General features: G+C 37.0%; 2 protein-coding genes across 2 annotated transcripts; both read right to left on the bottom strand.

The window, feature by feature from the left end:
* Positions 1-1358: 1358 nt before the first annotated feature.
* Positions 1359-55282, bottom strand: LOC106657662 (insulin-like growth factor-binding protein complex acid labile subunit). The gene is made up of 4 exons (XM_023457706.1): positions 55112-55282; positions 36302-36927; positions 2078-2300; positions 1359-1422 (listed from the first exon to the last, which is right to left on the bottom strand). The coding sequence occupies exons 2-4, from the start codon at positions 36660-36662 to the stop codon at positions 1359-1361; spliced, it is 648 nt and encodes a 215-aa protein (XP_023313474.1). The 5' UTR covers positions 36663-36927; positions 55112-55282.
* Positions 55283-66004: 10722 nt separating this feature from the next.
* On the bottom strand, positions 66005-67123 carry LOC106657663. Its single transcript, XM_014379283.2, has one exon. It carries the CDS (start codon positions 67121-67123, stop codon positions 66005-66007), a length of 1119 nt encoding a protein of 372 aa, XP_014234769.2.
* Positions 67124-72089: the final 4966 nt, after the last annotated feature.

The following is a 72089-nucleotide window of genomic DNA, read 5'->3' on the forward strand; positions in this document are numbered from 1 at the left end:
GCCGCCAATTTTTCTCCATGTGAGAGCGGCGGCATCACCATTGCCGGAGACGACGGTTGCGATGAGCGCAGCCACGCCGACATCGGGGTGTTCTGCAGCGGCTCACTGCTCTTGGAGAGCGCCTGCAGGTCCAGCAGCCCGGCCGACATGGCTGTCATGCCTGTCGCCGCAGGCCACGCGAGAATCGTGTGAGCGTTACCGGTCAATCTATCGGCGATCGACTCACACACACTAGCGCGCGCCACACACCTATATGCCGAACGCGGGAAAAATCACCTCAGCTGACGCCGCAGCGATCAACGTAAAAAAAGCGATTCCCGGTTATTTGGTTTCACTGGAACGGCTGGGAGCGCTCACAAGCTGGCGCGGCCCACGCTGCACGCGTATGGTGCAGCGGTTTACACCGAAAAACACAAAACTCTGTCACTGACAGTAAAAAGAGCGAGAGGCACAGCTACGCACGTCTGTAGCAGAACGCTTCCGAACTCGGAATCCGTCGTTGGACTTGCTCGGTGCGTTAAAAACTACTCAAATTTTTCCGGATTGTCCGTTTGAAAGACTCCGTGATGCAAGTAAGCGCCCGGATGCTGAAGCTGGTGCAGCGGCACACATTTCATGTGGCCGAGCCTTATATGAGTGATTCTGACTAACTCTTAAAATAATTGCTCAGACATTTTTGATGAAAAATCAAGTGGCACAGTATCAGGAGTGAATTTTTCCTGAAGATCATCATCAAAGGATCCCAAAAATAACTTTCGGCTTTATTTTCCTCCATGGTCCATTGGGGAAACACGATTTGAATATGGGTCAAAATAAAACTTCTTTAAATTTTTGAATAACACTGATCTAGATGCGCTTTTGATATGTTATAGTACATGGTGAAAAAATCCTAAGGCCAAAATTTTAGACTCCATCCCCCCTCATACCCCCTCCACCCCTATAAACGTTCATTTTCTATTTATATTCATTCTGAAGCCTTGGAGTAATTAAAAAATCTGGAAAAAATCATAAAAGTACATATCAACAAAACTAATTACATTGAATTCTTTCAGATTTTTTGAGTGCTTCAGGCCTTCTGATAGAATAATTTAAACTTTGGAAAATTTATATACGGCAATACAAGCCTAAATCAAACTCGAAAATTTTTTTCTCTGTTTTATCGCATTGAAAAACATAACCTAAAATTTCTTTGGATGTTTTTAAGTTGTGTTATGCACCTTTTGAAGCGAAAAACCTCTTTTTCAACAAAAAGAAATCGTAAAAGCTGGAGCTTCAAATGCAAGAATTTTGAAAAACTATTTTTTTATTTCTTGATGAAAGATTTTGAAACTTTTTTGTAATTTTTCGTTTTGTTTTTCCTAGTCTACCGCCGTGCCTCTTGTCCTCGGACAGATGCGGTCTGTTTGGGTCGTTATCGAGTTCCTATACACGAAAAAAAAAGCTCAGTAAACTGTACGAAAACGCTAGTTATAACAACAAATTTCGTTTTTGTTACCTCAACCGAAATATTTTAGTTACGACAACTATTTTTCCTGCTACTACAACAAAATGGACTTTTGTTGTCCTAACCGAGAAAATAGTTGTCGTAACTAAACAATTTTGGTTGTGGTAACAAAAACGAATTTCGTCCTTGCAACTATCATATTGATTTACCACTTTTTACTGCACACTGAAAAAAAATGTATAAGTTAGTCCATTTCGTTGTAGCAACAGAAAAAATTCAAATTGGCTAAAATTAACTAATTAGATTAAATTTTTAATTTTAATGAGTCACGATTAATTGTTTAAATTAATTTTAATTTAGAAACTTTAAAAATTATGAAACAATTTTAATTATTAATTTGACAAGTGTTAGATTAAAATTAATTTTAATTAGTAGTCGGGGAATTTTCAAATTAATAATTCAATTGAATAATTAATCGAGGACATTTCGGATTAATACATAAATTTTAATCTTTAATTTTTAATTTATTAATAACAATAATTTATTAATAAAAATGATTTAAAAAATTATTTTCAAGATACGAAATATATTATTTTTGGTTTTAGATAACGATCGACTAATAAAATTACTTACTTATCGATTCCTTTAAAAGCATCAAATTCAATCATAGATAGCTTGTTCTCATAAACCGTCAAGATTTCTAATGTATCTAGGCCTTCGAATGCTCTTTTATGAATAATTGTTATTTTGTTATGATTAATATTTAGAATAAGAAGGTGATGCAGATTTTTCAAGGCAACAGATGGTACTGATGCTAAGGAGTTTTGTGAAATATCCAATTGAGTGAGAGATTTTCCTGAAATTGATTGTTTAATTAATTAATTTTAAGAATGAACATTCAAGTATATGTTGACTTTTATCATAATAAATTAAAATCAAAACACAAACAGCAGATATCAAGAAAAAAACTAAATAAATAAGTATAACAAAATATAATATAACAAAAATATAGTTTAACAAAAGAACTAAGTAAAAGAACTAACAAGGAGACCACCCCACCTGAAGGTCATGAATTTGCTCCGAACTTTTTTTGAGGTCTCAGGGTACCAAATACTGTGCTCGCAGACCGGGACCCGGTGACCGAATCAGTGTATTATCTTATTCACTGTCATATTTTCAAAATCATAACTATCCATCGAGTAAGAAACTTCAGTGGTGGTTCCTAGGTCTGGGACTGGTGCATTATTTAAATAATCAATCATAAACATGTCATTTTTCAGAGGGTCCATGTCAAATCTTATTCAGCGTGAAACCTTATTAGGACTTTAGTTTGAATTGTATAAGTTGTGAAAAACCATTTCTTACACCCACCAAGTGGTGCAAAGCTTTTCTTACGGAGACCGTAAAGTGTCAAATTTTTCGAGGGTACTGTCAAATCTTATTCAACGTTTAACTTGTTGCAAATGAAACTTCTGATTATTAATAACAAAAAAATCAATTTCTTACGCCCCAGACCCGGGGATAAGCACTTTTTACAGTCCGTTGAACATGAGCACTCGTCAGCTCTGCAGTCTTAGAACAATGCATCTCACGCGATCACCTTCTTTTCAAATTTATTTCTAAGTAAAATAGTACATACTTATATAATTATTTAATACAATTTTTATTCATATTACTGGTTCAAAATAGTTAAAATATTTTTTATGAGTGAAAAGTATTAATAAAATACACAGATTGCGTGGTTGAAAAATAATTTTGAATAATTTATAAGGTTGGGTGAAATAATTTTTTTATATGATGCTGAAAACAAATTTTAAAAATAGGATATTCACTTTACTATAGTATAAGTTTAAACTGTGTAATGCCGAAACGGTATTATCGTAGAGTAAGTCGCCCGACGAATCATTGTCGGTCAAGGCTATAATAATGATGATCGAATATTATGAGATGCTGCGTGATTGTTCCTTTCTCTGTTATATGTAAATACGACGGACGACTGAGGGAGAACAGAGAAGCGAAGTAGAAGGCACGTGTGTCGAAGAAGCATGAGTTAGTTACCGTTGGACCGGTAAAGCGTACAGGCTCTCGGAGCTACTGTTTTGCTCGCGAGTCGCGCTGTGTGTACACGTGTCTTTATATCGATTGTGCCAGGGTGAATGCAAGCACGAGATAGTCCAGGAGACTATCTACGTCGAGCCACAGGTGTGAGAGTGTCCGCGGGAATTAGTCCTAAGTCCTCACATCCCAGGAGAGCGAGTGAGAGTGAGCTCGAGGTCGTGCTTGTGTGTGTGCGTGTGTTGTGTCTGAACGAGTCGACCCGATCACCACTGCAGAGGTGACCAGCGCCGTACTCAAGGAGCCACCACATCCGTCTGTTACAGGGACCCGAGCCAGCCAGAGGACCACCAGCCAGGCGACCGGCAGCGGCCAACTTCCGGTACCCAGGGACCGACGTCGTCAACGGTGAGCTGACCGTTGTCTACTTCCTAATTATTATTGGTGCTTGAATACGCTCGAGAGAGCTACGTTGGCAAGAGCCATTAATGGTCCGGTCTCACTCTCTCAGAGACCTTTTTGTATATTAAGTAGATAATAAATCGTTATTGTTTAAAATAGAATCTCGAGTATTATCTTTTATGCGTGAATGTGTGAGTGATGATATCCTGCCCCGTATTGCATGAAGCTTACAGGTAGACCCCGGACGTGCAGGACGGATCCATAAGCCAAAGGACACACATAACCGACGAGGTACGTCGGGGTAAGATCAGAGGTTATAACTGATCTCGATTGTCCTGCTAAAATATATTCCCGCGTTTCAAGACAGCGTACTGTATATTTTGTTTCTCCTTCCACAGTACACTCTCTTGGTCTTTCACACTCTTTCATGTTTCAAACTCTAGCCTCATCCGTCGTAACGATTTTTTTTGAACTGTAAAAACGTGGTGAAAATGTCAAAACCAATTTGCATTTTTTGTAGTAAAAGTAAGTCAAAGTTACAAAAATTCGATGATGAACAGTTAAAAAGGGGCCGTGAAATATTAGATGCAAGAAAAAAATACAACATAAAATACGCAAAAATTAGTATTGCAAGTAGTGTTGATAGCTCCAAAAATTATCATTCTGATTTTTATCAAAATTTCACTGCATTTAATTCCAAGTATATACAGAAATTTAAAGATATGACAACTAGTGCATACACTTCGAAAGAGTAAGTATACTTTTACTATCATCCAAATCGAAACTTTCTTGCTAGCTTTTGTATCAGTCTAGAGTCTAATTTTGACTATTTTTATCATTAAATTCAATATTTATATTTTAGACTTGAACTCTTTATAAATTTTCTGGAAATTTTAATTAATCGAATAATTCAAACAGAACAAAAATTTATTAATTTTTTTTATCAAGCGATTCCAGCTCAGCAAGTATTGCATGCTCTGAGAGTGAAACAATTGATGATAATGTTTTTGATATGGAATGCGGGTGAGAGTCTAAAACTAATTATAATGTTTAAATATTATTAAAGCATTTTTCTACATTAATCAAATCTTTTTTTGTTTGCTTTTTTGCTAGCAATGACGCTGAAGCAAGTGTTGAAGAGTGTTCACTGCTCTTGAGATTGAAAATACAATCGTAGATAAATCGAATGAAAATGCAAGCCTAAATAAATCGAATGAAAATAATGTTACTGATGAAATGAATGTGTGCGTTATTTGTAAATTGGTAAGGAAACAATTCAACAGTGAAGACAAAGTATATCATCCAAAGGATTGAGATGACTTTGACTTAATAAATAAAATTAAATCAACAACGTTGCAATTGGAAGAATTAGAAATAGTTTCACGCATAGGAGATAAAAATTTAATACACTACTATAGATTGTGCAAAATTGGAATCGAGAATAAGTTACGATTGATTGAAGTAAGCCGGAAAGAAAAAATCGAGTGGCATCAAATTCGCCATGAAAATAAACAAGCATTTGAAGCTGTTTGTAATGACCTAGTCATATCATCTTTGCGGCCGTAGGCAGGTGAAACACGGGGCGGCAAATCAGCCCGATGCAACACCAAGTCCCGAACGGGCATGCTAGTGTACGGCCGCACACGTACACCGCAGCGCGCACTGGTGTGAGTGCGCACACGGACAGAGCCGTGAACGTTAGTGTGCGACTGCACACGTACACCGCAGCGCGCACTAGTGTGAGTGCGCACACGGACAGAGCCGTGAACGTTAGTGTGCGACTGCACACGTACACCGCAGCGCGCACTGGTGTGAGTGCGCACACGGATAGAGCAGCAAACGTTAGTGTGCGTCTACTCACGTACGCCGCGGTACGCACTGGTGTGAGTGCGCACACGCATGGAGCAGCGCGCGCTTGTGTGAAGCATGGCTCGCGCTTGCAAGCTACAAGTCGAAATTTATGATGCCTCCGTTACCAGGAATGCGATAGGGTAACCGGCTCGGGCAGAAAACCGGATGTTGGCAAAAATCAGGTCACAACTTGCGAGCAAAGAAACTAAGAGGACGGCTCAAGCATTCGCTAAAATTCCCAGACACGACGGATGGGAAAAAACGCGCAGCCCGCAAGCTCTAGAGGACACATAAAGTTCACGGTGACCCTAGCTCAGACAAAGAGGGTACGGCAGCAACAAACAGTATATAAACCGAGACTCAGAGAGTCTCGGGGCCAGTGTTCATTCTCGGTTCGAAGCGTGCACATCGACGCTCGTCGGTTCGGTATTCACGTACATCTTTACTTCTCGAGTCAAAGTTCGCAGTTTACTTGAAAGCCAGCCTGTTGCTCGGCTCCGACCAGATAAAATCTGTGCGAGTTAGTTATTCGAAAGGTACGCGAGCTCGTCCAGCTGCAACCACCGACGCCGCCCAGCACGGTGACACCGTGCCGGCTTCAACGACACCGAGAACACCCTCATCGACACCGAGGACACCCTTGTCGACGCCGATCTCCTCGACGCCGATCTCGCCGACGCCGATCACCCTCACCGACGCCTTCAGCCACCGCACCGAACGTCGCCACCGAAGATAAGAACATCGGTACATAGTAAGCAACATTTATGTAACTAGGATTAAGGTTAAATAAACAGTCTTGTGTGTGTGTGAATCCAAGTCTCTGTGTTATTCATTTCTCCACCACGCCCCACCCAAGAGACATAGAGTCGAGTCATTAGCTTTCAGTCAGCTGGCATATATTATTAATAATAAATAGATGGTCAAACTAGCCATCACATGTTAAAGATTTTGTAAAAAATCACTTAGTGATAGAAAAAAAAATATAATTTTATTTTATCTGAAAGAGCTATACATCAATGAGTACAAAACCATTCACAAAGTTGAAGATGATAATTTGTGTGATACTAAACATGTAGAAGAAAGGTTGTTAAACTCATTTTCGTATGAAATATAAATGCGATTTATTAAAAATACAAAAATTGTTGTGCCGTATGGGGCCACTATTCTTGAAAATGATATTCCTGGTTTATCTAGTGACTAGCAGCTGAACTGCTAAGGCAAGAAATATTAAATATGCCAAGTAATATATTACAAGATTTCACTATTGAAAATCTAATGAAAGGCGAGAAAAAGATTCCTACTTCACTAATGACATTCTTAAATACTTTAGTATGTGGGAGTAACTCAAAAAGATCAAGAAATGACGAGAACCTCCGTTCCAGTACATCAATTGCACAAGATATCATTTTTGCTGTTTTAAAAGGATGAGTAAAGATAGGAAAACATATTACCATTGCGCTTGCTATGAAAAATTTGACGAATAGCAAAAGAATAATAAGCATTTTGAACAAGTATGATCATTGCTGCAGTTACTCTGTGCTTGAAGGGATCGAAACAGAAGCAACTTTCGCTCATATGACGCTGAAGAGCTTTGCCCTGAAGATATTCACCGCAATCCTCATTTATGTACAGGCGTGGCATTCTACAATTTCGATCGGTTTGTGAAAACAATCAATGGAAAAAAAAAACGCTTCATGATACAGAAGGAATTATTATTCAAAATGTGGATGACAATGTCATACTTCATACTATAAATTCTGCAAATAAGTTAACAGGAATAATCAATTCAAGTAATTCCATTGCAGCACATCAACGCTGGGCACGAAGTCATAGCTTGCGAACAAAAATAATAAGTCATGTGTTATTGAAGTGTAACTTGTTCGATTAGCAAGATGTGACTAAAGACTTAAAACAATATAGAATAAAAAAAGCTCAGCTTATGTACAGAAACTGCTTTTTACGATTAAGGAAAGAATTAATCCTTTCTCTCATGAGCTTGACACAAATGAGCTCTACAACATTTCCACGGGGGCATCAGCAACTGAAAATATTGCGGAAAGTTTATTAAATTTTCGACATATGTTAGTTATATCATTACAAAAAACTTCAGACATTGATAAGGTCCTGTCATATCCTTTGGCGCCTGTGCCTTTGGCTCTCTGTCACCTTGATGGGTCGATATGCAAAACCGAAATTACGAGCTTAATAAAGATATTACAAGTGCAGTGTCCAAGCGAAGGACCGAAAAGAACAGATGTTATGATATATGATGGATTTTTCCTTCTCTCAACAATAAAAGATGTTCCTGTTACATTTGGAAATATGACTTTTCAAATTTTACAGATGATTTTAAGAACGAAAGCTATAACTATTATATTAGTATTTGAAAAATATGTTTCGCCTCCAATAAAAGATTATATACATTCTTTAAAAGGTATAAAAAAATCTCAACCATATATTATACGAAGTAAAGACCAAACAAGAAAGGCCAACTCCTTCGTCGAAATGAAAAACATAATTTTCAAAGAGGCTTTAGTACAATTTTTAATGAATGACTGGACATCAGAGGAGTACTTACCTTTTTTTGAAAATAAAAAAGTAATAATCAGGGCAGACAAATGTTTTGCAATATTGGCATTATTATTAGGACTGAGAGAAGCGATTTATTTGGCTGCGAACACGAGGATGTGTCTATGAATAAGGTCTACTAGACGTGTAGTTTACTAGACGATAGTGACGTGACCATCAGATACGTAAACATTGATGTCCTCATTATAATGTTAATTAACATGGATTTTCTGAAAGCCAATATTAATATTCACCTCGACATTGGCTCTGGCAAGGGACAAAGCTTTCTAGTTCACGTAAACAAACTATATGAATGTCTAGGCGCAGATTTAATTTTAGCCCTATCAATATTCCACTCTTTAACGGGGTGTGACTTAAATCCTGCATTTTTCCGAAAAGGAAAAATAAGACCTCTGAAGCGCTTACAACAAAGCAAAAAATACATTGAAATATTTTCAAGTATTATCAATATAAATAATAAAGCTCAAATTCTACGAGAATCAGAAGCGTTTGTATGCCTACTGTATGGTTTTAAGAAAATTAAAAACATTAATGAGGCGAGAGTGACAGCCTTTTGTGAAATTTATAAGTTGAATAAAAATGATGAAAATTTCGATTTATCAAAACAAAAATTTGATTGATCGGCTCTGCCTCCGTGCAAAGAAGTTAGGCAGCAAATATTAAGATTAGTTTTTATTTCTAATATATGGCGTGGAGCCCACAAGAAAATCAAAACTAATTTGGCACAGTATACTTTAAGAGCCTATAGGTTTGCCAAAAATACCTCCAAATTCGGTAGTAATGGTTCGAAAGTATGTAAAACACTGAATATGAAACCGTTCAAACGAAAATTCTAGCTGTTACACTAGTGAAATGTTCTCTTAAACTGCATCAAACCATTTTTTTTGCCTGCCCTGCCAAAAAACATTGAATAAATATGACAATATCAGATATTTTTCATTTTTCTAACGGTTTGTGTCATTTTACTCGCATTCAAACTGTTGTGCCCCCATAATAAATTACACAGCCCCACAAAAAGAAAATTTCAAATCTACCGACCGGACTTAGTGGACTTTATGTTTTTGGGGTCGCTAAATCCAAATCTGGGGTCGGTTTTTCAAGGTTGGCTCATTTTAGGGGTCATTTGAAGTTCAAATAATGGGAAAGTGGTAAAAAATCTGAAGAAATTCATACATGGGTTTTTGAGGATGCTGAATCCAAATCCGAGGTCAGATGACCTTCAGGAAGTCACCTTAAAGGTCATTTGAAGGTCAAACTACAAGAATTCAGTAAGAATATCCGAAAAAATAACACTCATGTTTTGAGGGTCGCTCAAAATAGCGACGGAAAATAGCATATTTCAGGGACCTATCTGGAAAACTAACATATTTCGTCGTTCTCTAAGGAAAACTAACACATGAGGCATTTCACACCAAGTGTCCCAGCGCGTCCCTACACGGTTCAATTAAGCGAAATCACTCTATTTCCTCTCGCGTAAAAAGTATCAAAATACACTCAGAAAAAATAATTGAGTAAAGGTTTCGATAGGAAATTTCCTCAGCTTTCCGATGGTGTGGTCAGATGTTCCGAAATTTATCATTATCATCGGAAAAACTCGATATAAACTTTAAAATGCTAATATCTCAAAAACGGCATTTTTAAGATTTTTTAAAATAGTCCCAATCGAAAGCTGAGGAAATTTCCTATCGAAACCAATACTTAATTATTTTTTCTGATTGTATTTTGATACTTTTTACGCGACATGGAAATAGAGTGATTTCGTTTAATTGAGCCGTACGGCGACGGGCTAGAACACTTGGTGTGAAATGCCTCACATTGAAATAATACTTTCACAAATAATTTTTGTTAATGTACCGACAGTTTTTTATTTACTCCTAGCGTAACCACTTTGAGCTATTATTTAGTTCAATCGCTCCATTTCTAATTCGCTGCAAAAGGACCATAATTTAACTAGAAAAAAAATAATTCATCTATTCGATAGGGAATTTCCTCGACTTTCCGCACGTGAGGTCAGATTTCTGGAAATGTTTCATTTTTTCAGGAAAAATCGCCAGAAAAGAGAAAAAAACCTCATTTTTTTAGGTCTAGACGGCGTTACATGGTAATTTACCCGAAAAAAATGGAAAATTTCAGGAAATCTGATCTCAAATTCGGAAAAATGAGAAAATTTTCTATCAAAATGATAACTTGGTTTTCTTTTCTAGGTGCATTAGGTACTTTGAAAGAGAGTTGGACGTAGGGCGATTGGACTAAATAATAGCTCGAGACAGGCGCGTTCTAATTAAATCAATATGTATTACTAATTCTATCATTTTTTTTTGCAACCACAATCCAAACGTGCTAGTTTTCGTCTGACTTTTTGAAATGTGCTAGTTTTCGTTTGATTTTTTGAAACATGCTAGTTTTCGTTTGGCCAATGTGAAATATGCTAGTTTTCGATTAGCCCTTTGAAATATGCTAGTGTTCGATTAACATCGAAATTTTCAAATAAATGCTAGTTTTCGCTAATGAATTGGAACGTGCTAGTATTCCTTAACAGCGTCGATTATTTCTTTACTCCATATCGACTGTCCCCACGAAGAGTAACACGTTTGTGTGTTAATTTAAACAGAAACGTGTTACTCTTCGTGGGGACCGTCGATATATTTATGATTAATAAAAATACAGGCGATCGCGTAAGATGCATTATTCCAAGACCGCAGAGCTGACGAGTGTTCATGTTCAACGCATTGTAAGAAGTGGTTATCCCCGGGTCTGGGGCGTCAGAAATTGATTTTCTTGTTATTAGTGATATGAAGTTTCATTTGCAACAAGTCAAACGTTGAATAAGATTTGACAGTACCCTCGAAAAATTTAAAACTTTACGGTCTCCGTAAGAAAAGCTTTGCACCACTTGGTGGGTGTCAGAAATGGTTTTTCACGACTTATACACTTCAAACTAAAGTCCTGATAAGGTATCACGCTAAATAAGATTTGACATGGACCCTCTGAAAAATGACATGTTTATTAATGATTTTTTTAATAATGCACCATAAGCGAGGTGTAAGAAATGACTTTTTGGGTTCCTAACAATGTATATTATCGAATGTATACCCTCTAAAACTAAATAATATATAGCAGAAATTTAGGTCGCTGGCTCCCGGTCTATTAGTATGATCTCATGGGCCTTAGGGCCTATTTTGATAACAGAAAAAATCTTTGTTATTTTCTATATCGATATAGAAGTACTTAAACAAAAAAATACAAAAAACAAAAGTTGTAAAATTTTTCGAAGAATCTGCTTGAATTTTTTTAAAAATTTTAAAACTTTTGTTCGTTGCATTTTTTCGTTTCAGTACTTCTAGATCGATATAGAAAATAACAAATATTTTATATAATGTGAAAAATCCTCTAAAAAATGGGCTCTAAGGCCCATGAGATCAAACTAAGTACGGTGAGCTTAGTATTAGGTACTAGGAGACCCCAAACATTTTTTGGATCAAATCCATGACCCGGAGGTGGAATTTTTTTCTTTTCGTGGGGCTGTGTTATCTAGATTTGAAGAGTACGAAATAACCTTTGATTTGGTCATATTAAGAATATTTTATGACAAACAGAACCGAAGGTATAACGAAAGAACGTTTGACAAGAAATCGAGAAAAAAGGATGAGTTGTTGTTTTTAGTTTCGTTCATTTGAAAAATATTAAACAAACTTTAATCCATATTCTTAGTTGTACAATTTGGAAGTGCTGAAAATTACCTATAATTTGGTCACTTTAAAAACATTATAAGTCACACAGAACCGGAAATACAGCAGGAATTTTTTTCAAAAATATCCGAAAAATCGTTAAATTTCATTAAATGGGCTATAAAATTTCGTTGTATGGACTTCATGAGGACTTCGAATGACTGCATAAGACTGCATTGAACATTGTTGATATACCGTATGTAGTTGTGTCAAAATGCTCATTAAGTCATATGACTATTTCAAATAACTAATTTATGAAGTATAAACAATTTTGAATTTTTTTTTAAGCATAAAACTATTATTTCACGTTTTCTATCCTACTTGATTATTGAGCGACCTGTCAAAATTGATATTTTGGGCTCAAAATTTATGGAGCTTCTTGTTATTACTTGTTGAAAATAATTAGAGGCTAGGCAAGCGTATATAAAAAAAGTTTTTTTTGACCATCCTAATGGGTACTTTTGCATCAATAGAATTTATAAAATTGCTATAAGTGCACCGTTGTATGAATTGAAATAGAATCATAGCAGTTACAAAAGTTATATCACCGGAGACCGATAACGTTACAGGAGCGATAAACGAATAAAAGGATTTTTTATAAGCCAACCAACATCGAAAATGAGTAACTCAGTTATTGCTATCCCTCCTCGCCTTTTATATCTTCTCTTCGTTTTCTTCTTCTCTGTCTAAATTTTATAAATCGTTGCATGCGAGCCACAGCGTCCTTTCTCGTCGCCAGGGCAACCGAGCCCTACTGAAAATCATCACATGAAAAATCACATGAAAAATCAGAAGAAAAATCAGATCCACGAAAAAATACTTACACCTTCTAGTGGACTACTTCTCAAGGTATGCTTACATACTGACATCAAAAACGCAAAATGCAAATGATTTTGTTAAACTAACAGAAAAAGTACTAAAAGATCACAATATTCACATAGTTTTGACAGACCAATATCCGGGTATAAACTCCAAAGAATTCAAGAACTTCCTAATAAAAAAAGGAATTATGGTCGAAACGAGAGACTCAACCAAACATTAATTAATAAAATAAGATGTGCAATGAATGAAGACGAAAATAATCACGCATGGACAACTGTAGCTCATAACTGCATTGATCAATATAATAAAACTGAGCATACAGTAACAAAATTTAGTCCCAAATATTTAGTAGAAGGAGAGGAAACATCGATATTACCAAATGAACTGAAGGTAATTAACATTTACAACCAACTAGAAAAGAATAGAATAATGGCATTTAAAAACAGTATAAAATATCATGAGTATAACAAGAAATTATACGATAAAAACAGAAAAGAATTCGAATTTAAAGCCGGAGATTCCATGTATATCGAGAATGGCAACAACATGAACCGAAAGAAATTAGATGAAATAAGAATCGGTCCATACAAGATCCGGAAGAAAATCTTAAACTCAATGTAAGAAATTGACGTAGGTCACAAAAAAATGGAGTCGAATATATTTCATGTATCAAAACTTGTTCCAATACCCGATTAACGGAAACCATACCGGATACTTAAGTACTAATTTACATACATTTCTGTAAAGGATTATAATATAAAAATTTTCTTGTACACAAAATTTTACTCAAGGGGGGGAGATGTAAAGAATATCTTTAGTTTATTTAAAGTGTGCGCGTAATCAAGTCGATAAATTAGATCGCTTAATATGCGGCATACCATTAATTGTACGCATGCTAATTAGCATGATAATAGCAGACAGACAGAATACAGTGGAATAAAATTGTGTAAAACAATAGTCGAACAACCTAGTGAATAATAACTTTGAATGTTGTTTCTTTGTTATTCACAGGTAGGAGTAATAATGTACATAATTGTAAATAATGTAAATAATAATAAATTAAACTTTGTTATCACAGAAACGATTCGGTTATTATTCTAACCTAGAGGAAAAATCATTAACATTGAGGAGCGCGCCTCGCGCTCCCTCTGGCAAGTATGACAGAGAGAGCTGCGGCGTTACGCTACTCATATACACAGCATCGGCTTTTTTCGCTACCCGCGAAAACTATTTTTCACTCTCATTTGAAATTTATAATAGATATCCTAATTCTGAAAAGTGCTATGGATTCCTAAAGCAAAATCCAATCAATCCATGTATATAACGTCCCAAAAAATGTTTATAACTACGAAATACGAGCGATTGAAAGAAAAAAACACATCGAAAAAAATGTTATCGCCTAAAAAGTGGTCTGACCGAAAGCGATTCAGACCATTGGCTATGTTCACGCTAGTCACACAGCTGCTTTGCTGTTGATATATCGTACGTATATCGTAACGTATAAGGAAAAAAATATCAAAACCGAAATTGAGTTATGTTCATGTCAAAAGCTACAATGCATGAGTGTATAAAAAAAAAATATATATATGCTACAATTAATATAATTGAATGAATTACGTTCATGTCTCACCCAAAGCTATGCATAAGTGTATCAAAAAAATGCTACTATTAATATAATTGATTTCGAATGAATACGCAGGAATTTTGAACTAGGTGAAGATTTTTAAACTATCAACCAGGATGGCCCTCTCAGTGCCTCAGGTCGCAGTATAGACTCGGCGATGACTTTCCCCGAGGAAGTCGACGTTTTTTTTGCAAGATTATCCTACCGGGTGGTGCGATCGATGCTCTAGGTATAAAAGCGGACTCGCCGATGACTTTCCCGAGAAAGTCGACGTTTTTTTGCAAGATTATCCTACCGGGTGGTGCGATCGATGCTCTAAGTATAAAAGCGGACTCGGCGATGACTTTCCTGTGGGAATTCAACGTTTTTTCACATGATTATGTTTCCGGGTTTAACGATCGAGGCACTAGGTATGAGTTCGTACTCGGCGTTGAATTTCCTCAAGAAAGTCGCGATTTATTGATAACCGAAAGTGACCTGAGGGACTTAGAATACTCTTGCTGGTAGCTCTCGAAATTCGGAAATGAAGTCAAAATGTCAATAATGCAAAGTATCATAATTTGTCTAGAATTATACTTTTGCTTGACAAATAAAAAATTTGGATATTTTTCATCTCAAATTTGACTAGTAGTTGTAAATTCATTTTCGTCAATAAATGGTCATTTTTTAACTTCTAGTTTTAAAATTGTTTAAATACACTTGAATAATCGTAAAGGCAATTATGGAAATACTCGATAAAACAGTCTAACTAACATATTTATTTCGGACATTGAAGCTAGATTACTAAGGTTAACATAAAATAATTCAAAATCGCGGTAATACTTTTTTTCAAAAGATTAAATAAGTGCAAGTATGACAGTCTTATCCTTATAATTTTAGTCTAACTCCAAATTTATTTCTCAATTTGGAAAAATCTAATATCAATTTTCAATTAAACGGTTTCTAGCTATGATAGTAATGAAATCAATTATATTCTGGCAATTATTTAGCACAACTTAAATTATCCTTATTCAAACTATAATTACAACCAAAACTTTACTATAGAAGAATTCAAAATCGTGGTAATACTTTTTTTCAAAAGATTAGATGAGTGCAAGTATAACAGTCTTATCCTTGTAATTTGAGTCTAACTCCAAAATACTTTTTTTCTCATTTCGGAAAAGTTCAATCTCAATTCGCGATTAAATTATTACTCAGCTATGATAGTAATGAAATCTAATACATTCTGACAACTATAATTCAGACAAACTGAAACTTTTTTTCTCTAAGGATAAACACAATAAGCTTGAGTAGAATAATTTAATAGTGATCATGTTAAATTAATAATTGTATGAAAAAGGTCTTACTCATGACTCTACTTGCCCGGCCGTCTCGACCAAAATTGATGCAAACTTAACAATATAATATAGTGAAGGCTATTTGTACATTTGATGAAATTTCGATTGATGAATAGTTCAATTATTGTATAACTACGCATTCGAATTTACAGTAAAAATTAAATTCAAATTTTATATATATAAATTTATAAATGTTTATAACTTAGGGTCTTATTTTTCAATAAAGTGTATTTTAACGCTCATCACACATGAAAAAAAATTCGGTATGATAACTAAAAATGTTGTCTTCATTTTCATACATGTTTGGCGTGCTCTTAAAAAATGTATTGTTGGAAAATTTATTTTAAATGTTAAAGAAAGACCATTTACCATTTCCAACACTTAAATAAACCTTTTTCATACAATTATTAATTTAACATGATCACCATTAAATTATTCTACTCAAGCTTATTGTGTTTATCCTTAGAGAAAAAAAGTTTCAGTTTGTCTGAATTATAGTTGTCAGAATGTATTAAATTTCATTACTATCATAGCTGAGTAATAATTTAATCGCGAATTGAGATTGAACTTTTCCGAAATAAGAAAAAATAACATATACATTAACATATATAATTAACATTATATATATTTAAAACGTTGATAACAATTATAAAAAAGTTACGTGCACTGATATGATTATTGATTTTATACTGTGAGTCTATGTCAAAGTCTGTACAATGATTTGAGTTGTCGACGTGAAGCTTGATTTTATAATTCTACACTTATTTCCTGTAAGTTGTTGCACTTGAAACGTGCAACGCTTCTCTTGAGTTCACAGTGAGTTGAACTTGATTTGTGAGACAGCCGAGCACAAAGAATGAGGTTATAATAATCCCCTCGTTTGCATGTGTGAGCAGCCGGAACTGAGTTGACCGAGATCACGTGAGATTGCACATGGCAACGTGTAACCTTACTTTCTCCCGTCGTGTGTTCGTGCACCTGAGATGCGCCAAATAATCCCGAATGTTGAGGTGATGACAAAAAGATTCTACCAGACATGCAGTAGACATTATTGATCTTCAATTGCAGTCTGGATGGTTTCTTTACCTGGTCGCAATCTATGAGTTCGCTGACCGATGAGTTGCGCTTCGATAAGCACGTCGATGAAAAGAGCTTGCCGAAACGTCCTTGTTGACTGGCTTGCGCTTGTTGAGACGATCTGGGGCGGTCGAGTTGATGAGATTGTCCAAGATGATTATGCTCGATGTAGCTTCTGTTGAGGTGACGTCGGGGATTTATTCGCAGTTGTAACAGGCCGATGCACGAGACACACGCGAGGTTCAGATTTGCCGAGTGCAGAAACGAGAAGGACGAAATTGCGAACAATGCACATGAAGCGTTAGTCGTCGCCAGGTTGACGGCTAATTGCTGGATCAGAAAGGGTTGCTTCGTACCCGCGTGAAGGTAATGGGGTAGAGAGAGAGAGAGAGACAGAGACACTGACACCAATTGAGGGTAAGAGGCAGAGAGTGGTTTATTGCTTACGAGGCGTACAGCTCAACGGTCGGAGCGAGAGTGAGTAGCACGGCGCACTGTGCGAGGCGACAGGCGTCGCTTACAAAAGCGAAGCGCTTGCGTGCGCGGCGCTAGAGTACGCGTCGGGGAGTGACAGTCGCCACAGTACTCCTCCTTTACTTTTTTTTTTTAATTTTTAAAAAAAAAAAACGAAAAAAAAAACATTGCATTTGTTGAATTATCATTATGAGAGAAGGAAGGATATTGTAAATCTTTGTTTTTTTTTTTAACAACAGTAATCTTATTCTTATTAACTATAATATATAAAAGTAGAATATCTTAATGAATTACAATAAAAAAAAATAATTTTGCGTATTATATGGAAGCTTACATTATATATTACATTTTAAGCTGAACACAACGGTGTTTAAGTGGCGGGTTTGACAGTAATCTTCTTTACAAAATAATTTTCGCCGCACGTACTGTGGAGCCTTTTTTATACAGTTCCAGCATCCATTTTGGTTCGATTATATTAAAACCCGGACAGCAGACTTGTATTTTTTTATCTATTAATTTTCTAATTGTCTCAAAATTAAATTGTCTTGGATCTGCTTTGGCGTAGCTTAAAGTTAAAGAAATGAGACTTTGAGGCAATCTGTCTAAGATCTGCGGTTTGTTTACACTAAATTTAATTGTTAAAAAACGTAAATTGTTCAATCGCGAGAAATCCACATTATCGTTGAGCTGTATGTTCTCTACTTTTAGAATTGTAACATTTGGTATGCGCGGTATGATTTGATCGATAATGGAATCAACAAACACAGCGTTGCTTAGATCTAAGTACTTAATTTTAGGTGCCATGTGGATTTGTGGATTGAAATCAGGATTAACTAATCTGACATTTGGCTTCTCGAACTTTACAGTGATGCGCTTGAGCGCGTTTGGATCGCTGAACAGTTACGCAAAGAGCTGCACCGAACCTTCATGAAAATCAGTCGCAAACATGTTAATTATTTCTAGATTACTTATCGTATAATTATTTGTGAGAGCTTTGCTCAATAAACAGAGTCGGAGATTAGCGCGGTTCCTTATTGTTACTTTCTGCAGGTGCTCGTTCTAGAGGCCCTCTCCCCTAAATTTTAGATTATTTACAATGCTTAAATTAGTAATATTCATTTTACATATAACTTTCTCTGCGACCGAAAGAGTACGTCACAACTTGAACGTGTCTATTTTAAATCTTTCTGATATGAACTCCAGGCATTGCTGTGTCATCTCAACGGCGGTTACGTCACGACAACGCAAGTGACCCTTAGTCCCGTCTCGCCTGCAAAGCGGATTATCGTGATATTTATTTAAACTTTCTCTTACGAGTATCACGGAGTTGATATTATTGGAAGTATCGAAAATCAGCGTATGCGGCGCATATTTGTTAAATGAAGACGTCAAGCAGTCAAACGAAGTTTGTCCAAGCGGTATAAAAGCTGTCGAAAAAGTAAGTGAAAAGCACGATTACGAGGGTAGGGTGTAGTGCATACACCATCACGATGTTGAAAGCCGTGCGGATGTCTAAACTCTCGAAAATTTTCATAGCGATCATATAGTGCGAGATGAGCGGGCTTTGTAGGTGTTTTTTTCAATACGAGTTAAAAACATAAACCTCGTTCAAATATTTTACTTGATCTGCTTGTGTTGTTGGAAGGGTGAAAAAATCAAAAGAAAAGTGATTAAAATATATATACAAGTCTTTATTCATAAGTATAGATTTCAATAATATAATATCAATAATTTAATATGGCAGTCAAAGGCGACTCAATCAAAAAAATAATTAACAATTGCTTTAAGTTCAAAAAATTTACAAAACCAAAAAATTATCTTTGTCTTACCACAATAACTTTTACAACTTTTATAAGTTATGTGGCAGACTCTCTTCAATGACAATAAACTTCTATTGTCGGAACTGCCGATTATTTACAATTGTCTTGGACTCTTCGAATCCTCAAATTGTTTACAACAAAAAACAGCGCTAAGTAGAGTTGATCACTCCTATGACGAGCGACTGCGACCAAAGCTACTGCTTCGCGACCGTCTTTCTCTCCAAATAGCACGGTGACCTAGGGTAAACCCACGACCGGCTATTCGTTGAGCTTCGTGGCGACCTGTGATGGCTCACCGACCACTACTCGCTCATATGAGTGTCAACTCTGCTTCTTAGAAGCTGTTGCATCAATCGATCACACGGTAGGAGACGCCTGCCTATATACGCTCACCAGCGCTCGGTCGCTTATGGGAGCGACGCTCGCAGGCAGGCGCCACCTAGTGGTGTGAAACGTAACCAGTAGGGTTTGTTTCGAGTACGCTTTCGGTGGTTGAATGACGTTTAAGGTCTTAGAGAAAGTTTTATTGCCTAAAGGTACTACTTTAAGGGGGGGGGGGGGGGGNGGGTCTTGTTCGATGGTTTTCGAGCTGCATTTTAATAATTTTTTTTAAGTACATAGTAAAATGAATTTATCTATAAATTATATAAATTATAAATGGTTATTTGAAGAACATTCAGTTAAATTTTCAGCTGAAAATAGTGAAAAATGAGCTAACTACAGCAAATTTTTTCACAAAACTGAAAAAAAAGATCGATTGCGGTGGGCACTGTAACTGAAAATCTACTCGACCGATTCTTTCCAAATTTTTTTCACTATTTATCTACATAAATTATGAGGTAATGACGTCGAGATATTTCGTTTAAAATGATTTTTGAGTTTTTGGCATCATTTCGAAGTGAAAAAAATGACTTTTTTTGACAAAATGAAGGCAAAAATTCATCGTACTTGTTCGTAAAAAGCATTTAAAAATGCAAAAAATTAAAATATCTCGACGTCATTACCTCATGTATCATCTACTTAAATAGTGTATAAAATTTGAAGTTGATCGGTCGAGTAGATTTTGAGTGATGGTGTCCACCGGATTTTTTTTACGTTGCATGTGGAAATTTGCTGTAGCCACCTTATTTTTCAATATTTTGGGCTGAAAATTTAACTGAATATTTTTCAAATAACTATTAATTATGTGTATGATTTATAGATCAATTCGATTTACTATATGTTAAAAAAAAAAAAAATTTTTTTTTTTGAAATTTAGTCAAGACCCCCCCCCCCCCTTAATGAAACCACGCTGCGTATTGCCACCTTGATCGGCACCTAGGACCATTGGAACATATTTGCAGCAGCGAACGCTTGAATTTTGCATGATACCGTTAAAGAATAGCAATTGATCGGGCCAGGGGTGCGCTTCTTTTTTGAATTGTATTTGGTTGCTGTGAAACGATAATCACTAGGATCAACAGGCATCAGAAACTCTCGGATTTGAGGAACTTTGAAATTACCGTATAAGTTTTTGATGTATAATGTGATGATCTTCGTTGAAGAGAATGGGGAAAGAAATTTTATGGTCTACAGTTAATAAGGCGGACTGCATAGCTGTGGGTGGATTGTAGGCCTGACGACGGCGAACTTCGTGTCTATAGTAGTAAGAGGCGTAGTAATGAAAAGACGATATGAGTTCTGTGCACTGTTTGGCTACGTCTGCTTCTGCTGTGAGTGAGCGAAACTTTATGTCATTGTAGATTTCGTCCAGGCCTTGTATGAGTTCTTTATCCCTGAAAATTAAAGAATTTTCTTTCGTCTGAGAATGTTTGGAGTGTGCCTCTGACGTTTTTGTTGCGTATGTAAATTTTGGTTAGTAAAAATTCTCGTGTCTTGGACTATGAGTTTTTCAGAGCTTGAAGCTTTTGTGCCTGAAGTGTCGGGAAGATCTGCGGCAACAGTTGCCGGAGGATCGAGTTGACTTGCTAGCTAATTGATCGTATGGATCGGTAGTGCGAAAGGAGTGATCGTGTTGATCGATTGTGAGAGGAGGGTCTTGTTGATCCGTGCTAAGCGGAGGTGAGAGAACAGGTTGTTCTGTGGTGAGCAACTCGCTGATGACGGAGTTTTGCTCGTTTGCTTGATTAAGCTCGTTTGAAATAGTCTTATCAACTTTTGGCACCGGAGGAAGAGAAGGTAAATGTGTTTCGTTTGCACCAAAAGCAAGATGTGCTGGTTTTAAGTGCTCAATCGAAACTGTTTTCACTTTATTACATATGATGATATCAAAGTGTCGAGAGTCATGCTAATGATGGACTTTATTGGGACCTGTGAAAGGTCTAGAGTTCGTTTCGCAGCTTTAATTGCTTTCAAGACATGAGTGCAAGAATCTAAGTCTTTGAAGTAAAACGGTTTTACCTTAGATGTTGCAGTTGCCTCGATTGGCTTCAAGTTCTGCATGTGTTGCACAAAGGTAGTTTTGAACGTTTTAAGTTCGTTGTCGTCGCGATTAATTTCGCCGATGAAGTCGCCGGGTATGCACAGAGCTGTGCCATAAAGCATTTCTGCTGGACTTATGTCTTCAGGTAAAATAATTCTAGTGCGAAGAAGGACAGTGGAGAGTGAAGTTACCCAATCTTGGGTATGTGTCCTGCACATCAAGGCGGCTTTGAGATCTCTGTGCCAACGCTCGACCGTTCCGTTCAAGGCGGGATGATAGGCCAAATAATTTTGTAAATTCTTTAAACACGTCATATTCGAATTGCCTGCCTTGATCGGAAGTTGAAATCGATGGGACGCCGACGCGAGATATCCAGTGGTCGAATATCGCCTGTGCGACAGTGTGCGCAGTACTGTCACGCAGAGGAATGGCTTCAGGCCAACGGGAAAACCTGTCAATGATGGATAATATAAACCTGTAACCGTCTCTTGGTGGGAGAGGGCCCACGAGATCGACGTGTATATGTTGGAAACGAGCGTCAGGTGCGGTAAATTGAGCAGGACTCAGTTTTTTGTACCTTGAAATTTTAGATTGTTGACAATCCAAGCAACATTTGCACCAATTGGTAATGTCACGAGTCATGTTTGGCCATACATAACTGCGACGAATTAAACGATCAGTGACTCTGCCACTCGGATGTGATAAACCATTATAGGTGTTGAAAATTACTATTCGAAGAGACTTAGGCAAATATGGTCTGATATTATTGTCCTGTACGTTTGAGTAAAATAACTGTTGATTTATAGGCCAGGAGAATTTGACGAGTTTCAAAGGATGTAAAGGGTCCTTGTAAATTTCTGACAGATCCTCATCTTCGGCTTGCTTGTTACAAAACTCTCCTATATCAATGGCTGTAGGGAGCTTGAATGCATTTATGCAATTTAACATTGCATAGGTATCTTGGTCAATTGCAGAAATTGCATACAGAGATTCTATGCGAGAGAGTGCATCAGCAACGTTGTTGTGTATGCCCTGGTAAATAAACCATTTCGATATCGAAAAGAGAAAGATATTCGAGTTGTCTAGCGCAACGAGGGATGGTTTTCTCGTGCTTTTGGGACAGAGCTTGCAAAAGAGTTTTATGATCGGTGCCGAGGATAAATTTCCTAGACTCGACATGATATTGAAAATGCTCAATAGATTCTACCGCTGCCAGTTAATTCACGATCGTATGTTGAGTAATTTCTTTCTGCATTATTGAATTTTTGTGAAAAGAAATCTAAAGGAAACCATTGCCCTGAGGAGTTTTGCTGTTCAAGCATGCACGTGGAGGGATTAATATTTGCTGCTGTAAATCAGAAACACTGCGAGCTTGCTGTAATTCAGCCTGTATATTACGCAACTGTTCCCGCAATTGATGCAGTTCGAGCTCGGCACCTTCGAGTTGGCTGGGCAGACTGAGAAAGAGGTTGCTTGTGCTGTCTGCTTTGGCTTGGTCGTGCACGTTGGGGGTCAAATTTGAAAGCGTACTTGAAACAAGGAGTGATCCGAATTTTTGTCTGAATGGTGTGACTTGGTGTCGTCATGCGACCGTGTATCCGCGGTTTGTTGCGATTCGAGCTCGCCGGTGTCACGTCACCCTTATTTTATTATAAACAATTATAATATTCATATGAAACTTCACTCTACGAGCGGACGCGCCAGCCTCAATCGACGGGATCGGACGTCATCAAGCTAAGTGAAAAACAAAACTATAAAATTAGTAAAAATATCGAGTTCTATGAAAAGAACATCGAAATCTACACCTCTTACAAAAGTGTGAAATAGACACGCCATACAAAGCATTGATTAAATGTGAGGCGATGCCAATTTAGCAGGAAGAGCAATGAACTTAGCAATCCGCTAAAAATTAGCAAAAGCTGTCGTCAGGTTCTCACGGATGAGCAGGTGTTGACAGGTACTTTCTCCTATTTTCGCATGCAAAATCTAGTAGTATATATTGAGGACCCACGGAGGCCTCTGCGCTATTCGACTATCACCTTATTCGGTGTGCAGAGCTCACGTCATTTTGTACCGCGATTTTATATTATTTAGACTTGTATTAAATTGTGCCACGAGTCCAATGCGGAGTGTAATTTGTAATCGAGACTAGTGCACTCAGTGCAGTGCAGCCAACCAGGAATGCCAGCCAACCAGTTGCAGAGTGAGTCACGATCTACACCGAGAATCGTGCACCAGGCTTATGTATATTATTTTTAATTAGTTGAGTAAGCCTAGGTGTAAGTTTAACTTTTGTATCTGAATGGATGAATAATATTGCATTGTAATTTATTATAATAAATAATAATGACTACTCCCCACAAATAACTCACATCATATATACTTTCCTTGTTGTCACCAGCCAGAATAAAATCAATATATATTATTTATAATAAATTGGCTCTCCAGCCATAACACCGGTAAGTTGTCTATGCGTACGTGTGCGAGTTCCAATCGGCGATCGTTGCAGCTGAAAATTTGTCGCAAAAGCCGCAGCTTCGTTTTGCTGCTGTGCCGCAGAAGATTGTTGCGAATTTTCGTTCGACGCGGTGTTGTCTCGCCCGTTCGCGCTATTGCCGACGGCCATGATGTGTGTCGTATAGATTGCGTGTGCAGACGACAGCGTCTTGTGTGCGTAGTGAGAGACAAGTGTCGCGAGGGAAAGACGTCGCGACCAGGCCGAAGTGATGCGTTCGCGAACCGACCGATGGCGCCACAACGACTGTTAGCGAGCACTGACGGGTGACATTGGCTGCGCGGGTTTGTACACGCGATTCATGGAATTCGCGCACGATACCGAGAATTTGAGCACGTTGCTGAGCAGCACGTGTGTACAAGTTCGAATTATGTCGAACGCGCGTGTCAATGCCCGTTGACTCGAGTTCGCGGAAAATATGCCGCGATGAATATCGCGAGAATGTCTCGAACAAAATGCGCGAATGCTTTCGCTTTTTTTTTAATGATTTACAGGGGACACGGACTGCAAACCTACATGCCTTATTGCAGCTCTCAAAGGTCGTGTTGGCCTGTATCTTGAGAAGGTGGAAAGCCTTTGGACGATCAAAGCACGACACGATGATTACAACAACCAGGACACACGGCCGCCATTATGCGTGTTAGTAAAAAAGGGTACAATTGCGTGCTTTGCTCGTTTTCTAAAACAAAAAAATGGCCGTGGGGTAGGCTGTCGACTTCGAATCCAACGACCCAGTCCTGGTAGTCCATGTCGATGCTGTTGGTGGTTGAATGGAGTTTGCGGTGTTGGCGAGGCTAGCTGGCCGGTGTTGGCTGAAGCGCTGCGATGACGCTGGTCGGCTTGTAAGTTCTTGTCTTGGCCGCTCTACCTGGGTACTCACACAAACCAGATAGGCGGTTACAGGGATAGAGGAGAGAAAAGGCGGTAAAATGAATAGGCCGATTTAAAGTACTTAGTTGGGCTTGTATTGGGTTTCGGAGCTCGCTGTGAAAGCGACCAGCTCTGGCGACTGCTCTGAATGATCTGAGCTACAGTGTTGTGCGCTACGCGCTTACGGCGCTTTAAACTTGGTATGTTCGAGGCGTCAAGTCGATGCCGTCATATAACGGTTAGTGACGGAGCGTTTCACCTACAGGCTCGTCACCACAAAGTCCGTTGGATGATGAAAAACCTCGTCATTTTTTTTTAATTCTGCTTTGCTGGTTTTTTAAAGAATAGAGCTAACTCAGAATTATTTAATTGTAAGCTAAAAAAATGCATCGTACAAAAACAGCTGTATCTCAGCGAATCTTGCGAATTTTTTAAATCGGAAAACGGCGTTGAAAAGGTGAGAAAAAATACTATCAGATATTTGCATGCAATTTTTTTCATAAGTGATTATACTCAGCCATTTTCTTGAAGAAACGAATATATTTTTCCATTTTTCCATTTTTTAAATATCGTTTTTTGGGATAAAGTTGTAATTTTCTGCATTAAAATAATTTTAAAGTGTATACTAATACATACCATTGGAATCGTCATATAAAATTCCAAATTTTGGTGGAGTCAAAAAATTTTCTAGATTTTTTCTGTTCCTTTGCTACTCGCTTGAAAATGATCTTTGCGGAATTTGCGAAAAAGAACGATCGAAAAAGTGTATTTTTTTGAATGAAATTTTGCTCCTAGGTTAAAACTGACTGCGGCATTCGATTTTGCAGACAAAAACACGTGAGAAAATGCATTTTTAAGATTATTTTTACACTCTGAACAGAGTTTGAAATAAATAGTAGCCCTATTTCGCTTCTTTTTTTGGAGCACAATTTCAAAATTCAAAACTCCATCGACACCATCTAAAATAATTTTTTCGAGTTCTAGTTTAAAGGAAAATTCATTTTAAACCTCAAACTTTAAGATTCTGATGGATCCTTCGAAAAAGTGAACCACCCTAGTGTATATGCTACATCTTCCAGCTCCCTAGAGATGCTGCGCTTCAACCTTACTACACCAGGCTCGATTGGCTGTTCCCATCACAGATACGCGACTACTTTTTGAACATCCAAACGTTGAAGGCGCTCAATGGACTATGTAATGAAAATATTTTAAACCTTTATCGTTGGACGGGCGATGAGGTCCGCAGATCAGCGAGAATCGTAGGTGGAGCTCCGACGATTGAGGTTCCATTTGCGGATTCCTCCACCTTGAAGTCAGGATTTTCTATAAGAACAGCCAACTCATGGAATACACTTACTGCTCAACTGCGGTTATCGGATTTCCTGGCGTCGTTCAAGAGTCTACTCGGACACTACTTGAGGAGACATCAGAATGCTCAATAACTTTAACATCTTTATTATGCTTATCAATTATATTTTTCATACCCATTGCTAATAATTGTTATCTATGCCTGTATATACTCTTAGTTATTTATGTTTTGAATGCGATACTAAACAACTGCGTTTTGATATATGTTAATCTAGCCTAATTTTACATCTGTTTCTATCACTAAGCTTACTATCAGCTTATTCTCTTTGTAAATATGTATTATTGTAACTTTTACTGCTAATTGTCATTCGGTCTTTCGACCTTGGTAAATAAACTGTTGAAATCAAAACTCTGTCTGGGATGCGGGCCTGATCTTCAAACTCCTAGAATTACCACTATCACCATGTAATAAAGCTCATCAGTGGCCCAATTCAAGGGCCCCACTCAGAAGCTTCATCGTAAAAATGAATGAAAATACATCCACCCAACCTCAGATAATTACAAAGGGTCTGCAGCAAGTAACATTTTTGTCACCATTCTTGTTTAAAATCTACACGGCCGAAATGATAAACAGCTTAGATATCAATAATAACAACAAAACGTACTCAATCGCTCGCGGACGACCTCATAACATGTGTAGCCAACAAAAACTTAGACAACATAAAGGTATCACTAGAACTCTTTTTCAATAAAATAAAAAACAATTTGATGCCTGGAAACTACAAACCAACGTAAATAAATGCGAGACAATCTTATTCAGATCACAGCTAAAATCAAAATCTGCCTACACGAGGAAAAACTGGAAGCATTTCCACATCATAGACACTGAGAACCTCTTTAGTATACCGCACAAAAGGTCAGTAAAATATCTAGGCGTCTTCTTAGACGATATGTTAAAATTTGATAAGCATATCTACAGCCAAGTCCAAAAAGCTAATGCAACCTAGAATGCCCTTTGAGCGATGTTCTGCAATAAACTCTTGAAAAAAAAGTTAATTGTCCATCAGAGCTTAATCCGGACCATTTTAACCTACATTTGCCCTATAGGGTTCAATATAAGTAACAGTCTCATGGGAAAATGAAAGTATTAGAAACGAAGATATTGCGTACTTGCACAGGCTTGCACCGCTCTGAACTTCAAAATGAGAATAAATGACTCTTGAGTTTAATGGGTAGCAGAAATTCCGAGATTAGATACGCTCATCGTTAAATTAATTAGACAGCACATAAAAAGTGCCATGCAAGTCTCCTCAAACAGCTTAATATCGGGCCCTTTCCTGGCAAAATATGGATACCACGTACGTGCTTGTGATTCTGGTTTCACACCTGTAGAGACCTTCAAATTTTTGGATGAAAACCATTTTATAATATCTGACGTTATGGAGCACATTTTTTTAACATAAAAAGGCACTGTCGTAACAAGAAGATATCGTTTACAGATTCTTAGCCACTTCACATGGCGAAAGACCCAGATCTGTTGCCGGTAGACAAAACTTTTTTTTTTTTTTTTTTTTTTTTTTTTTTCCTGNCTGTCTGCGAACAGACAATAGGCAAATAGTTCTATACATACAATAAGGAAACATGAGTGGGCTCGGGTCCAGTGACAAGAGCCCTTATTGACTAATTACAGTTTTATTATATTGATTCTTGGATCATTTAATTTTCACAGATAGTTGTGCTTCTTGAGTCTTGACTCCTCAAAAGACACATTTACAAGCTGGGCAGCCAGGAGATTCGGATGATGTATCAGCCTAGTTTTGTAGGTGGAAGAGAATCTTTGTACCTCTTCACCTATTGATAGAATTTCTAAATCGCTTCTGATGGCGTCATTCGTCACATACCATGGGGCATTGACGATATTCCTGAGTACTTTAGACTGAAATCTTTCGATAATTTCTAGGTTGGATTTTGCAGCTGCACCCCACAGTTGTATACCGTATGTCCAGATGGGCTTCAGTATACTCTTGTAAAGGAGTAGCTTGTTTTCCATGGTTAGTACTGAGTTCCTACCAAGTAGCCAGTACATTTTTCTAAATTTGTAGTTTAATTGTTTTCTTTTATTCCATAAGTGGGTCCTCCATGTCAATCGACGATCCAGATGTAACCCAAGGTATTTAACTACGTTGAATTGAGCCACTGGTGTTCCGTTTATGAGTACAGTTGGGCATGTGTCCTTGCAGAGGGTGAAGGTGATGTGAGCTGATTTATTTTCATTTATTTTGATTCTCCAACTCTTGAACCAATTTACTACAGTTGTTAGATGATCTTGCAGTTTTGTTGAGGCAGCAATTGGGTTTGTATGAGTGCTTAGTAGAGCAGTGTCATCCGCATATGTGGCTGTTGTTGTCGTTTGTGAGGATGGTATATCGGAGGTGTACAATAAATATAGGGCAGGCCCGAGAACACTTCCTTGAGGAACTCCAGCATGGATGTCGTAGAGTTTGGTAACCTCGTTATTAACTTTAACTTGAAACGTTCGGTTTTCGAGATAAGACTTGAGTATCTGGTATAGGGCGTAGGGAAGATTTTTTTTAATCTTGTGGAGTAGACCAGTGTGCCAAACTTTATCAAAGGTCTGGGCTACATCCAGAAAGATGGCCGAGCAGTACTGTTTCCTTTCGAATGCTCTTCGGATGATTGCTACAATTCTATTTACCTGTTCGATGGTAGAGTGATTTTCACGAAAGCCAAATTGATGTCCTGGAATTAGTTTTTTTTCTTGAAGTATTGGCTTGAGTCTACTGAGTATGACTTTTTCGAAAAGCTTAGCACAAATAGGTAGCAGACTGATCGGTCGGTATGATGTTGTGAGCTCAGGAGGTTTTCCTGGCTTTGGAATTAGAATTATTTGCGCAACTTTCCACTGGCTGGGAAAATACTTCAATCTCAAACAGGCATTAATAAGAATAGTAAGGTATCTTAGTGCCTTAGGTGGAAGTTCCTTCAATGTTCTGCTGGTGATTTCATCATATCCTGGAGATTTTCGATTTTTTAAGTTGCTGATAAGTCTCTGGATTTCATTCAGAGTGGCATTCTTTACTTGTGTCTCTTCGTACAATAATTGATGGTCTTGTAGTAATATTTCTTCTTGAGCTTCTGGAATTTGTCTTGCTGGAGTGTCAAACACTTTGCTCAAGTGTTCAGCAAAGTTTTCTGCTTTTTCTTGGTCACTTCTAGCCCATTTACTTGCTGTCTTGATCGGTGGTATAAATTGCTGAGGTCGGTTCAAATACTTGGTGGCTTTCCACAGAGAGTAATCCGTTAATGCCGTAGGGGCGAGGTTTTTTAAATAATTGTTTACTTTTTTGTTTTTATCGTCGCGAAGTAACGTCTTTAGTTCTTTTATAGCTTTGTTTAACCGGGTTTTAATTTGACTATTGCGAGTATTTTGCCAGATTTTTTTGAGCTTTCGTTTTTCTCTTATTTTATTTTGTATTGCCGTAGGAAGGTTAAACGTTTTTTGCGCGAATATTAAAGGAGGAGTAGAAAAATATATTGCTTTATGTATTAGAAGGTTGAGGTTTTCAACGGCGGTGTCAACATCATTATGAGTTTTTAATGGAATATTACATGTGAGGTTTTCATTGATGTATTCTTTATAAGAAAGCCAATTAGTTTTTTCATTTCCGAGATGAGCTGGTTTAGTGTTGTTAATGGCTTCAACGCACAGTTTCATTATTATTGGTGAGTGATCGGAGGTTAGTTCGAGGCTTGACCATACGGAGATGTAATGAGTTGATATGCCTTTGGAGATAAAGAAATCAATGAGATCAGGAGTTTTTGCAAGATCGGATGGCCAATATGTTGGTTCTCCGGATGAGGCGGGCTTAAGGTTATTTTCTTGTATTGCGTTATATAGCTGTCTACCACGGGGAGATGGAGTTTGTGAACGGGAGCCCCAAGAGGGATGTTTCGCGTTGAAGTCACCACCTGCAATGAACCGAGGACCTAGCTTTTTGAAGAATTTGGTGAATTGATCTTGTTTAATGGTACGTCCTGGTGGACAGTAGATAGCTGAGAATGTGATGGGACCTTTACAGGTTTCCGCTACTACGCTGGTAGCCTGTAAAAAGTCATCAGTGTTTTTCTCGAGTTCGAAATGTTTAATAGAAGATTTTATAATGAGAGCTGTACCACCGTGAGCCCTGCCGCTAGGATGTTGCGTGTCATAAATGATATAGTTTGGAATTTTTAGATAAGATTTATTTGTAAAATGAGTTTCTGAGATGAGCATGATATCAGTGTTATTCATCATCAAAAATGATTTTAACTCTAGGCTACGTTGAGCCAAGCCGTTTGCATTCCATGCTGCGATGATTAATCTTTTGTTGTCAGCCATTTATAATTTATTTATGAGCGTTGTTAGTAATTTAAGCATTACATCCATAGAAGACATGAGTTGCACCATCATATTTTCTAACTTTAGTATAGAGCTATTATTGTTATTTTGAATGTTGTTGTTCTCGACAATGGCCATTTCCTCTGTTAATGTTTGTTGATATGCTTCGAGTGACTTTCCTGCTGGCCTGGAAGCAGCTTGAGCGTATGAGACGTTTTGAACGATATTTTTGGATTAGAATTGTCTTACGTGATTATTGCGATTTTCGAGTTTTTTGTCGCGTAGGGCTGGATATAATTTTTGTAGTAGCTGCTTGCGAACAATGCAGCCTTTGTAGCTAGCTGGGTGGTTTCCACCGCAGTTTGCACAGATTACTTCTTTAATTTTCTCTTTTATTGGACATTGATTAGTTGCGTGATTTTTGGCGCATTTGACGCAAACAGGCTGTTTTTCACAATAGTTTTTAGTATGTCCGTGTTCTTGACATCTCATACATTGGGGGATATCTCTATGTTTGCGCGGTGGCTCGAAGCTTACTACTGAGTTTAATAATCTATTTATTTCAAAGATTTTTTTGTTATTTATATCGGTTTTTAATTCCACGAAGAAAAGAGGGAGTGGTTTTTTGGACACGGCCTGTTTGATGTTAGATATTTTTACTACCGAGTGACCGTACTCCTCGATAGCCTCTTTAATCTCTGCGATTTCAACTGATGGATGCATGTTACGTAAAACTGCTTTGAAGCCTTTTTGGCTTTTGCATTGGTATGTGTGGAATGAGGTTTTTTGCAATCTAAGCATTTCAATCGCGGCTTTATAATGTTGTTCAGACAACATTTGGATTTTAACTGAGTCATTACTTTGGATTTTAATGTAATACTCTTTACCTGCTATTTCACTCAGTTTTAATTTCAAAGGGTTTACGTTTTTGACACCACTTATGAATATCGGTGGAGGTTTAATTTTTGTATCGGTAGGATTACTCTCTGCCGCCATCTCTCTGTCCTCGCTCTGGGCCTCTACAACTCCGTCTTCTGGACTTTCATTCTCCAGAGGCGAGAACGAATTTTTCGTTGGTAATGGGTTTGAAAGCCAGTAGCCCGTCAACGTCATCTGTCTCTTGATCGGGACAAACTTGTTTTCTGGACTGTTTCTAGATCTTTTTCGGGTTTGAGTTACCCAGTTCGAGGGTGGTCTGGCTTCATCGCGGGCAGTGTGTTGATCGCCCGCTTGGCCCGACATTACGGAAATTGAATTATTCTCTAGTTAGCACGGAGACTGTTTATTATTGAATATTAATTAGATGTACTGTATATATACTATTAGGTATAAGGTATTAGGCATAAACACGTCTGTTCAGCTTAACGTCTAAACGAATACTGAGTAGACAAAACTGCTCTGAGAAAATTTAGCTACTACAGAAAGATGAGAATGTTGCCAAGATTATCTCAGAACTATCTTGATACACACTCCCTTCTCCTCCCAACCTTATCAGTTTTTTTTCTTTCTTTTATGATATTCGAGCTTCGCAGTTTTTGCACTCGTGCAAATCGGCCTTATCGGGTAAGACCCAGCTCAAATGCCGTCGACAAGAATTTATTATTGGGACCTTTCGTACTTACGCTAAACTCTCCAAGGAGGTTCTGGGCCTTCTGCCGAGTTTTGGCCGAGCTGTTGGCCCAAGTAACTCACCTTTCGATTTTGGCCGAGGAAATCTCAATTTATCGTGAACTCCGCGAAAATCTGTGCTATTCCGTGAAATTACTTTATTCCCTGAAAAGTAAGAAATCTGGACAATTTACAACATGATGGTGAATTAACGATGACTCGCAATTTCAATTTCAAAATATAGTCACTTTATTTAGCTTTCAACATTGGCCACCAGGTGCGCTGGTGGCGTTCTCGTTTGTCTTCCGTGGCAGAACCTTTGCTACGCGGCAATAGGTTACGTTCGTGACGTTCTTCTACTTGGCCAAAATGTCCGTCGCTACGTACGCGTGATCGATCGAGCTCGGCTGTATCCGCGTGGCTAAACTTACGAGACCGCGTATATGCTGCCGTACATCTGCGTGTTCTCCCCGCAATGCAACACAGCAGCCTGCCGTGTTATTCACACACACACACACACAATGAGCTCGCCGCCGCTGCGACGACACTCACACGCACACACACACTTTATACACGCACGAGCACGATGAGGCAATCATGCACACGGCCAAGTGACCAACCATTTAAATAACTTAAACGCTAACCTCTTCACCGGCTCTTCTCGTAGACGATGTTCTTGACAAACTTCTCTGCTACCGTGGCCTTCGGCTGCAGTCACTTTAGACAGAATCTCGCTATTTGGCCTAGGTGGCTATCGAGTTCGGATCGCGCCGTGTTTCTCGAGGGGGAAACTAGCCTCACTTTCTTGGCGTAGGCCTTGGCACTCGCACAATCCGCGCCTTCCGTATAACACTCGCACTTGTTTACACTCTCTATCGTCGGTGAGTTCTCCACGCCGAGGACTTGGACAGTCGCGTACTGCTTCGTTTTGTTTTAAACAAATTTCACTCTAAACCTTTCACTTGCTTTCTCGACACGTGTGCACACTTGCTCGGCTCGTGGTAATCTGCCTGGCGGGCTTTCTCTGTGGCGCAGTAGATTGCGCCGTAGGCGCGTGACTCTACTGCTATTGCTACGCGGCTTGCAGGCTTTTAATCGGCCTAGGCTTGTAGAATCTCGAGATGCGGTTCGTTGCTTTTGGCCTCGGTGTTGCGTTCTCGATCTGCTCAGCTCATCTTCTTCTTAGCCTGAAATCTAGGCTACGAGGAAAGTACGCGAAATCATTCATCCGTGCATTCTCGTGGCGAGATCTCTCTTCGCGTTGCGCCGGTGTACGGACTGCCTTGGGTCAGGTGCGACGCTGAAATTTGCAGGCGTGTGCTTTGTAGTGTACTGACCGCTTCGTCAGCATGACGCATGAGCGAGGGGCAGTGACTATAATGACCGCCTCGTTAGCACAACGCACGCAGCAGCGACCTCGGAAATGCAGGTGCAACCTGCCTTACCGACCGTAGGTAAGACCGAGGGTCGAACTAGTAGGAAGCAGGAATGAGGAGATATGCCACTCGAGTAGACACACATCACACCGCTGGCGCACATCAAAGAGCACCGCAACCATCCGTCTCGTCGAGAGCACGCTTGGACGGGTGGTTAGGTGAAAGAGTGCTGCCGACGCGCATACGCTCAGATGAAAGAGCAGCTGCTGATGCACATACGCTCAGATAAAACAGAACCGCAAGCACCAACGCAACCCTCGTATACCCGCAAGCTCGCACGAGCCCGTAGGGTCATTAATAGATACAACGGCACCGCCGATGCAGGTTCAGACGCGCAAACCGAACTCTGCCGCGGCACCGACGCAGTCGTTGCTCCGCCTACTGCAAGACCATTGGCACTCTCCTTCCCTTACCCTACAGCCACAGTGCGTTTGAGCTATCTGAACCGGCGGCCTGATCACCCTTAAGGTGGCTATTCCTTCCCTTCTCCCTCGCCCCACCGATTTTCCGACGAGTATATATTGAGCGCAGTTTTTCGCTGCAGTATCATTCACTCTTGAACGACCAACCGAGAACTACCCCAGCTCTTGCTCATAGACTTGCGAACCGATTACATTGACGAACCTCTGTTGGACTTGAACTTTGTTAGGAGCATATCCGTGAAGGACTCAGCCGCAGAGCTAGTTAGTGGACTTAGTCTCGAGAGCAATTAGCGAACTTAGCCTCTGAGTTATTTTGCGATCTTAGTTTCTGAGTTGCTTAGCGAACTTAGTCTTTAAAGTGTTTAGCGAACTTAGCCTCCGAGCTAATTACCGGACATAGTCCATCGAACGAGAGTGTCACAGTCCCTCATCGCCACAGCTTCGTGCACGGGAGAATATCCCGGTGCGAGACTCTGACGCTCGAGTGCCAATACTCCCTCTTTCCATCTCTTTAGTCAACCTCTTGTTCGGGTATCAATTTAGGCGGATGTCCTTTTGACTTTCGGTTAGAGCAAGATCGTCCAGAGGAAAGAGTTGCGTTACCGGAGTCTCACGACCCGCAGGTCATCGACCTCTCCCTGCAAGCTCCGACTTGCTGTTCGAACGAGCGGAGCACGTGTGCGACGAGTAGCAACGATTCCGTTGCACTTCGTCGACGTGACCTCTCCCGACGTAGCCCTCCTTGCGAGAGTCGAGGCAACGTCGGCCCACTTCTTTGAGGTCATTATTTTGTCCTCGTACGTACCATCACCACCGGGAGTGCACGTGTGTCGTCCTCGCGTTTCAACGTGTTAATTGAGAACCGAACCTACCTCCACGGCCGATCAGGATCATCACTACTGTACCGACTCCATCTGCGTCGTCTGCACGCTTGCGCATCAGCCCCTGCGACCAATTGACGCCCCGGTACATAACAGCTTCGTCACACTGCATTTTGTAAATAAAGTACCAGTTATTCTGGATTTAACAATAAAAACTTCTATAGTAATAGCTAAGTACAGCCAAGTATCTGTAATACATTATGTACTGTAACGAATATAGTATTCGTTAGACTCTCTCCCGGCAATTGATATTAAATATAATAATTATAAATATTATGTGAGTTTATTTCAGTATGACGGATCGTCGGCCGACGAGTCGCGGCGCCGTTGGTGTGCGATGAGGGGGGAGAGAGAGGTTTTCGGGGCTCGCGCCTATGAATGACAGGCCGCGAGCGGAGACTGTTACGAGCTGTGATACCGCTTACTACTTTAATAGGCATACGCTTGCCATATTAATTAATTGTAAATTCGCGATTGCAAATTAGAGTAAAAGTCGAGTCACGGTTTTTTGTGCAAGTGCCTTACGACACGAGGGTGCCAAGCGAGCCATCCCGAGAGGCCGATTGCCAATTGTAAGTACCTGTTCGAATTAAAAAGTAATCTCTCTCTCTTAGCACACTGAGCGGAGCAACGGCTCGCCGAGATCATAGTCGTGCGCGCGTATACTATCTTTGGCATAAGCCAACTTAATCTATTGCTTTATTTATTCATACAGGCCATTGCCTGATTCAATTCTAATTATTGTGTGTGTCCGTAGCTTTAATATTAAATAAATGAATTTATTGTAAAATAACAAGCACGACTATTCCCTCAGCTGAACCCAATCTGCTCCTCCGTCCTGCGGATCCTATGGATCAACTTCCCGTTATAGTACATTAATGTAGCACGATGCATATAATTTACGAAGCCCATAAAAAACCATTTAAAAACTAAAAACTAAAAAACAGATAAATGTGAATAAGCGCAATCTCGTCTAGCTTAGGTAGTCAAATTTAATTTTAAAAGAAAGAAATTAATGTCAAAAAAAATTAATGAAAATGCGTTAAAGAATATTTAATATTATTTCATATTTGTTGAGCTTAATAAGAGAGCCCGACATAAATATAAATAGTTTTTGTGTCTTCATTATCGGGAAGCAACAAAATTTGCGAAATTTCTCTGAAAAAGCTGAAAAGATCATTTTTTAATTTCTGGATACTCAATTTTATTTGACTTACCAATTGACGATAGTGATGTTTCTTCTATGACGGCAAGACTGCTGTTGTGTATAGTCAAGTGATGAATGTTTAAACCGAGGAAAACAAACCCTTGTAGCTTTGGTAAATCATTGTGTCTCAACTTTAGGTAGAAGATGATAGAGTTTTGCCGCTTTTTCAAACTATCCATTGCTCTACTTATGTGTTTGAAATCAGTGAATTCACAAATAACATCCAAGCCATTTTTCTTCACTGTGCAAGAACATGGAATCATTTCTTGAATTGTGGGACATTGTGACAAGTTTTCGGCTCTCGTTAAATAAATAATTAGTAAATAGGATAAGATAAATATGGTGAAGTCACTTATTTGACTTCTGCTCATTTTAAAATAAAGAGTATTATTTTCTACAAATCATGACAATTGCAATAGTCAAATAATAGTGAAGGTTTGAACAGAAAGAAATCGATGAGTAGCATGAACTCTTATTTGATTTACAAAAAATTAGTTAACGGGAAAAATTTCACAAGATCACAACCAATTGAATAATAATTATCAAATTATATCGATTTCTTTAGAAACTTATAAACTTCAACAAAGTTTCTCGTACATGAATTGAGTTCGCACGTATAATCTAGGTATTTTTTACCTGAAACACAAATTTTTTTATTTGTAAATGCATAATATAAAGAATAAGTCGAAGTGAGTTATCATTAGAATCATGAGTGATTAAAAAAAACCAAGAAACGAAAGCAATACACATAATTGTTACGAACAAAGTAATTGCAAGATTATAAATTTTTGCAAGTTTTAAATAGCACATTTGTAATATCTCTTCTGATCTACAAAAATGTACAAGTAACATTTATTTTCGGGTGTTATATAACTGTTACCGGCAAAAACCCGCTTTTAGGCAAAACCCTCTTTTAGGCAAAACCCGCTTATGTCTAGTCAATAACAGAAATGGCTAAGATTATAGGTAATAATCGCAATTCCTAAAAAATTAAAGAAGTTCCCTAAAATTTTCAAGCAAACCCGCAATGCCTGAAAAATACAGGCAAACCTACCAATGCTTAAGTCGGCTTAGGCATTTTTGTTTTTAAATAATTTCGCATTTAAAATCATTTGTAACACTGACAAAATTTATTGAATTGACTGTGTTTACTTCGTAGTTATTGATTTTTTGTGCGTATGTGAGGAATAATTATTCCCAAAGCAGAGTGTGTATACTGAACACCAATTGCTTATTGACTCTTAGTCATACCTTTTTTTTGTTTCATTATGGGGGCGCTACAGTTAGAAAAAAGTCCTGACTTGAGCCTTTATTTTTTTAGGTTAAACAGGGGTTTTAATTGAGTCTGTTACGCCCTTAACCCGTTAATGCCCAGACGGACAGAATTTTTTTCTCTATTGTAGTCTGCAATTAAATCATTTTATCGGAGTGAGGAAAATTCTGGAGTACTCATTTTCTATGTAAAATTTAATGTACTTTTTGAATATGGGTTTATAATTACCTCCGATAAATATTAAAAAGTTATAATCAATTTACTGCGAAAAAACACGATTTTGAATCTTGAAAAAAAACTTTGATTCAAATTTTTTTTATGAAAGAGACTGAAAATGTAGCCAATAATACCTAAAATTGCGGAATAATAACCTACAGTTTAAAGTACTGTAGGTGGAATTTGAATATTCACAATTGTGTACTCCAAAAAATTAACTTTTCCAAAAAAATTTACCAAAAAATGTATACAAAATGTACTTCCTGAGTCGAAAACGATCAACATTAGAAAATAAATTTATTGAATATTCAAATCTCACCTACGGTAAATTAAACTTTAAGTTATCATTCTACAATTCTGGGTATTATTGGCCAAAGTTTAAGTCTCTTTCATAAAAAAAATTTGAATCAAAGTTTTTTTCAGGATTCAAAATCGTGTCATTTTGCAGTAAATTGTTTATAACTTTCTTAATATTTATCGAAGGGTAATTATAAACCCATATTCAAAAAGTACATTAAATTTTATATAGTAAATGAGCACTCCAGAATTTTTCTCGCTCCAATAAGATGATTTAATTGCAGACTACAATAGAGGAAACTATTCAAAAAATCGATAATAGGTTCGCTGTAGCTTAGAGGTTATGTTCAAGGTCAAGATTAGATTCCTCGTCGAAAAATATGTTGGACGTAAAAATACGTGCGAGATATTCGTACTTTAGTGACACCCTGTTACTGCATAAAATATAACTGAAAATAATCGTTATTATGTAAAAGAATTCAATAATTATTATCAGTGTTACAAATGATTTTTAATGCGAAATTATTTAAAAACGAAAATGCTTGAGACGACTACGCTTGCCTAAGAATTTTAGGAATTTCCTATACTTTTTCACAAACTGCGGTTATTATTACCTAAAATCATAGGCATTTCTGTTTTTGCCTAAAAGCAGGTTTTGCCTGTAACATATCCGCTGCTTGCAAAATTGGAAGGAAATATTATAAAATTTTCAACAAAATGCTTTACGTTCATTTTTCAATGGCTTTACTACAATTCCAGCAAATCTTTAATCGTAAACGATACGAAGTGTAACGATTTATCGATCATCTATTTTATAAACGCCTTAGCAAGAATTACACGTCACAAGTAGCGTGCAGAATTGTACATCTCTTACGTTCAGATAAGAACGAAGCAGCCTTATGGGCATACGTATTATCGAGCGTGACTCTGTATGAGTATTTGCACGAACAAGCAAGCGCGATACAGTATGAGTGCTCACACGCATAAGCAAGCGCTACATTATATGAATGCTCGCACGCTTGAGCAAGCGCTGATTGGTATGAGTATATTAACAAGTATGAGAATACATATGTTAGTGTGTTCAAATGATAATGTACGAAATGAAATGTATATGAGCATGTGCAAGATTTATGACTAGAATGGAAATATATTAAAGGGCATAACCATTCGTCAAACAGTATTGAAAATGTACGATAATAGTTCCAGACATAACAATGTTCATCATAATTCGGCGAATTAACAAAAATAGCATTTATATTGCGACATGCGCTTTCCTCTGCTTTTCAGTAAACAAGGGTGGAACATGTTGACGCATAAGAATGAAAGTGTATAGTATATAAGCTGGGCAAAAGTCAAGCTCGGAAGCAGATCAGATATTACTGTTGAGTACAGCGGAGCTATGCCAGAAAATCATAAGACTTACAACTGTTAACAAGGGCGAAGCTCTGCGCGATCGAATTTTGTAATTACTATTTAAAAGTTCAAGTGTTTGCAAGTGAGAGTTTAAGTGTGGTAAAAATAGACTGAACACCAAATCTGCTAGCTTTAACAGCTACAGTACCTCAACGGCACCTACTGCTCAGCAGATTAAGAGTTCCTAGATCCATCAACGTACAGCCACCTTTAACCCTACGGCAGCAGCCTACACACAACCAGACAACGACCCTGTCGAAGATCACAGAGTGTGCATTAAAAGATATGAATGTTAATATTTTATTATTAACCCATCCCTACACACTATGCTAGGGTTGTGCGACAATGGTAAGTTTATTTTATTATAGAAGTAATTGGGCCAAGAAAATGGTTCATTACAGAAGCCTTGAAAAATATGAAAACAATTAAGGCTCATTTTTTTATCAAAATACAAATTCCTTCCGAAGTGAACAAATCATTATGTCTACTGTATGCCTGCAAAATTATAAGATTACAATCGACTCAAGAGAAGAACGGGGATTTGTCAATCATTGGATTGATGCGCCAATTGGATTTAATGAAGAAATCCAAGTAGAAGTTAATGCTCCAATGCAGTTCAATGCCATTGAAGTAAGGAATAGATTGTCAGAATACTTCATTTCACCAGCTGGAGCTGTTCCATGGCAGTGGAGAAGAATATAACATAAAAATGAGAAGGTAACATGATCAAATTATAATGTTTGATTTTTAATTGAGTTTTTAATTTGTAAAAGACAAATTGAACATGGTTATAAAATCATGAATTCAATTCATATCCACAATTCATAATAAATTATAAAGTGCAACATATGGCTACGAATCAATTCAATATCAGCTTTTATTACAATCTAAGTGATTGAAATTTTGCAGCACTATTCTTGGAAAAAAATGAATAATTTTCGAGATAGCAATTCTATTTTGCAAAATTAACATGTAGATGTTTTTCTTATTTAAAAACCATCAAGGGTTCGCCAATTTCAAATCTTGATTATATTTTTTTGTTTTTTCTAGAATTTCATACATTTGAAATAAACTGTCTTACGTATCTCATTATTCAAAGATTAGCATTTTGGTCGTTACTATTTAAGTATTTGTCAAGAACAACAAGTGTATCATCTGTTCAATTCATATTTATGGTAGAAAGCAGAAGGTTATCGATAGTTGTAGAAGTTGTATGATTTTAGTGGTCATGTTATTTTCTATTTTTATCTAAAGCTTGTGGACACATATAATGTGAATTTTAATGTTTTTATGAAATTCATACAGAAAATTTAAAATATAAAAATTTAATTATTACTACTTAAACATATTTATACTTTTAACCCATTAAGTTCCAAGAGGACGTTTTTTCAACACTTCATTCGGCCACTGTATTTTTGGTGTAAATGCCCTTATAAAAATTTCCAATAGGATCCCGCGAAATTCCTATTGGAATCCTATAGGACTCCTGTAGGAATTTCGCGAGATCCTATAGTAAATTTTTATAAGGGTGGGGTCAAAAAAATATGCGAGTAACTAATTCTAATGTAAAATTTAATGCCCTTCCAGAATCTGATCTCAGATTTTTGAAAAAATGATCAGGTCAAAAGTTACACTTGATTTTACCCAAAAAAACATGATTTTTAAAAAAAAAATTTTTTTATTTTTCGAATTTCCAAATGAAACCCATTTGAAATCTAAAGAGTTTCGTGCAAATATCGGGTCCTCGATATCTAAACTGAAAGTTAGCGGAGTACCGATTGAAAAAATTAATGTTTAAACACAAAAAATGTCAGTCGAAACTAGCAAAATTAAATGAAAACTTATACAATTTTTACTCAAAAACGAAGGACTTGAGAAAAAAGTGTATTTTTTAACTTTATTTTCTTCAATCTAAACCCCACTAACTTTTAGTTTAGGTATCGAGGACGCAATATTTGCACGATACCCCTAAGATTTCTAATGGTTTTCATTTGGAAATTCGAAAAATAAAAAAATTTTTTTTTAAAAATCATGTTTTTTTGGGTAAAATCAAGTGTAACTTTTTACCTGATCACTTTTTCAAAAATCTGAGATCAGATTCTGAAAGGGCATTAAATTTTACATTAGAATTAGTTACTCGCATATTTTTTTGACCCCATTTACACCAAAAATACAGTGGCCGAATGAAGTGTTGAAAAAACGTCCTCTTGGGACTTAATGAGTTAAAGTATTCATGTTCCCTACTTAGATTATCAGCTGCATAAAGCCTATATTCTTGTTTGAGTTCCCAAGTATTCCTGTGATTTTTAATTTGTTTTTTAATTTGAAAATGAAAAATTTAACATGGGTATTAAATGAATAAAATATGTGATGGAATTGAACAATGTTTTATTGATACATAATAATTGAATCATACATATATTTTTTTTATTGAAAGAACAATTTTATTGTTATAATAATAGAATCATGTTCATTTTTTTTTATTGAAAAAACAATTCAAATTAAAACCAGTAATCAATCCAAAATTCTTTAATTTTTTCTAATATAAACTGAAAGGCTTTACGCTTGTCATCCATTGATGATTGACGTTCAATTGAAACTGTAAAAGTGTGACAAATATCTAATGAGAGCTCAGTGTTTATCTCACCAGAGTAAAGTTGATTTTTTTTATTATGAGTCAAGTTTTTCTTCAACTTTTCTTGCTGCTGATTAGGTGAATCATTTTAACCCATGAAAATTAAAGAAAAAAATAATTTGTGAGTTATGAATGACAACTGACATAAATGAAAAATAATATAAGGTAGTTCCCTCAAAAAAATGACTATCGATAAAGGGTCTTAAAATTTTAACCACATATTATTGACAGTGCTCTTCATATGTGTGAGAAATTTCAGGAAATTTAACCAAACCATTTCCGAAATATAATTAATCAAAGTTCGGTACTTTAACATGGGATCCCTATGCTAGTGTGTCGAAAAGACGCTATTTTGTGTTATTATAAAAAAACGCATCGATAAAATCTTTTCAAAAACTAGGAGATGATTTTTCAGTATGTTCTAAAACATAGCTCAAAAACTGGAAAAACTTGACCAAACAGTTTTTGAGAAAAGTTAATGTAAAAACATTGCAAAAATAAAAATTTAAACTTTTTGACCTGAAACTCACTTTTTAAGGTTTTTAGGGTCATTTAAAACAAAAAAGTGCTCTTGCAAATTTTCTCTTAAATCTATTGTTCACGAGCTATAAACGATTCAAATTTAAACAATTTCAAGCAATGAATCTTCGCGATTTTTTATCTCAATAAGCATGAACTCTACGAAAAATTTTAAAAGAATAAAAAAGTCTTAGAATTTGTCAAGGAAAGCGTATGAATTTTTTCAGATTTTTTTTAGACATATGCCCAAATTTGTCGGTCAGGTCTGAGGGAACATCCTTAACAGAGGCAAAACTAAATCCTTGTACTCATCCAGTACTTCTATATTTGTGCAATCAGCATCTCCAACTGAATCATCAAAAACAGCTGATGCATCCGGAAACTTTTGCAGACAATCGTCATTGTCAGGAGTACCCTCATCGTCGTTAGTATAAATATTTTTCTACTTCACGACTCTTACACCATCTTTATGAGCAATATTCCGGAAATATAAATTTATTATAAAACTGTGCATCTGCAGGTTTTAAATAACGGTCCGTTCCCAATTGTTTATTCAGCCGAACAAATTTGTCTCGTGCACCTTTCCATATAGTCATGACATTTCGGTCTGTAAAAATATTTAAATAATAATTACATTCATTTTTGCGAATAGAAAAAATTACAAACTAATGAAATAAATTTGATATTAATTTACCTGCTAGTTCGATATTATGCAACTCGATTGCTGCCAATTTAACTGCTGCATAAAACGATCCCGTTTTATAACCGGGGTCGCACAGTGGTACCAAACTGAAAAAAAATGATCTAAATTCAAATGTCAAGGAAATGTAGCATGAAAAAAAAATCCAAAAATAGTGTCAGATTTGGGAGACTATGAGGAATCCAACGCCGTTTCCCTTTTTTAATAAGCTATTTGTTTAAACATTATACGGCTAATTGAAGTCTCATATGATTAATTTGTTATAACATAAAATTTCCTAATTATTTATTTATTGAATTATCATTGCTATTTTTGTGAGCCGAAAGCTATCTCAGCTAATTGGTTATTTTTATAATCACTAAAATAGTATGAAAATTTAAAATTAATATTTGTTAATAATAATGTTTGTTTTGTTAGTAAACAAATGGAAGATGAACGTGCAATATGTTGTTCTCATCACAATTAAGCATTTTAATTGGATTGATGGGAAATAATCATATCATTTTGATTTTCAACGACAATTGTTTAAACGATTGTTATAAACAAATTATAAACAATTGTAAAATTTAAATTTCTTATACTTTTTTACACATATTAAATTTGATTATAACTCAAATTTTTTTCCAACAAATCATAAACATTTCACAATAATATTTGTTGATAATTTTTTTATTTTGTTGATAAACAAATGGAAAATTAACGTGCACTAAGTGGTTTTCGTTACGATTATGCATTTTCACTGTATTTATAGGCAACAAGCATATCAATTTAACTTTTGACGATAATTGAGCAATTGTTATAAACAAATTATTAATAATTGTTAATAATACCATTATAAAATTCCATTATAATATTATAATACCATTATAATTGTTAAATATCGATTCTTCATGCATTATTGTGCTAGTGAACACTTATAAGAATTGCATATTAATTGAATATCAAAGGATCACAATATTAGAATGCATTTTTAATAATAATTTTTATTATTATCATTATTATTATTGTTATTATTTATTATAAATTAATAAATTGAAAATCAGCATACATGAATCGTTTCATTAAAATCAGACATTTCTATTGCATTCATGTATAAGAAGATATTAAATCATAAGCAATAACGGAAATTGTTTAAAAAATTTATATAAAAAATTATAAATAATAGATCCATCCACAATTTTTTAGAATTTGTCTAAATGTCCCTACTAGTAAGTAAGTCCCTACTACTAGTTAAGTTAATTCAAAAATTTTGTTTTGTATAACTACTTTATTATGAATCATAATAATAATAACAATAACAAAAGTAATGATAATAATAACAATAATAATCACAAAATGAACAATCATTTTTATGAGGATTTTAAAAAGATGATTACTAATATAAAATGAAATATGCAAATCCTTTGCAATTAGTTACTTAAACAAATTAATGTTACCACTAATTGTTGTAAATATTTATATAAATGATATTGTTTAACGTTTCGTAAATATATAAAAAATTGAACGAAAGACGAGAGGACTTCCGCAAGTTAGGGTTTATGAAACATTGATGTAAATTTTGTTGTGAAGCGTTATAGCTAAGCTTCATATCAGTATTCTAGTATAATTAATTAACTTTATTTTATTAATATATTTCTATAATCGTAATAAAAGACTTTTGAATGTATTTATCATCAAACATTATAAGACTAAAAGATGTCAATACATGATGATTTGTATATTTCTATTTACCTTTTTAGCCTATGCTGCATACATAAACAAAGCTTTTGCTTCAAGGTACAAGTTATACACAAGCAATAGAAATGCGTGTGTGTTTACAAATTTATATGTACTTGTATTGTATAGCAGATATCCTTTTGCTCGGTGTTTTTATTTTTTGCATCTTTGTCATATCTTTGATTTATTTCATTTCTGCTCACACTTGTGATCAGAGATTATACATCACATTATATTTTGTGGTCAAATGTCACAAGCGTAACTGGCTTTGTGAGCCTAAAGATATTGTAATTATGTATAGTTTTTCAATAAAAAATCAAGAATTGTGTTTTATTTTAAAAAGTGAAATGAAAAGTAGTTTTGTAAAACAAGGCCAAATAATACTCACAAATTTCGTGCATATGTTTTATAACGATAACGTTAGTGAAAGGTGAAAAAAGCTCTCGAACAAAAAATTAAATACAACTTCGTAAATGAGTCGCAGAACACGACAAAACAAAGAGCCATGAAGAAGCTTGTGTTGTTGTAATTAAAAAATTCAAAAGTGATAACAACGTAGAAGGTGCAAAGCTTTTAGACGCAATAAAAGATAGAGGTACTGCGAAACACCTGCTTAAAAAACTTCATGAAACAGAGAGCAAATCGATGACTCCCGAGGAAGCTTCAGCTTTTTTAATAGAAGGGAAATTGACAAAGCGCGTCTATAACATGATGAGAAGAACTGCCATTCAGAAAGGACATTCACTATATCCATTATATAAAAAGGTAATAGTTAGTACCATACATACTTTCGTTCACGAAAGCTTACATTAAATTTCGTTCTTAATCACTCGTGCTTTCACAAAAATGCAATCATTCGCACTCACACTTCAATACAGATACGTAATCATTCGCACTCGAACTTTAACACAAATACACAGTCATTCGCATTCTAGCTTCCACAGAGATACACATTCGAACTCGAGCTTTCACACACATTCGAAATCATTCTCACTTCCTCCCAGATACGTAATCATTCGCACTCGAGCTTTCACACGCATTCGAAATCATTCTCGCTTCCACTTACATACACATTTGCACTCGAGCTTTCACACACATTCGAAATCATTCTCGCTTCCACCCAGATACGAAATCATTGTCTTTTCGAGCTTTCATACATTCTCGCGATCTTGGTTTTACTCAAGTTTCCTCTTATTTAAATTTGAGCACATAATAAGTTGTTTAAGCTCTCGTGTACATACATACACAATCGTTTAGTCCCTTACGCAAGCTTTTGTTTATGCAGGTTCTTGAAGCAAAAAAAGCCACGTAGCCAGATAATATTTTTATTAGCGAGACACTGTGCAAGGTCCCTCTTCAAGATCTTCTCAATCACACAGCAAACCAGCTTATGATGGCTCTTAATTTAGATGTAGCTGATGAAGAAGCGAGCCTTGTATTTGTCCTCAAGTATGGTTTTGATGGAACTAATTTACGATCTTATCAACAAATAGCGAAGGATTCTGCCGCATATTCCGACAGTCTGTTCTGCACATCACTTTTACCACCACTTTTGCAATTAGTGGATAAATATACTGGCATCGTGTATTGGTCCAATCCAAGACCTTCTTCCACTCGTTTCGGTAGGCCTATTAAAATTGCACACGAAAAAGAAACGCCAGAAACGGCTAGAAACGAAGAAGGATCTTCAGCAGCAGATCGAAGATTTGACCGATTTTAAATATAAATCGTGTTCAATTTCTTTCGAGATGCATCTTACGATGATAGATGGGAAGGTAAAATGACTTGCTGAATGTAAACTCATTTTTCTATTTATGTATAATATAATTATTATTAGGTTTGCAATGCCTTGACTGAAACTCCGAGCCCTTTAACGTGCTTCGTGTGTTCGAAGACGATTTCTAATTTCAATAAAGTTGAAGAAATGTGTGAGTGCCCCGTAAATAATGACGCTTTGAAGTACGGCTTTTCGATTCTTCACGCTCAAATTCGTTTTATGGAGGCAGTTTTACACATCTCGTATAAAAAGAAGATTAAGCGTTGGGCAGTATGTTTCATTTAATTAATTCAATATTTGCCATGTGCCTGTAAAATTCTATTAATTTAATTGAAAATTATCTCTTTATTTCATGTTTCATAATCGTAGTCCAATGAAAAAAATTTTATTGACCGCAAAAAATTAATTCAGACGAGATTTCGTGAAAAATTGGGAATACTTGTGGATACACCAACTCAGGGAGCAGGCAACACGAACGATGGAAATATGGCTAAAAAATTCTTCGCAACAACTGAAATTGTATCAAAAATAACAAGTATGTGTAAAAAAGTATAAGAAATTTAAATTTTACAATTGTTTATAATTTGTTTATAACAATTGCTTAAGCAATTATCGTCGAAAGTTAAAATGATATGCTTATTTTCCATCAATCCAAATAAAATGCTTAATTGTGATGAGAACAACATATTGCACGTTAATTTTCCATTTGTTTATTAACAAAACAAACATTATTTTTAACAAATATTAATTTTAAATTTTTATACTATTTTAGTGATTGTAAAAATAACCAATTAGCTGAGGTAGTTTTCGGCTCACAAAAATAGCTATGATAATTCAATAAATAAATAATTAGGAAATTTTGTGTTATAACAAATTAATCATATGAGACTTAAATTAGATGTATAATGTTCAAACAAATAGCTAATTCAAAATGTGAAATGGCGTTGGATTTCTCATAGTCTCCCGAATCTGACACTAGTTTTGGATTTTTATTTCATGCTAAATTATCTTGACACTTTACTTGAATTTAGATCATTTTTTTTCAGTTTGGTACCACTGTGGGTCGGTTAGATTTTTTTTGTACATAAAATGATATTGATCAGATTTGGTCAATAAATTGACCATTATATCAATTATTAATTGTTTATTCATTTTAGATTTAAGTTGAGTTTATAATTGCTTCTCTTACAGTCCGTCAACTGTCTTCTTGCCGAAGTCGAAGGATTTATGAAAAGACGCGGGACAATCAGAAATTTAGCAGAATGAAAAACAACGATGGACGAGTATGTGCTTCCACGTGAGTCGAACATAGGTCGTAGATGGTGATCGCCTATATATTTGAGTATACACTAAGAACTGTATCAGTATAGATACGACGTTAACTCAGTAAAGGTTAATTACAGAGGACAATGGTGGAAAAAGCTATGCTGTGTATCGACATTATATTACAAGGAGTAATGTCTAAGCCATTTTTGTACGATAAATTTCACCCGGATTATCAAGATCCGCATATAAGGAGGGAGGCTTTTACTGATATAGCCGTACAAGTCAATAATTATAATTACAGGATGAACAATAATTGTGAACCTTGTACTGGTGAGTACTTTAGATTTATCTATGATTATCATTATTATTCTGATACTGAACCTTGTTTTCTGGTTTTATCGAAAAACGTTCAATTAATAACCTAATAAATTTAATAATTTATTCAACTGGATTAATAATATTATTTGATAACCATTTAATTTTAATTATAATCGTTCTTTTACAGGAAATGATGTTCGAAGTATGTTGAATACACTTCTTAACGACTACAAAGAAGCTCGTAAAGAAATGTGGAATGATAAATCTGGCGATGGTTTAAAGGCAAATGATTATCCATACATGCAAAAAATGTCTTTTATGGATCGACATCTACAGCAGAGACATGTTTTATTCTCTTTAAATCTAAATAATGGTATGTACTTATCATCTTTTTACTCATCATCTAAATATATACTTAAAGTTAACGAATCAATATATCTTTACAGAGATTGGACTTAATGAAAACAAAAGAAAATCACTGCAAGCTCCTGAAGCAGATGAATTTGCTTCGAAAAAAAAGAAGAAAGTAAATCCTGCTACAGAAAAATTGAATCAAAAGATGAATGAACTTTTGGACCTTTATAAATCAAAAATCAGTGACACTGAAAATCCGATCAGTACACAAAAATCAAGTTCTGCCCAGATGCCTGGACCATCGACAGCTGAATCATTCAATTTCTTTTGGACATCTTCCACTTCAGCTAAATCAAATTATCTTGCTTGCCCATCGAATGCCAGCTTAGCTCAGCCTCACAATTTTGTTTTGCCGACTACAAAAAGTTCGTCTCAATCAATTAATCAACCATGGCCATCTTCCAGTGTAGCTCAACCTGATCTTACTGCTTGGCGATCAGCATCAGGATCATCGCAATCAGTTAATCCATGGCCATCTTCCAGTGTCACTCAACCTGGTCATACTGCTTGGCGATCAGCATCAGGATTGTCTCAATCAGTTAATCCATGGCCATCTTCCAATGTAGCTCAACCGGGTCATACTGCTTGGCGATCAGCATCAGGATCGTCTCAATCAGTTAATCCATGGCCATCTTCCAGCTCAGCTCAACCTCATCTTTTTGCTTGGCCATCACATTTTGATTCTGCTCACCCTTCTTGTTGTCCAGCACCATCTGCTAACACATTTACTCCTGCTTAAGAAGCAGAATTTGCTGCTTCAACTTGAACTCATGTACCCACTTCTACTTGGCCTCTATCAAGGGAACGTGTACCTACTCCTGAAACAAATCCTTAGTATCGATTATACTTCAATTCTGATGAAAGAGTTTAAAAATGTACCTGCTGGTGAAGAAAACAATTGCTTTATTTATGTTTTAGAACATTTTGAAAAGTTTTTAGCATCTAAGAAGAAAAATGAAAAGTAGAATATTTATTATTCTTTTCCATTAGTGAGTTGAGTTGATTTTCATTTAAAAAAAATTGTGTCATGTGCATTCTAAAGAAAATTTTTTATTTTGTTTTTTGAATAACGTTACCTTTGTAAGTTGATTTTCAATAAATGAAAATTAATTATTCAAGTGACTTATTTTTATACTTGTAATACATGTACTGCTATAGCCTAGATGAACCCAGTTGAAAAAAATTGCGTGGATATCCACGTGGAATATCCACGCTGATTCCACGTGGATCATACAGGGATTCCTTGAGGATGGGACATTGATTCCACGTGGATCAAACATGGATCATATAAAGAGTCCACGTACGTAAACCACGGGGATTTGCACGGAAATCCTTGTTGATTTTCGATCGATCCACGGGGATTTTCGCGCAAATCCTCGTTGATTTTCGATCGATCCACGGGGATTTTCGCGCAAATCCTCGTTGATTTTCGATCGATCCACGGGGGTTTTCGCGCAAATCCTCGTTGATTTTCGAGCGCGTGCTCGCGAACAAGTTCCACATCCACGAGGATTGAAAAAAAATCAGCGTGGATCAGTCGAATATCCGTGGTGATTGCATTTTTTTCAGCCCATGATCGATCCCCGAGGAATCCCTGTATGATCCACGTGGAATCCCTGTACGATCCACGTGGAATCCCTGTATGGTCCACGAGGATTACTAATCCTCGTGGATTTCCACGTGGATATCCATGCAATTTTTTTCAACTGGGAATTGTTGTGGCAAATGTCAAGACATAATTTTCATAAGGTGTGGGCCTCATCAGAGCAACTGGACGGAGTATTTTTAATAAAGTACAATCTAGCAATAGTATTCTGCAAAGTCGTGCTTCAAGATCTCCCAATACCAGAGGGGGTAATACTGATAATCTCAAATTTTTAAGTAATTTGAAAGCAGATGATGAAGCTGTAATTTTATGTTATAAATATTCAAGTAAAGAAAAAGAGTTGACCAGTACAAAAGATAGATAACTCAAAAACCTACAACTGGCCTAAAATTTCTCTGTGAGCACACGATAAAATTTTTGTTAACGAAGACTTCATAAAGTTACAACGACTAAGTTTTAATTTACAAATTTTGTTCATTTTTAACTTGTAACTTTTAGGGTGGATTGATCTAATAAGCAAATATTGCACAATTTTAATATTATAAATTATTAAACGACACAATTGTAGACACATATAAGTTTCTGAATACAACATATACACTCCTGAAAATTTGACTAAGCTTCTATGTACTTATCTACCTGGGTATGATTGTTGAGATTCAGTTTTGTAATAAAATCTATTTTTGTGTATTAGATTCATAATTTCTTATTTTCCTTTATTTTTCATTATAGAATAATTACATGTAACAGTAATAAAATGGACCAAGCAGTTGTAAAAATGAATCAAAATATTACATTACAAAGTTTTGACCAGTAAGGCACGTTGGGCGTTGTATTCTTTTATAAATTTTAACATTTTTACTAAATATATATGCTTGTCAGAGGTATTACAATTTTTAATATAATTATTAAGCGCAATGCAACACTTTTTTTTCTTTTCTTCACTCTCGCTAGTAATATTCATTTCATTTTCTTTATCATTCAATTTTTGATTGTAAACTGCTCGTTTGCCACATCCTAACTTTGTAAACTTGCTTCCTTGTTTACTGGCAGACAAAGATTTTTTTGAAGTTTTGTTTGGTTGCATTGGAACTGCACACTCCTGCGTTGAGTATGACATCAAAAAATAAAGTCTGGCATACACTTTCTTCTCAGAGCTTGTAATCATTTTCTTGTCGCTCAATTTGGCATCAATCTCAAAAAAATCCGCTTTCATTTTCGACCACTTATCCCAAATTTCTGAAACTGCAAAATTTGTACTTAAGTTTAGCCAAAATTATTAAAAAGGACCCACAACATTAGGTGTTTACTTACCAGAAAGATTAGCTTCTTTATTTCTCATAAATGTTTTTTTTAACGTTCAAAAGAAATTTTTCTTTTTTCTTTTCATTATAGTACAATGCGTTGCTTGTGTCATACATAAATGTATGACTCGCAAAATGATTAATTATAATTGAGTCTAAACTTGACATTTTTAGAACGAATGTCGGCAGTATAAACTTTAGGTTAATAATTGATCAATATAATGGATTGAATTTTGAGGTTTAGATTATAGTTATATTTCAACGTTTGCTGCGAGGTAGGCAACGTCCGTGCGTGCGTGCGTTACGCGGACTTTACGTGGTCAAAAAGTCTATGTAGACCGAGCCATGCGTGTATGTAGAGGCAGCCTAGCGCCCGAGCGTAAGCGAGTGTGATGCGTACGCAGCGGTACTAGAATGTGCGGCTTATGCCATAGAAAAGGGTGACATAAATGTGAACTTATGCCACACAGTGCTATAATAGTATATTGTGATACGTGTGACTTAAGCAGGCGATTATTGCACGGCACGGTTAGCACCCGAGCGAAGCGAGGGTGCTAGTTCCGTGGTAAGAATAGGCTACTTGAGTCATAAAAATCTTACGTTTTTTATAGCACTGAGCTAAATTCACGTTTAGGCCCCCTTTGGCAAGATATAAGGTGCTCATAATAGCGTCGCGGTGTGAGGTTAGCGCACGAGCGTAGCGAGTAAGAGAGGCGCACGGTAGTGTAATAATCAGCAGCTTAAATCACGGCAAAGCATACCTTAAACGTGAACTTTAGCCACGCAGTGCTAAAAAGCTTTTTAAACACTAAGATACAAAAAAAATGTCAAGAGTAGCTTTTTTTCAACGCTAATTGTCAGTTCTCGAATCTAGTAGATTAAATCAAGAATTTATTAAAAAATCTGCAGTACTAAAGTCAAGGTTAATGTTATAAAAAATTTTTGAGACTTCTAGGATGGTGATTGGTCAAAGGTTTCATTTAGATTAATACAGTGCAGGGTTTTAGAATCTTAAGTCATTATGGATGAATCCTAGACCAATTTAAAAGGTAGTAAAGACATGTTTTTTCGTGTATAAGTGCTTAAGGGCTAACAGGGGGCTTAATTATTTTTCATTTTTCAATTACAGTACTAGGCTGTAAAAATGAAAAAAAAATGTTTTTTTAAGAACACACATGATGACCCTTTTCAAAACCCTATTTGAAAGTATTTTCTCCAGTTAAATACTTAGAAACAATTGAGTACAATAATAATGAGGGTATTGGCCCTCAACTCAAGCTTTACGCATATCTAAGCTACCTGTCGTAGAAATCCAAGAGCAAGCATTAATCTATGGTAGCCCATGTGGTTTCATTTTGTTAGATAGCCAATTGGCCATGGTCGTAACCAAAAGCTGGCCATAAGATGAACTGTAGCTACTTGTACATATAGCAAAGTGAAATTAATGTATGGAAAATGATAAAAAATGAATACTAAATTCTAGAAAAGTGTACACACAAGTCCCAATTTTTCTAAAGTTTTTTTGGGACAAATCTGGCATCGAAAACAACAAGTTGTTCATATTTGCAGAAAATTTTTTGTGGCCATTCGACTTCACAGAGAATCGGCCCTATATGTATCCATAAATAAAAATTAATCTTGGACTCTTCTTTGTGACTTCCTAGACTCACGGTGAATTTGACCATTCGAAATTTAGATTTTTCCATCTTCCTTCATTCAATTTGGGAGTGTACCCAAAAAAAGCAAGTCGGAATTAATGTAACAGCTGATTGCATGTAAGCGTCGCAAATAAGAGACAGAGAGCTGAGATCGGACCTGTGAACAGATGAAAAAAAAATCGTTTTGAATACAACTATGCATAGTTATAATGATTGCACAACAATGTTTTAATCATGTAATATGCAAGAAGTATTTAGAGATCTTAAAGAAAATCCCAACTCACTCCACGAGATCTGCATCAACGGCACCGACAGATACAACTTTTTACGTGGCTGATGTATTCCTGTGACCCTCCTCACCGCATAAGCATCTAGAACACATAACAAAAATGTTAATTTTAACAAGGTAAACTAATAATTTATTCTTCGCAACACTATCACTGAATATTTTGTTGTTAAATTTAAAGTACGACGCCGAAACTTTTCTGCTACATGTCAAGATTTACAGTTATTATAGTTTGTTTATGATTACGTTGTTTTTTTTCATCTAGCATCATATCTGTGAATTTTGATGTGTAGCAGAAAAGTCATGGCATCGTACTTTAAATTTAACAACAAATTATTCAGTGATAGTGTTGTGAAGAACAAACTATTCGTGCATCTCGTTAAAATTAACATATTTGTTATGTGTTCTAGATGCTGATGCGGTGAAGAGGGTGATAGAAATATATCAGCCACGTAAAAAGTTGTATCTGTCGGTGCCGTTGATGCAGATTTCGTGGAGAGAGTTGAAATTTTCTAAATACTTCTTGCATATTACACGATTAAAACATTGTTGCGCAAACTTTATATCCATGCATAGTTGTTTTGAAAACGATTTTTTTTTTCATCTGTTCACAGATCCGATCTCAGCTCTCTATCTCTTATTCTTGACCCTTAACAGATTGAGAGAAGAAAGATGAAAAAATCTAAATTTGGAATGGTCAAAATTCACTGACAGTCCAGGAAGTCACAACGAAGAGTCCAAGATTGATTTTTATTTATTGATCCATATGGATTTAAGAACTAATACCCCACACTGCCATAAAAATGAAATCATTTCCAAACCATAATTCATTCATAGCTTGATAAGAATATTGTCAAAAGAAGAAAAAGCTAGTCAACGCATGCATCAAGAAATATATACCCTTTGAACTATAATTATTATTAATCAATCTAGCTGAAACTCGATGGTTTTATATTTCGGAAAGAATCAGCTAATGTATCGCCTGATTTGTCACCTGATGAATAACCTAATTTTTTCGATTGTGTCAAGAAATTTTCGATTGTCAGTCATTTTTTTTAATCGTTTTATTTAAAAGCAAATATAACAACCATTTGTTCATACTTTCAGACGATTACACAATATTATATTATACTTGTTTTTCAAAGCTTAAACTTTCCAAAATTCCCATACATTTTTAATATTCTTGTTTGGTTTGTTTTGAATTATTGTCTTAAACGTTCTATTATCATTTGAGACTCAACAGCTTATGTTCGTTTTGATTCATTTAAGTCAACTTCAATAAAAAACTTTACTTTACTCTAAACTCTTTTTTAGATGAAATATTTAAATTAGAATAAAATATAAGAATAAAATACTAACAGAAAATGAAAAATAGTGAAAGTAGTAAATTATCATCATTATTCAACTTTTCATTATCCTTACCCACGTGAAGTAACATCTTCGTATTTGTATACTTTTGAGCACTTGACAAAAAATAAGCACAATGTAATTTTTCTCTTAACCCGACTTTAACATCTCTTACTTTTCTTTTAATAACATTAACAATTGGTTTTAAAATATTTATTCAAATAAAAGATTCAAAAAAATCATTATTATAAATCAACAATTTCTGTTTGAATTAATTAAAAACGCCTAAACTAGACTTGATTACATTTTTATCATCATTATATGAAGTTACAAACGAAAGTACCAAAAAATGAACACTTTGTTATCATTAAAATATCGAGTTCATTTGTATACTTTCAGTTTTTGAAAATATTTTTGCTAACACTTGAACCAATTACAGTATCAACTTTTTCACAAAAGAATGTGTAATCTATTGTTATAAGAAATAAATATTAAGCAGCCGATTTTATAGCAGAATATTTAGCGTTCATTACTAACGTTTCTTTGATAATTAGAACGGGCGAATCATATTGCGAAATGAGTTTTGTTGAAAGAAGATGCACAAGCTGTTCGCACTTGCGCAATATGAGAAGAAATATTTACACTAAATATTAAAAGTTTGAACCTTTTTTTAAAAGATCTAAAAGGCTACCATAGATTCACATTTAACTAACAACTACTCATTACATCTGACTTATTTACATGTACTTCATTAACGTACAAAAAAATATTCAGAGCTGAATGACAATATTTATGAAAAAGCGCCCTTTTATAGTGAAGTGGTTGCGGGTTGGATTGGTGAAATGAGATTAATTGACTTATTTCTAAACTATTTTTACGTTGATTCTAAAACTTATATTCTTTAAAAATGAATCGAATTCGTTTTTTATACTATTATAAAATATTATATGTAAATAAGATAAGTAAACTATCTGAAAACTAATTTTTGGGATTCATTTTCAAGATGTGATTCTCAAATCCATGTAAGGAAATTATGCAATACTTTGTTGTATTGTATGTTAGTACACCTCGTAATAGTAAATATGAACGCAAATCTCAATGTCCGTCAATAAGCCAATTTGAACTACACCTGTTAATGATAAAATATTTTGAATGTACATTCAGTCCTAATTGAGTGATCAATGATGGAAGGTGAATTGTACACATTGAATGATGTTTCTTTGTGTTATAAGCATATTTTTGTAAATATTATAAATTAATTTGTTCAGAACTTAAAATAAATAAAATCTTTTGTGTTACACAGAAACTAATCGATTAATAATCATTCTGAAATAATCACACATTCTTTTCATTTCTGGGCTTTTATGAGCTCTCATGAGCTTTGCCAATGTAACTAAATTTTCCAAAGTTATGTGGTTTAATTATAACATTAAACCATCCGGTTGGATACTTTTTGAAATTGATTTTTTTTGCGTTATCGACATTTTTTATTTTTCTAGAATAGTCTTCTAAATTTTGGTATAAAAATTCGAAATTTGAGTATACGATAATTACAAAAAAAAATGTTGAACGCGTTTTCCTTGACTTAACATTTTCATATCTGTTTGACATTCCAGATTAAAAAATCTATAGCCATACCTCATAAAAATTGTACTGCTTCTTGCTTACATATGTATCTATTGTTCAAAATTTTTATATTTTAAGAACTTCATATTCAAATATTTTTTGAAAACTAACTAAGTTTTTTCAATTGTTTTTTTTTCATTTAATTGAACGACATTTGGTCATTTTGCATTGAAACATTTTTTTTGGGGTTCTAACAATAGACAGAATCTTTACGAACAAAACGCTATTTTATTTTTGTTTTCATTTAGTTACATATGGCCGATTCTTAGTCAATTTAACTGGTAAAATTTTTTTCCTATATCTAATATGCCGAATACATTGTTTGGCATGTCAGGAATGTACAATAGTTATTCATGCAACAAGAGACCAAAATGCGTTTTTGCGCACAGTGAATGCACGAGGATTGACGGCCGTCAATACGAGTGCAAACAAACAAACAAGACATGAGTGCCGGTGACGCCGCACAGTGGGGCGAAGTAGTACAAAAACGCACTAAATTCTTGCGTGTTACGTAGTTGATCGGAAAAAAAATGAAAATATTCTGTTGTTGAGAAAGGTATCAAAAAACGAAAACCACTGCATTTTTTTATTTACCCATCAACAAATTAAGTTTGTGGCAAATCAAAGTTAATGAAAAATACAACAAATAGAGCTTTAATTGCTCAATTTGCCAATAATGGAATGAAGACACCTCTTATCACTGAACGTAATATTCACGGTGGGCCTGAAGCCGCGATAGGTTTCATCAAAATGGCCACCAAAACTGATTGCACCACTGTTTAGTCGGTCGATCACAGATGAAAACCCCGTTCGAACCAAAATCCTAGCTGATCCTGTTCAAAAGTTATACGTATTTTTCTATTTTTATCCAAAAACCTCTATTTATACTCCGGACGCTGGCTCGGTTTTCGTAAAAATTTCCGACTCCAGGGCATTTTTACACGTTTCTAGACGTATTTTGATGCGCTGAATCGATTTTTCGAGGTTGATTTTCTCGAATCAGGTGCGTTTAAAAGTTATAAACAAATTAATTGTTTAAACAGCCATATCTTGTAAAATATTGAAGATAGATTAAAACAATTTTTTTTATTTTATTTGTCTTTGAAAGACGAAGAATATCTATTAAATAAATTGAAAATCCGTCCACTAGAAAAAAAGTTATGCAATATTTAGTGCAAAATTACTAGAAATACGTCCTTTTTTATCTTTCAACCCCTGTAACTTGGCTCGTATTAGTGCGATCGAGCTCATCGACGTCTCATTTTAAAGATAATAACCTACACAACAATTCGGTATAGCTTTTATCCCAGTATGATTGTTTATAAAGCAATTATTAGCTGTTTTGAGACGTAATTTAATGACTGTCACGTACTTTTCATTTGTTTATACGCGTTTTTCGATGGAATAAATTATTTTAATAACGTAGCAACTTAATACAAATGAAAGTACGTCAAAAAACGAAAACTTTAAGACGTTCTAAAAGGTAATCGATCAAGTAGACGCCAATTGTTTTAATCTATCTTCAATATTTTACAAGATATGGCCGTTTAAGGGGGGAAAGGCACCTAAAATCTAAAAAAAAAAATTTTTTTTCATTGACTTTTTTGATAGGATTTTTCCTTGGCTTTCCAGTGCCGTGATCGGAATTTTAAAATGTTAACTGTACAGGTTATTTAGTACCGATACTTTTACGATTACTTAGAAAAAATGAATGAAACGACTCAAAGATATATCGTGGTCAATCTTTCATGAATCTCGAGACTTTCATAAGTCCGTAGCGCCATCTATTGATACTCGTTTTATTCTTTGGTTAGAGTACATCCAGCAGAAATTTGTTTGTTTACATGGCTATAGGTGTACAGTAACGCCACCACTCGCAGCACGTGGGTTTCGGCATATCTTCTGTCTCTCTCTGTTTCGTGCACGAGCCCTGATCAAATGTCAACAACAGTCTGCTGACTGCTTCTTGATTTTCCAATGGCTAAAAATTACATTTTTTTTAAAGTGAAAAAAGTATATGTAGAGTGCAATTATATCTTTGCAACTCAACATAGTGTTTCATAATAAAGCTATGAAGAAGTTTCAATAGCTTGTTATAAAAATGTGACATTTTTAGCAGTTCTAATTCAAGAAATACAGAAGTACATATGTAAATTGACATATATACATCAGTGTATATGTATGTCACTGTACTTTATGTATGTGTATATGACTGTATCATATATAATATTGTATGTTGCATGTGATGAACAAGATTAGTGATAATTGATCAACTTGTAGTGATTTATTTCCAAATATCTAGTGATAAATGTTTTATGAATGTTAGTGAATAGGTAGAAGACTGGATTCAAGTTCTAATGTGAGATTGTGTATATTTGTGTGAAAAGTTGATTTGGACATAATCAACTTAGTTACCAGTTTCCACATAAAACCCATATTAGCGTATACTAATATTTTAGTACAACTTATAAAATGTAGTAATGAAATTGGCGCATTTGGCTTTGTGTGGCTGTCTGGGATAATTAAACATTGTCCTTGTGGGTACAATATGTTGAAAATTCAAATTGAATTACTGTTCTTTATCGTCCAAAAAGTTTTAAGCAGCCTCAGTGACATGAGAGTATCATTATGACATATATTGATGTATTTTGGTTTTTTTCAACTCTTGGGCAGTTACGTTTAATCTCAAAATTGCTTGCATGCGGTAATTTTTAATGAGAACCGTTTGAGCAATTGAGCTGAAACTTTCAGGGGTTGTTCTACATGTGAATGGCTACAAACGCAAGCACTTTCAAAGGTATTGGACAAAATTTGCACTTTTTTCAGGCTACATCCCTAGCATAATTGTATTTTATTATATAGTATTAATGAATAAATGTGCATATGTGGCTGGCAAATTGTGTATAACTAATTTAAAAATCTGAAAGTGCTTGCGTTTATAACCACACATCTACTGATCAAAATGAGACCCCAAGGACCATGATTGAACCATCGGTTCTAGCTGGATCCTACGGCACAGGGGTACCTGTCAGGACTGTGGGCTTGCTTCATCGAGGAGGGTTCTATGGTGACTGGGACCTCAATTTTCATATTCCAGAGAGTAAAACTTTGAAAAAAGAGTGAAGAAAACAGAGTTTTCTCTGTATATTCCAAAAAAAATTTTTTTCTTCATAATTAATAAATTTTTCATAAATGTAGGTTTAAGGTACCTTTCCCCCCTTAAACAATTAATTTGTTTATAACTTTTAAACGCACCTGATTCGAGAAAATCAACCTCGAAAAATCGATTCAGCGCATCAAAATACGTCTAGAAACGTGTAAAAATGCCGTGGAGTCGGAAATTTTTACGAAAACCGAGCCAGCGTCCGGAGTATAAATAGAGGTTTTTGGATAAAAATAGAAAAATACGTATAACTTTTGAACAGGATCAGCTAGGATTTTGGTTCGAACGGGGTTTTCATCTGTGATTGACCGACTACACAGTGGTGCAATCAGTTTTGGTGGCCATTTTGATGAAACCTATCGCGGCTTCAGGCCCACAGTGTATTATAGTCCCAATATGTTCTAAAAATGCTTAGAAACGTTTTTCAAAAAAATCATTTAAATTAATTAATTATGTTATTTATTAATTGATTAATTAACAACTATGAAGTACTGTCGAACCTAATACGACAAACAATTGAGAGGTTAGACCTTACAATTTAATTAGTTCTTAAATACACAGACACCAACGGATGAATGTCTCACAGTGAGGAGACTTCGGCTAGCTTGAAACTTTGTATGTAATCTCAATGTTGTATGTTTACTATAATTGAGTATTATAATTATGATATATTTAGTGTTTTGGATTTAAATGATTATTATGAGTGTCGATGTCATGAGAAATATGAAAAGTCGTACCACGAGTCATAAGTAACATAAAGGCCTGTAGAGAGCGCTGTTACTTGAGTCAGATACTCAGATCATCAACAGTAGCAGACACGTGCCAGAATAAAGAATACCACATACTTTCTACAAAACGTCAATGTTGTATTAATTTTTTAGCATACTTTTAATAGTTTTAATGGCACATAAGTTCAGTATTATTATCATCCGCAGTTGTTATTGTGTGTTAATGCTCATAGGTAATAGTTTTATGAATGATGTTTATCTCATCTTTTTTTGTTTACATTTGGTGTATTGGTGTATCAGTGGCAAGTTTTTTATTGTGTATGTACATTTGATTTTATGAAGATTACTGTATACTGTATAATGTATCAATTGCATTCCACAGTCATTTTGTTTTAAGCGGTAGTTAATTTGAGTTAGTGAAATAACACAAGCACTCATGAAAATGACTAACTTCAATTTAATTATAGAAATTTTCATAAGTTTTAGTGAAAGGGTTTATTTCTTATCATAACATTGATAACAAAACTCCTTTCAATACTAAGAGTACTTAAAAAAGAAAATTACAAGCTTATTTGTGTCTTTTCCAATGCGACATAGTCAAAATTAGCAATTTTTTTCAATTTTCTCAAGCACTTGTCTGCATTTTGATTTATTGAAGTGCTTGAACAGTTATATACTTTAAAAAGTACTCTTATTTTATTCTAAAAACTTTAATTCATCTTGAAAATAAACTTTGGTGAGTCGCCAATAGTATATGATGAGATTAAATGACTTATTTAGGTTGTTTTTTTCATGTGTATTGGAGAATGTTCTTAAGCCTGGACTATTGTTGATGCAAGAACACTTACTTTTTGTAAGAATAACTTGAATTTTCATCTTATGACTTCTATCTGTTCATATCACAACATTTGAAAAGCGCCAGTAACATGGAGCAGTAGAAAATGGCTTATTTTCATGTTTTTATTGATCATACAGGTACGTCATTCTCTCTATAGGCTGATCAAATTGCAGACCCATTACAAAACTTAATGGAGTATTAGAAAACAACTTCAGGAAGGTAAATATTTTAAAATTGAAAATATTTTAAAAACTTTGAAGATCATCTTCAATTTTGGCCTGTGATAAATTATTTAAAAAGTATTGTTGCAAAGGTTTGGTGTGTCGTAAGAAACGTCAAAAAATATTAAAAACTTATTGCATTCTTTAAGAGTTTTTTTTTCATCGCCAAAAATGTAATATTTTCAGTAATAAATAAATTATGATAAAAAAATTTATTCTCGAATGAAATTGTGTGGTTCGTAATAATTTTCGACTTCTAAACATCAGCTAAATCTTCATTAGCTTGAATACTTATAATGAGAAGGAAGCACTTTGCCAATGGTATGCCAGTGATTGTATAAAATATAATAGAATGCGCATCATTTGCAAGGAATTAATAATGTCATCTGAAAACCAAAAGCGAGCGACCGAGTGAAGAGCGCTGTTTCTGAATACATGAACTCTCCAGTAAGTGAGGCATTTAAGCGCTGTGATGTGCTGTTGATCCTTTCTTATTTCTAAGAGTAAGCTCGCTAGCTTCTGCTACGGCAATACAAGTGTAGCACGCGCCGCGCGCTACTGCCCGACGCTCATGACAATTGCTGCGTCTCAGTAGCTTCGAGTAACGTTGCCTATGTCACGCGCGCTTGCTTCGCTCGCAGTGATCTTGGCCGTGCGAGTGCGGCGGTCGATTGTAAACAAACTCTGAGATCTCGCTCGCTCATAGCTCCGTGCATATGTATGATACAGATTTGGGAGTATAAATGCAATACGTCCTTTTACGTTAATGCAGGAACGTTCATAAATTTATAAAAAATTTATGAAATACGTACAGCTTTTAAAAAATTGTTGGATTACTTCGATGAAATGAAAATTGACTAACTAAGTCATTTGACAATTTCATAGTGTTCAGTAAGCAGGAGCTCTGTATTTGCTTATTTTATATGTCTGTTCGTGCCAAGCCGCACGAGCGAGTCAAAAAATGCTGAAACACTTGTGCGGCTGAATTGCCTTCCGAAGACTCTAGCGTTGCTTAGGCCGCTCGCACGTTTAGACTTGAGTGGCGGCCGTACGGCTGCGCGGCATTGTTGAGACTTATCGCTATATTTGTAACTCGCTGTAAAAGTACCTAAACGCACTTACAAAAATTTGCCACCCTACCATTCCTATAGAAAATTGTCATAGCTTTCCGATGAAAATGTTAAATTTTCCAAATTTTTCATTTTTTCCCGATGAAATCGCCGGAAATTTTTTAAAGTCAAAGTATATTTTCAAGATTTTTTTGAATAATGTGGATTGGAAAAAATGAAAAATTTAGAAAATTTTATATTTTCATAGGAAAGTTATGACAATTTTCTATCGGGATGGTTGGTTCGCTTTTTTTTCAAGTGCATTTTGGTACTTTTACGGTGAGTTACAAATATAGCGATAAGTCTCAATAAGGCCGCGCAGCCGTAGGGCCACCACCTAAGTCTTAACATGCAAGCTGCCTCAGCAACGCCGGAGTGTCCGGCGAGCATCGGCGGACGACGAGCAATTGAGCTACGCAAGTACTCCAGCATTTTATGACTCGCTCTCGCGTCTCGAGTATTCATGCGGCTGGCCTAAACAGATATATATTAAACTAGCAACTTTCAAAGGCGCTTCGCGCGCGTACATTTTTTAGTCAGTTTCGAAAATGTTGCTATTTTGACCGTAGATGTCACTTTATTATCTTTCGACTCGAGTCAAAAGTCAGTCGACCAATCAGAGGCCGAATAGATTGGCTTCACTTTCAGGTCCATCATTATTTTAAGTGAGGATAAGCAAATACAGAGCTCCTGCTTACTGAACACTATGAAATTGTCAAATGACTTAGTTAGTCAATTTTCATTTCATCGAAGTAATCCAACAATTTTTTAAAAGCTGTACGTATTTCATAAATTTTTTATAAATTTATGAACGTTCCTGCATTAACGTAAAAGGACGTATTGCATTTATACTCCCAAATCTGTATCATACATATGCACGGAGCTATGAGCGAGCGAGATCTCAGAGTTTGTTTACAATCGACCGCCGCACTCGCACGGCCAAGATCACTGCGAGCGAAGCAAGCGCGCGTGACATAGGCAACGTTACTCGAAGCTACTGAGACGCAGCAATTGTCATGAGCGTCGGGCAGTAGCGCGCGGCGCGTGCTACACTTGTATTGCCGTAGCAGAAGCTAGCGAGCTTACTCTTAGAAATAAGAAAGGATCAACAGCACATCACAGCGCTTAAATGCCTCACTTACTGGAGAGTTCATGTATTCAGAAACAGCGCTCTTCACTCGGTCGCTCGCTTTTGGTTTTCAGATGACATTATTAATTCCTTGCAAATGATGCGCATTCTATTATATTTTATACAATCACTGGCATACCATTGGCAAAGTGCTTCCTTCTCATTATAAGTATTCAAGCTAATGAAGATTTAGCTGATGTTTAGAAGTCGAAAATTATTACGAACCACACAATTTCATTCGAGAATAAATTTTTTTATCATAATTTATTTATTACTGAAAATATTACATTTTTGGCGATGAAAAAAAAAAATTTTAAAGAACGCAATAAGTTTTTAATATTTTTTGACGTTTCTTACGACACACCAAACCTTTGCAACAATACTTTTTAAATAATTTATCACAGGCCAAAATCGAAGATGATCTTCAAAGTTTTTAAAATATTTTCAATTTTACCGAGCGCCAAGGCTCTCAATTCTCGCGCGTGGCCGTACATGTCCGCACTCATTTCACTCAAACTTTTTTCCTATTTAATCGCGAAGGTTGCTATTTGCACATGATAGTGTTTAAGACAATACCTTTCGAATAAGCCGTCACAGGCCAAAATCGAAGATAATCTTCGAAGTTTCTAAAATATTTTCAATTTTACCGAGCGCCAAGGCTCTCAATTCTCGCGCGTGGCCGTACATGTCCGTACTAATATTGCTCTAATTTTTTTCCTAATTAATCGCGAAGGTTGCCATTTACACATGATAGTGTTTAAGACAATACCTTTCGAATAAGCCATCACAGGCCAAAATCGAAGATGATCTTCTAAGTTTTTAAAACATGTTTAATTTTCCCGAGCGTTGGTGCTCTCAATTCTCGCCCGTGTCCGCACTTATTTCGCTGTAACCTTTTTCCTAATTAATCGCGAGGGTTGCCATTTACATGTGATAGTGTTTAAGACAATACCTTTCGAATAAGCCGTCACAGGCCAAAATCGAAGATGATGTTCGATGTTTTTTGTAAGGTAGCGAAGATAGCCCGATAATGTTGATATAGGTTTTGGAAGCCAAAACCTTTTTTAAGACTATTATTGGGCTTTTTCGATATGTCATGATTTCCATTGTCAAATTGGCCGCTGTGAAACACATTGCACATATTTGTATCGTGAAATTAGTTATTTTAACAAATTTGAGATTTTGAAATTTTCGATTAAGCGCATCAATGTGTTCTTGATACACATGAACCTCTGCTTCTTCTGGCTCTGAGGACCCATCAAATGAACGCCAATCCACAGCCGGTGCCGTGAGCTAATTTGGCCCTGCCCACCAAAGCGTGAACCCAGCCAACTGCGAAGGCGTGAGTCCTCGTGTGGCGCAGTCTGCCGCATTATGAGCCGATCGTACATGATGCCATACAGCGTTCGGGTACGACGAGTTAATGAAACTGACTCTGTTGGCCACGAAAGTTTGCCAACGCGATGGATGTCCGTCCAACCAATCGAGCATAACTTTTGAATCGCACCAAAAATGCACCTGTTCTGGCTGCGTTTCGACGTTGCTCAAAATCTGCTTCGTCAGCTTGACCAGTAGTTCAGCTCCACAAAGCTCGAGTTAAGGCAATGTTTCCAGCTTCGCAGGTGCGATTTTAGTCTTCGTCATAATCAGTCGCGAAGTGCAGCCTGGGATCACCATGAAGACCGCGGCCGCATAAGCTCTCTTCGATGCGTCTAAGAAGCCGTGCAGAATCCAGGTGCTTTGTTCGCTTTTACCGAACCATCTTGGAACTCTGATTTGTTCAACATCGCTCAGCGATACGCGAAAGCTCCGCCAGCGACTTAAAAGCTCTCCCTCAAGCGGAGTATCCCAGTCGACTTTCTCGATCCATAGATCCTGCAGCAGAATCTTCGCTGTGACGATGACTGGTGCTAGCCATCCCAATGGATTGAACAGCTTCGCCACGTCCGACAAGATGTCTCTTTTCGTTACAATAGAAGCCATTAGTGGCAATGACGGAACGAACAAAAACTCTTCCGTTTTTGGGCTCCACTTAAGGCCGAGAGTCGAAATAACATCGTCGATTTTAACTGAGACGTCAGCATCATTCCCTGCATTCAATCCCAGCAGAAGAGCTTGGTCATTAGCCGACCACTTTCCAAGCTGTATACATGCCTAATCCATCAATCCAATCAGTTGATCTCTCCACTTGATTGCCTCAACAACGTCGTCTGCTCCGCCAAAAAGGTCATCAACATAGACTCGATAATCCAGCAAACGTGAGGCCTCAGGGTACCGCTCTCGTCCATCATTCGCAAGCTGTTGCAACATTTGCAGAGACAAAAACGGAGCAGGCGCCATCCCATAGGTAACGGTAGGCGCTCTGTAATCCCTGATAGCCTGCGTGCTGTCTGAGCGCCAGAGTATACGATGCCAGTCGGCGTCGTCTGGGTGAACCAAAATTTGTCGAAACATCTTTACAATATCTGTAACAAAGACGTACTTGAACTGTCTCCAGCGCGATATAACTACCGTTATATCTTTTTGTAATTTCGGCCCTGGTAACAGTGAGTCGTTGAGGTAGACTCGGTTCGCCGCCCTCTGCGAAGCGTTGAACATGACACGAATCTTGTCCTGGTTTCCTGCTCTGAAGACTCCGTGATGTGGCAAATAAAAGCTCTCCCGTGACAGCTGTGAGTCCGGCACGAGTTCTAAGTGTTTCAAATCGATGTACTCATCCATGAAGTTTTTGTATAACATTGAAAGTCGCGGGCTCTTTTCTAATCGTCTCTCCATTCGGTGCAGGCAGGATACGGCGACGTCTCGCGAGCCCTCGAATGATACCTTCTTCGCGAATGGCAAGTGTACGACGTACCTACCGTCGGCATTTCTCGTGGTAGTTTCCGTGAAGTAGTCCTCGCAATATTGCTCTTCGTCTGTTAAATACTTCGTGGGCTGCAAATCCTCCAGCTGCCAAAATTTCTCGACCAGACCGCGCAAGTCTTCTCCAGCACACACATGAAACGCGGAAACTGCCGCTGGTGAATCGTCTGACTTCGGTGTGATTTCTCCGGTCAATATCAAACCAAATACTGTCTGTTGACCAAGTGGACTTCCAATTGATCTTTTTCGCAGTCCTTCGAGCATTATGAATGGTATCAGTTCAGCACCGATAACGAATTCCACTTTGTCGGGTTTGTAATACGTAGGATCCGCGAACACCATTCCTCTCAAATGCGGCCAATTATTCTCGAGCAGTCTCGCCATCGGCAAGAGTCCCGTCAGCTCTCTCATGACGAATGGTTTTGCTCTCACGCTGAAGTTCGCGTCGATTCTTGATCTTAAAAATAATTGAGTCTGCTTTCGGACTGTTCAGTCGAAGTAACACGTCGCCGAGCCATCCTCGCCAGCATCAGCGTCCTGTCGAGCCGAGCTCCCTCCATCTTCGATGCTCGCTGAGTTTCTGTGAGCTTGCGAGTCGGCATGAAGCTTCGTATGATGCCGCCCTTGACACACCAAACATCTTCCTTCGAGCGACAATCTCCTGCGTAATGTGAACCTCACAGACAGTTCAAACATAGCTTCTCCTTTTTGCAAAGTTCGAATCTCTGCGGCTGTGACAGCACCGCGAACTTATGGCAGGAGTAAAGGGCGTGGCTTCCGCGGCAAAGCACACATGCGCGCGCACCTGGCTTGCCTGCTGCCTGCGCCCTGGTAGTGTGTATAGCTATCTGCTTATTATGCCGATTTGGCGCGCTTTTCGGGAACTTATTGTTTACATTTGAATTATAACTGCCACTACCTGATGATGTTGTTGATGCAGCTTCCGAAACTCGAATAGATCGCTCGAGAAATTCGGCGAGCTGCGCGTATTTTGGAAATCCGTCGGTTTCGTCTACTTGGCGTTCCCAATTAAGTCTGGTGGCCTGATCCAATTTATTCACCGTATGATGAATGAGCCACAGTTCTCCCGTGTGCTCCGGGTCAATTTTTAAATTGTCTAACGCCTGCTTGGACTCGCGTATGACGTCCAGCACTCGACGGAGCTCTTCTATAGATTTCTTCTGCATCGCGGGGCACGATATGACGTGTGACATGTGTGTCACTAGCAAAACCTTCTTGTTACCGTACCTGTCAAAGATGGCCTGCCACACACCGTCGTAGTTATCCGCCATGATCTGGACATTCTTCAATCTGTTCGCTGCTTCACCAGTAAGAGAGCGAATTAAATATTGATGAGTTAAGATTGGTGGGAGGCTTGGCACGTCGTGGACCAAGACGATGAACATTCCTTTGAATGTTTCCCACTCGAGCTGATCACCGGAGAACTGCGGCAGGTCTATGGTCGGGAGAGGTGCCTTGTAGCGCGTTGTATCAATTCTGATGTACCGGTACTGGGCATCAGTCTGCAGCGACGTCTGAGAGCGTCCCGGGCTCAAGGCATCCATGATGTTGGTCTTCACCAGACAATATTGCATGTATACTTCGCTGTAAACGTCCTCCTTGAAGTACGGATCCTCAGCCAATTCCACCTTAACTTTACGGATATTCCTGTGTCCCTTCTGAAATTCATCCCATTGCCTCTCGAGCTGCTCCAACTGTGTCTTAAACCAACTGATGGTCCTACGATATTTCGGGGTTTTTAACATAGTTTGCCTAAAGTTCTTCAAGAGATCACCCTGGACCTGCTGATTTGCGAGTACTTCTTCCATTTTGTTCCGATAGTTCGAGTGCGCAAAACGACTGTTAAATCCAAGATCAAAATCACCCGACTAGGAAAGCAACCACACTCTGCTACCAATGAAATTTCTGAAGAGAGTACCTCTTCTTTTTGGCTAATTTTTGCCGCCGGATCGATTTGATTGCGAGGTACAGGAGTCCCTCGTTATACGCGGATTTATTATCCGCGAAATTCGTTTTCTGCGGTTAGTCGATTTGCGCCCGTCCCTTCGTATGCGTGGGTCGAGTTTTGTTATCCGCGGATCGAAGATCGTGATTTTTTTCTCGGACGTATCTATATTCAGTTTAAATTTGGTTAGTGTAGACGCATAAATCGAATTTGTCAATTAACCTAAATTTGTTGAAAATTTATAAATTTATTTAAGTATGGTTTTCTCTAAAACTCCGTCGAAAACTGCCTCAAAAACCACCGGCAGATCAGACTGATGATGCACCTACACCGATTTTAGATTCAAAACTGATTGTCGAAGTTATGGATCTAGTTATTCGAGCAGGTGAATTAGCAAAGATTCATGATCCAATAATGACGCGTATCTCGACTTTCGAACACTACTGTGATTTAGCTGCACAAATTTATGAAGAAATGCACAAAGATATTTTGAGACAAGCAAAGCAGAAAAAATTAACCACTTACTTTAAATATATATGTGTTGTAAATGTAAATAAACATATATGAATAGATAAACTACTCAACAAATACGCTTATCTGTAGGTAAAATGCACATATAAACTGTGCTTTCTCGAGGTTGAGGAACGTAACCCTCTCTTTCCCATAAGAGTAAGGTCTTATTATCCGCGGTTTTGTTATACGCGGAACTTTTGAGGAACGTAACCCCCGCGTATAACGAGGGACTCCTGTACTTCAGCGGAAGTGCCCATCTTGGCTTTACGCGGCTCGTAGAGCCAATCAAATCGAAACCAATGTCCACGGCAACGATGTATATTTTTTCAAAAAGTTAGCTTAAGTTAATACTTATAAACTAATCACTGTTACGATGATCAGTTGTTAAAGCGAGCGAACGGTGGTGTTACTTTGGCCTTGGATGTTTTGCGGTCCTGAAAAGGACCGTTTATTTCTTTGATCGGGCTGTTACTTTTGTCCAGCCTTCTTTAGTTTCTGCGCGATTGACCTCTTGTGATTCCGCTGCTGACGTTGGATAGCGCGTGCCGTCCGCCTTTCTTTTGCTGGCTGACTTGTTGCGGGTTGGTCAGGCGCGGGATGTGTAGTTGGCACTTGTGGCGAGGTGATACCGGTGGTCCTAGGTGAACGAGAGCTGATGGACGTTGAGATGGCGGATCCTTCGATGCTGGCAAGAAGGCTAGCCCGAAATGGCCCTTGGCTGGAACTTCGGGTGACCTCGATGGCGTCCAGATGCGTGGCCGAGGACGGGGAGAAGCAGATGGCTCCAGCCGGAGTTTAACTGTTCGGTGTAGGTGAAACGGGATCGGCGGATTCTCTCGAAGGTACGGTGATAGCGAGCAGCCTCGAGGTTGGCGGGCTATTGGCTGCCTTAAACCTGGCGACTCGGCTCGAGGAGCGCGTGCTGGTGGCACGGAGAGTTCGGGCCGAGTTGGATGCCGGAGACAAGCCTGGCCCTCGTTGTTGCGACGATTAAGTCCGCTGCCCAGCGGGATGATAACTATCGAACGTAGGCGCTCAGGAGGCGAGCATTCGACAGTTGGTCTCTCCACGTGGAAACGGAGATATCTCTTGTCGTCGCTAGCAGTTTCCGAGTCGAAATTGAGACGGAGGTCCTGAGAAGGACCGTTGCTAGGTGGTGCGTTCGAGTGATCCACGATGGCAGAGTGTTAAACAGTCGGAAAGTCCAGGCGTGTTCTTCGCTCGGAAGTGAGATCGAGAGTGAGCTGGGCTCATCATCTTGCCGTCTTATATACTCGTTTGCCCTAGGGGTGGGGGGAGAACGATAAGATGGCAGACGTTGGGCTCTGCAAAAGTCGTAGACCTTTGAACGATGGCCCTGAAAAAACCAGGAGCCAAATGAGTTTCAGAGTTTATGTTCTGTAACTCGAGAAGTAGTTAGCATCGGATTTTAATAAAAGTCCAATGTCTTTCGAACGGTAGCCACGAAACGCTAGTGGCCAAGAGTTTTTAGAGTTTATAACTCTAAAACTCGAGAAGCCGGTTTACCTTAGACTTTATCAAAGGTCTGATGGCTTTCGAACAGTTGCCTCGAAAGGCTAGTGGCCAAAAGAGTTTTAGAGTTTATAACTCTAAAACTCGAGAAGCCGGTTCGCATCAGACTTTATCAAAAGTCTGATGACTTTCGAACAGTTGCCTCGAAAGGCTAGTGGCCAAAGAGTTTTAGAATTTATAACTCCAAAACTCAAAAGTCAGCTGGCGATTGAACTTATGAAAGTTCGATGAAATTCGAACAGCGGTCCTGAAAAGGGCCAGAAACTGACTAGAGTTTTAGAGTTTGCACTTTAGAACTCGATAAGTCGGTTGGTGTTGGATTTTTGCAAAGTTCAACAACCTTTCGAACGGTGGCCCTGAAAAGGTTCCCTAGTGCCGCAAAGAGCTGTAGAGTTTTAACTCTACAGCTGACTGAACAGTGCGCGTCGACCTTGACTAGAAGATCGACGCCCTACGTTTGTGGTCCTGAAAAGGACCGAGATTGATGGCACGTTTCAGAGTTCCTACTCTGTCCTTGGAGATTGATGTGGCAGTTGAATTCCAAGTTCGATATGGTCCGTGGTCAGCTTCGCAGTCCCAGCAAGGTCGATTGATCCGGGTTTGCGCCGCTGCTTAGTGTGCCGGAAGGTCCAGGCAACACTTACTGATCGATCGGAATCGAGTTGATCGAGGCTTGAAGTGCCCGATACTTAAGCGCTGTCGGGCACACGTCGCTTGAGGGTGCCGGCTCGGCGCCACCTAGCGGCCACTGTTGAAGCTACGAATGGCCGAAATGGATGAGAAGGCGGTAAAGGGAGTGAGAAAAGAAAAGTCGTTGTTTTTGCTGAGAGACAAAGTTAAATTCGTTTATTGTGAATTCGTCCCTATCCAGCCAACAACTTTGTTACCAACAGCCAACAACTCGAACGCGTTGAGTTACAAAGACTCTGAAAGCCAGAGAGTTGTGCAAACTCCGGATGGGCAAGGAGTTGTGCTCAGCTCAAGAGCTCGCGAGCGAATGCCCGCAGCGGCCTAGTGCGCCGGCTTATATAGCGCGGCGCGGACGGCGCGCGACGCAGTGGCAGCTCCCACCACCGCCGCCGGCAGTTCGCTTTAGTTTGGGAAACGGCGCCGATCACAGTGAGTCTGAGAAACGGCGCCGGTCCGCAAAGCTCGGCGTGACTTGCAGTGCGCATCTAAAATACGCGTTTGGCGTATATCACAATGCCTGGAGCACGTATGTTTGCGTTTTAATCAATGATTTTTAAAAAACTTTATTAAGGTAGTTTAACTACCATCTTCTTTAGTAACCTCGCATTTAAGCGAATTTATATTTTTATTTCTAATAAATAATGATTATACTTATTTTTTGATTTTAAATAATAA

This window comes from Trichogramma pretiosum, unplaced genomic scaffold, assembly GCF_000599845.2.
Source record: "Trichogramma pretiosum strain Unisexual culture from Peru unplaced genomic scaffold, Tpre_2.0 scaffold141, whole genome shotgun sequence".
Classification (NCBI taxonomy): domain Eukaryota; kingdom Metazoa; phylum Arthropoda; class Insecta; order Hymenoptera; family Trichogrammatidae; genus Trichogramma; species Trichogramma pretiosum.

What these genes read in the sequence shown, in the direction of transcription:
- LOC106657662 (XM_023457706.1), bottom strand. Translation starts at nt 36,662, where the DNA reads ATGAGCAGAAGTCAAATAAGTGACTTCACCATATTTATCTTATCCTAT. An exon ending in AACATCACTATCGTCAATTG is followed by an intron (nt 2,301 to 36,301) that starts GTAAGTCAAATA and finishes AATCAATTTCAG; the next exon opens with GAAAATCTCTCACTCAATTG. An exon ending in GCTTTTAAAGGAATCGATAA is followed by an intron (nt 1,423 to 2,077) that starts GTAAGTAATTTT and finishes TTTCGTGTATAG; the next exon opens with GAACTCGATAACGACCCAAA.
- LOC106657663 (XM_014379283.2), bottom strand. Translation starts at nt 67,123, where the DNA reads ATGAGAGAGCTGACGGGACTCTTGCCGATGGCGAGACTGCTCGAGAAT.